Source organism: Euphorbia lathyris, chromosome 8 (assembly GCF_963576675.1).
Source record: "Euphorbia lathyris chromosome 8, ddEupLath1.1, whole genome shotgun sequence".
In the NCBI taxonomy this organism is placed as follows: Eukaryota; Viridiplantae; Streptophyta; class Magnoliopsida; order Malpighiales; family Euphorbiaceae; genus Euphorbia; species Euphorbia lathyris.
In genome coordinates this window covers 47,410,814-47,482,902 of record NC_088917.1, presented here as the reverse complement: position 1 = coordinate 47,482,902, position 72,089 = coordinate 47,410,814, and the positions used below count along the sequence as shown (strand labels likewise).

The window sequence follows — 72,089 nt, the reverse complement described above, 5'->3', positions numbered from 1 at the left end:
ATGCCAACAATCCTTAGTGGTGTGGCCATATTTCCCACATAAGTCACATGGACGTTCTTCTGTGATTTCCATCCTTTCCTATTGGAAGAGTTACTTCCGTAGTACTGACGATGGTGGCTATAATGATTCGGAGTCAAGTGACTCTGAATAGATGTGATATCATTCCGAAGGCTTTTAGATTCCTTCTTAACTTCAGAGACAAACTTATTCATGATTTTTAAATTCTCATCTTGCCTAGTGTTGTCTTGAAGGAGATGTCGGATGTCAGAAAGTTTGACTTCCTCAATCTCATCACATCTTCTATTGAGTGCCTTGATTTTCTTATTACACTTTTTAACAAGTGTATAGACATCACAGAGGGTGTTTATGATTTCCTTTCTAAAGACAGGATGAGATGTTACCTTAAGATTCTGAGTTTTATTCTCAGAGGCAATTGATGGTTCTGCTCCATCTGCACTCTTCTCTTCTGTCTCATTGGCCATGAAGCAAACTTGTGCAGTCTCAACAGCATCAGCTTCTGAAGAGGAAGACGCATCGCTATCACTCCATGTGGCTACCATAGCCTTCTTCTTAGACTTCTTATCCTTCTTCAACACTGGACAGTTAGACTTGATGTGTCCAGGTTGATAGCATTCAAAACAAGTGATAGTTTTGGAGGAGTCCTTCCGAGATTCGCTTTCACCCTGTTCTCTTCTTGGTCTCTCAGACCTTCTATATGGCTTCTTGTATTGATCACTCTTCCGAAACATCTGTTTCATCTTCCGAGTGAACATTGTCATCTCTTCGTCGTTAGTAGTGCTGTCTTCTGAAGAATAAACTTTAAGCACTATTGACTTCTGCTTCTTATTTTCTGACTTCTCTTTTGCTTCGAAATTCTTCACTGATATTTTGTGAGTCAGAAAGGATCCAATCAGCTCATCATACTTATATCTCGCTAAGTCTTGAGCTTCCTCAATGGATGTCTTCTTTGCATGCCAACCCTTCGGAAGACTTCTGAGAATCTTTTTGATTTGCTCCTCCTCTGAGAAGATCTTTCCAAGTCTTTTGAGCTCATTTATGATGTTGGTGAATCTAGTATTCATGTTAAAGATGCATTCACTTTCCTTCATCTCAAAGAGTTCATAGAGTCTTATATTCTGATTGACTTTTGACTCTTTGACCTTGCTGGTACCTTTATAGGTGACTTCCAGCTTGTCCCATATTTCTTTTGCTGACTCGCATCTTGAGATTTTATTATAATCTGCAGCATCTAGAGCACAATGAAGCATATTGATAGCCGAAGCGTTATTCTAAAGCTTCTTCAAGTCATCCTTTGACCACTAATCTTCAGTTTTCAGAGTCTTAACTCCTTCAACTGTTTCATAAGGTTCAAAGGGGCCTTTCACTATTGCCATCCAAACACTCATGTTCTAAGCTTGGATACAGTTCTTCATTCTATTTTTCCAGAATGTATAGTTCGATCCAAAGAACAATGGGGGTCTGGTTATTGACAATCCTTCTAGGAGGATTTGAGTTATCTTATTTCCCGAAAGGAAACGTTCACTATTTACTACCATTAGGGATCTGGCTCAAGATAGTTATATCTTAATAAACATAGCTTTAGGCTTTGATACCACTTGTTGGTCCCTTATGAGACAGAATCTAGTTCCAAAGGGGGGGGGTGAATGGAACTATTGAAATTTAATTATAAACTTTTCTCACAATTAATTCAATAGCACAAGGCTGCTCGTAATCAGAGGCAAACTTCGTTTTCTATGTTAAACATGAACTGATGAGTGCAAAATGTGTATACTATTCGTGGCAACTTTAGGCATAAAAAGAACAATAATAGAGCAAATCCTTCTAATAATATACACTTTTTTGTATAGATTGCTTGTGACAATGCAGTTGCCTATTCGGTAGCAGAATCCACATGGTAAACAAGTAGGAAATGAGCACTGAAAGAGCATAACAAGGGCGAGAACAAGAAACCGATGGGAGCAGCATGTATCCAAAATTTTATAGATCAATCATCAAGCCCTAAAATTATTGAGGACCATTCCTGAAGGAGAAATTAATGCTGGAGGCAGAACAACCATTCCACACATAAGAAATGATGAAGCATAGGCTGACTGTTGTGCTGCAAACTGTTCCTGACTGTCAAAATAGTCTGTTAGACCATATCTTCTTTATTTTAATTTATCTTGAACAATCATTTCCAGGACAATTTCGGGCTATTTAAGGTGCTCTCATTTTTGTATTTTTGATCATTCAGATTCTTAGATCTGAACTTTGGTTTGTAATTTTGTTTTATGTTATTGAATGGTTTGTTGCTTTCTTCATTATAATTTTGTCTTGCCTCATTCAATCATGAGTGAGTAAATCCATTAACAAGTATGCATCTGTGCAAAAACAGGTAAAATGGCATGTTAACTTCTCTCTAAACCGATTAAGTATATGTGGCTTGGCTGTTCAATGAGTAATTAACGTTAAATAGGATTAGCTACCATGTTTCTTAGCAGAGCAATTACGAGGAGACTCTCTTTGCAAAGCTGAACTTTCATTGAGCACGTTTAATTATGAGACGGAGACGTAATTAATTAAATGTTAAGGGTTTTAATTGTTCAGATTAAATGCTTTCCTGTTCTTAAAGCTTGAAGATATATTAATCTCAATGAGACTTATTTTGGTTGTTTTTAAAGAACATTGGGAACAAGGGACACCTGACTCAACCGACTTTTGTGAAAGATACCTTAAGCCAAAGCTGTTTCTACTTAATGAACAAGGAGTGAAGTGCATGCTCTTTGTCATTCTGTATGCCTATTCCTTTTACATCTGAAGTCAAATTCCTTTTCTTTTACTTGTTTTACTATTTCATCATGTCAAACCACACAACAACTCAACTTAAACGACTGGTTACTTTTTTTTAACTTGGCTATACTCATCTTTATAAGTATTTATATGCGCTTGTTCTATCCTCGTGGAGACGATATCTTACTTATCATTATATTACTTGTACATAGTGCACTTGCTAGTGTTCAAATTTTAGGACAACAAGTTTTTGGCGCCATTGTCGGGGATAGGAAAGCCAATTATAATACTTTTAAAGTGTGCTAGTCAGTTTGACCTATTTGTTCTTGTGTGCATAGTTCTATTTGTTTTGTTCACCTGTTCTTAGCGTATGCGAAGAACAGGCGCCCCACTTATTCCTTTTGATCCTGAAATTGAAGCAACTCCCAGACGACGAAACACAGCTAGAAGAATAAGAACAAAGTAAAGGCTGACGGAACCAGATTAGCCAAGAATAAAATAACACCCTGAAGCTGAAAGGCAACCGGAGGGACCTCAACCAGAACAACCAGAGAACAGGGAAGAACAGCAAAGAGACAACATGGATGAAGAAGAACAACGTGCTGATCCACCTCTCAAGATGAAGGATACTCAAAGCCATCGACAAAAGGCCACTCATCCTGCATAGTAATTCCTGATGAAGGCAACAATCTCTTTGAAGTTAAAGCCTTCATGATTCAGATGCTCCAAACAGCAGTTCAGTTTGGAGGATTACCAAATGAAGACCCCAATTCTCACATCCAAGACTTTATCACCATGTGCAATACATTCAGAACAAACTGAGGAGTTTCAGAAGATCTCATTCGACTCAAACTATTTCCCTTTTCACTAAGAGACAAAGCCAAAAGCTGGATGAAAAATATAGGTTCCATAAGTACTTAGGACGCCATGGCAAATGCCTTCCTCACCAAATATTTTCCACCTAGGCAGACCATTAAATTGCGCAACGATGTATCCCACTTTTCACAATAAGAAGACGAGTCCTTATCTGAAGCCTGGGAACGTTACAAAGATCTGCTACGAAAAGTTCCAAACCATAAAATTCCCATGTTGATGCAAATCCAAACCTTCTATCACGGTCTCACCAATGTGCACAAAATGCAATTGGAATCAGTGGCAAATGGAGATCCTGAGGAGCTTGAGCCAAAAGCATTGTATGAACTGATCGAGAGGCTGGTCAACACTAGCTATAAATGGCATTCTGTCAGGGAAGATGGAAGAAAGGAAGCTGATTCACCAGTAGCAGAAGAGGTGTCCAATCTCACTTCCCAAGTTGAGTTACGAAGCAGACAACTTATGCGCTTAAGCGCAGCTCGAGTCAATAATGTGCAAGTGGTCCAATGCGATTTCTGTGAAGGAAATCACTAATCAGCCGATTGTTTGTGCAACCAACCGAGTACAAATCAAGAACAATGTGATTATGCAGTAACGAGTCAAAGGCCGCTGAATCCTTACTCCAACACTTACAATCTTGCCTGGAGAAACCATCCCAATTTCGGCTGGAGCCAGCAATTAGACAAACAACCAAATCAACCGTGTCAGAGCAACAAGAACAACCACAATGGATATCAAGCGAACAACCAATCCAGAGAAGAAAGGAAGTTGGAAGAAATGTTGATGCATGCAGCAAACACAAAACTCCTTCAAGAACATGGAAATGAAAATCTATCAGCTCACCAACATAGTCATACTGAAGAACAAGGGAGTCCTCCCAAGCAAAACAGAAGTAAACCCTAAGGAGGAAATCTAGGCTATCATGCTGAGAAGTGGCACTAAACTACTAGAGCGAACAATGAAGCCACCCCCAGTAGTCTCTGAAAAGCAACAGGAAACAATAGAATAAGGTACGGGAGCAGCCAACGAAGCTAAGGAACAACCCATCGCTTCAGAGAGCACCCTTGGCAATCAGGACAAACCTGCATACCTGCCACGAATCCTTTATCCAGAGCGACTCAAACAGCAGCAGATGGACAAGCAGTTTGGGAAATTCTTAGAAGTATTCAAGAAGCTGCACATCAACATCTCGTTTGCCAAAGCACTGGCCCAAATGCCCATGTACGTGAAATTCCTGAAGGAACTGCTTCAGAACAAGAAAAAGCTAGAGAACGTTGCAATGGTATAGCTAAATCGAGACTGTTCGTCCATCCTGCAGAACAAGCAACCACTTCCGCAGAAACTAAAAGACCCAGGGAGTTTTTCTTTTCCTTGTTCCATTGGAAATCTCAGTATTGATAATGCGTTATGTGATTTAGGCGCAAGCATAAACCTAATGCCTTATTCAATTTACAAACAGCTAGGATTAGGGGAACCCCAACCTACAAGAATGTCAATTCAATTGGCTGATAGAACAATCAAATGCCCGATGGGGATCATGGAAGACTTCCTTGTCAAGGTTGATAAATTCATTCTACCTGTGGATTTTATCATCATGGACATGGACGAAGATGTACATGTACCAATAATTCTAGGAAGACCTTTCTTGGCTACTAGTAAGGCTTTAATTGATGTCCAAAACGGGCAATTGATTCTGAAAATCCATGATAAAAAAAAGTAGTGTTCAAAATGAATGAGGCTATAAAACATCCCCCATCTAGTGATGATGCTTGCTATTTTATGGATTTTGTTGATGAACAAATCTTTTTGCAGGACCAACTTGACTCTGAAAAAGATCACGAGGAACTGTTTGAAGACGAACATGTGGCTCATCGAGTCATGTTCGCAAACAGGCGACCAATCTTTGAGCTTTTAAATAATCCACCAACACTCGTCATGAAACCATCCGTAGAAGATCCACCCTCACTCGAGTTTAAACCTCTCCCATCTCATCTAGAATATGCATTCCTGGACCCTCTAGACAAACTACCTATCATCATCTCTTCCAAACTAAAGCCCGAACAAAAAGAACAAATGTTAACCATTCTCTGCCATAATAAGGAGGCTTTAGGAAGATTTCAGACATCAAGGGTATTAGCCCAGGAATATGCGAACACCACATACTGATGGAGGAAGTTCACAAAGCCTCAGCATAACCACAAAGACGATTAAATCCAAACATGAAGGAGGTGGTAAAAGCAAAAGTGATTAAATTGCTGGATGCAGGCATAATATATCCCATATCAGATAGTGTGTGGATGAGCCCAGTGCAAGTTGTTCCCAAGAAGGGGGGCATGACAGTTATAACGAACGGGCGCAATGAGTTGATTCCAACTAGAACAGTCACATGATGGAGATTATGCATAGACTATCGAAAACTGAATGAAGCAACAAGGAAGGATCACTTCCCTCTGTCCTTCATCGATCAAATGTTGGAAAGATTATCAGGCTACACATTCTATTGTTTTCTTGATGGCTACTCAGGGTACAACCAGATTGTGATACATCCCCTTGATCAAGAGAACACCACGTTCACTTGCCCATTTGGAACTTATGCATATAGAAGAATGTCGTTCGGATTATGCAACACCCCAGCCACATTTCAGAGACGCATGATGGCCATTTTTCACGACATGATCGAGAGAACAGTCGAAATCTTCATGGATGACTTCTCTATGTATGGGGAAATATTCACGAGCTGTTTAAACAATCTAGAAGCTGTTCTGAAGCGCTATAAGGAAACCAATCTTGTTCTCAACTAGGAGAAATGCCACTTCATGGTGAATGGAGGAATAGTCCTGAGACACCAGATTTCTGAACAAGGACTAGAAGTTGATCATGCAAAGGTGGAAGTCATTGAAAAACTACATGTTCCCTCTTCAGTCAAAGACGTGTGTAGCTTCTTGGGACATGCTGGTTTTTACCGAAGGTTTATAAAAGACTTTTCCAAAATTGCACTTCCACTGCCTTACTTCACAAGGATGCATAATTCAAAATCATGGAAAAGTGTGTTCAAGCATTCAAACAACTGAAGAACAGGTTGACAGAGGTACCCATTCTTGTTGCACCCAATTGGGAACTACCTTTTAAGTTGATGTGCAACGCAAGCGATACCTGTATCAGAGCTGTTCTAGGACAGCGCATTGACAAACACTTCAAACCCATATATTACGCAAGTAAAACTCTCACCGAAACCTAGTAGAACTATACTGTGACCGAGAAAGAACTATTTGCTGTTGTATATGCTTTTGATAAATTTCGATCTTACCTTATTCTTGCCAAAGTCATTGTTTTCACAAATCACTCAACGTTGAAGTATCTGCTCCCAAAACAAGATGCCAAACCAGATTGATCAGTTGGATCTTGTTACTACAAGAATTCGACTTAGAAATTCGGGATAAAAAAGGAGCGGAGAACCTTGCCGCGGATCAGTTGCCTAGATTGAACATAAACAAGCAGGAGGAACAACCTAACATCAAGGAAACTTTCCCTAACAAATAATTATGTCGCATCTAGGTCAGAAGCACCCCATGGTTTGCGGACATTGCAAACTATCTAGTCTGAAGGATAATCCCACATCAACTATCCTACAATCAGAGAAAGAAGTTCTTTTCGGATGTGAAGTACTGCAAATGGGAGGAGACTAGATAGTCAGGAGATGTGTATCGCAAGAAGAAGGAATGCTCATCCTCAACCACTGCGACAATAAGGAAGCATGAGGGCATTTCACTACGAATCGAACAGCTGCTAAAGCATTGGAGGCTGGTTTCTACTGACCAACATTGTTCAAGGGCACTCACAGGTTTGTCTCATCATGCGACGGATGCCAAAGAATAGGTAACATCTCTTCAAGGAATGCTATGCCACTGCAAAATATCATGGTCTGCGAAATTTTTGACATTTGGGGGATTGATTTCATGGGACCATTTCCTAATTCCTATGGGAACAAGTACATTTTAGTAGCTGTGGATTACGTGAGTAAATGGGTTGAAGTTGTAGCCAACCCCACAAATGATGCCCGAGTTGTTATCAAGTTCTTAAAACAACTGTTCTCGTGATTTGGGGTACCTAGAGCAGTCATCAGTGACCAAGGAACCCACTTCTGTAATGCACACTTTGAAAGACTTTTAGGGAAGTATGGTGTCACCCATAGGATAGCTACTCCATACCATCCGCAGACAAGCGGACAGGTAGAAATTTCGAACAGGGAGATAAAACGCATCCTAGAGAAGACCGTTGGTTGTTCTCGCAAAGATTGGGCAAACAAGATGGATAACACTCTTTGGGCTTATCGAACAGCTTTTAAAACACCAATAGGTATGTCACCATACAAGCTACTTTTCGGTAAATCATGCCATCTCCCAGTAGAGTTAGAACACAAAGCCTTGTGGGCTCTGAAATTCTTAAACTTCGATGAACAAGCTGTAAGTGATCATAGGAAGTTGCAATTACATGAGCTGGACGAGTTCCAGTTGTTCTCGTATGAAAATGCCCTCATGTATAAGAAGAAAACCAAACGTTGGCATGACAAACACATCCATGCAAAGACATTTGTGCCAGGCCAAAGGGTATTGCTTTACAATTCCCGCCTCAAACTATTCCCTGGTAAACTTAAGTCTAGGTGGTCAAGACCTTTTACGGCCACTCAGATCTTCCCTCATAGAGCAATTGAAATCTCCAATTCAGCACATGAAAAGATCAAAGTAAATGGGCAAAGACCGAAGCCTTACCTGACCCAAGAGAACAACTATACAGAGAACCTTCATATCCTGGAGACTCACTGAACAAACAGTCTCACTGGTGTCCTCTCCAAACACCAATTGGAGAACAATGTTGTTTGTTGCATTTTCCTTTTTAATTGTTATTAATCTTTCTTTTATGTTGGTTATGCTAATAAAAAACGAAAAAAAAATATAATAACAATAACAAATGAAGATAAACTGTGCAGAGCAGCCATCTAACATGCAGGTCACACAAAAGTCGATTCTGCCCTCCAAAGCAAAGAAAGAACCAATCAGTGTGAGGGGCAATCAAGACAAAAGGTTGGAACAGTTATGGCAGCAACCGCCCACTCCCCTCTTTCTCCACGAAAACCCTTCGGCTTCCACTCCACCTGTCCATAAATACCATAATTACCGACAGCTCAACCACATTACGTCAAACCTTCACTTTCAGAATTCCACCTTCACCACTCTCACTCACAAACCGTTTTCACAATGCTAAGAGGAACAAGAACAGGGCCGATCAAGAATGAGAAGAGCACTCCCTCAGACACCAGTATGTCCTCTGATCAACGCGAAAGCCTGAGAAATCGATTGTCCAGCTTCATCAACCTAAAGGAGAAAGCAAAGTATGAAATGTTCAGTGAAATGGAGTTCATGGCAGAGGATTTCTGGCATGAACTAACACAGAATACCTCCTACAACCCTTGTGATTCAAAATCTTCGCAGCTGCCATCACATCGCCTGCGCTATCTCCAGAAATACCTAGCATCCACTCTATTCGGTAGGTCCAATCAAAGCAACATTCCCAGCAACAGCCTGTTCATCCTTTGGTGCATGGTGAACTCAAAGCGAATCAATGTGGGACACTGGATGGGAGTTCATCTGGCTGGCATTGAGGGAACAACCATCAAGTACTTGTTGTGTGGCCACTAAGATTGCAAAAAATGTGGGGTTGTTCAATCCACTCCAGCATTCCCTCACACTAACCAAGACCATGGAGCCATTTGACTGCAAGGCCATGAACAAGCTCTCCATATGCCATAAAGTGGGACACAACTGGGTCCTAGTGGTCATCGATAGAATGATCATCCAATCACAAAGCATCTGGGGAACCAAGCTATGTCGAGCTAATCCAAATGGCATTCCTAGATAGCAAAAGAAGGATGCTTGAAAGCGGGGAGGGGCTGATGGACGTAGGCGATATTTCCATGCGGCAAGTGATGAACTATGTGGGCCAACTGTTCAAGCACAACAGGCACCTATGTGAAAGGGTTAAGGTCCACAATGCAGAGATTGCTGCTCTCAGACTAATGGTGAAAGAACAGCAGGAAAAGCCTGCACTTTCTAAAGAACAAGCAAGCAGCACCCCAGTGGCACCTTCCCTATCCAAGACCATGTTCCCTGATCCTAAAGATGGTAATAATATGATGACGTTGAGACCCCAGTCAAGAGGGGAGAGGAAGATGTTTCCTCTCCCACAACAGAAGCATAATCGTACCCTTGCCGTGTGGATTCTCTTTTCTGGTAAGGCATTTTATTGTCATTTTTATGCATCTGTTAAACCAATGGCTAAGTATGTTCTTATACATAATTGTTCTTGCATTAGGGACAATGCAATTCGTAGTGTGGGGGAGGGAAATGAATATGGATGCATGTGTTTTATTGTTCTGCACATATCGGATGTGTACTATGTTCATAACTATTCTATACATTTCATAACTATTTTGGGGGTACACGTACATACCTGTTCACACAATAAGATACCCCCCAAAGTTTTTGTTTTCTTAGAGACCAGTTGGCACTTCAAAACATTACACTGGCCATTAGTGTAGGACATTGTAGCTTTAATAATTACATCTCAGGAGACAATAGGATCGAAAGAAATAAATTATAAAGATCACCAGTTTTCACCCTCCATTGGAACTGAATTTCAGAATGTTTAACGAAATAGCCCTTAGAATCTAGAGTCCCAATACACCCCTCAAGTGAGAAGTTAAGCCCATCCGTCATCTAATTCATTTCTTGAGAGGACTATTTTGAACAAAGAGTTCAGGACTTCCTCTGGATGCCTGTTCGGACCTTAGGATATGAACTAAATACCAGCATGATTTGGGCATTAGGATTCCCCCCCATAGCGTAAAGAACCACCTTTTCTCCACACCATTAGAACAACCACATTGAGTCAGACCCTTTTGATGTCTAAACCTTCTAGAACACCACCAAAACTCATCACTACTATCCCAAAATAACAACCATAAGAATGTGCACCAACCAAGAATTTGAGCCAAGAAAATCGATCTGTGCACCATTATCTGAACTCCGTTGCGAATAAATAAAGATTAAAAGGGAGGCCAATAATGAAAAATAAACAAAAAAAAAACCTTGTCAAAAGTGCTCAACAGAATAAGCAACCACCACGGAATTGCAGGTGGCTTGCTTCTAGACCGAATAGTCACGTTCCTACATATCAGGGTTATCATGTCAACGGCGTTGATTTCAACACAAAAGCACGGGACATTACCAGATCAGTTCAAAACAGTGGTGTCTTCTTAGTTGCCGATGCTATGCAGTTTGCAAGCACAAAGGATAAAAGGCCTGAGACTATGGACATGAATTTTTATGGCCGTATCAGTAAGATCTTACAGGTGAGAGCCTGGGGTGTGTGAGAGCAGGGTTAGGTATCACACAAAGTAATTGCAGAATAGTTAATGTCAGATTAAGCATTCGTCACTCCCGATAAGTGGGAGATATATCCAAATGGCTGCTTGTGGTGAATTGACTGAAATCCTTGCAAGGTGATAGAGTTAAGAGTAGAAATGAACATTTCACTTAACTTATCTTTCAGAGTGAATTCAACCTGTACAAGTAAAACCGGACTCTTCGTTATTTGTAACCTTGACACGTTCCATGGTTATAAGGAATTGACCGACAGGATATAGTTGATGAAGGATCGTATTATACTGTACCTAATACAGAAAGGTTAACGTCAGTTATCAACCTGACTTCTTAATTGCTCTGGGGGAATATCATAGGTTCTGCTAGTAACAGCTCGCGACGGTATTCCGTTATATATATGTTGGAATTAATCGTGATGAATAATTTCAAAGGATATATACCGCTAGTGGCAATAAAGAACCTAATGGGTCGCATATGAGACTTGGAATCGGAGGACGAAAATGTAATTAGTGAGACACTATATGAGCCGAAATTTGTAGATTAATTAGGGATAAATTAATTTGATTAATAATTATAATTTGATTATGGTTATGAATTAAATTAAAGGATTATATGATAATATTAATTAGAAGTTCTTATGTGATTGAAACTCTAATTAATTATCCCTAACATTAATTAATTATTAATTTGATTAATAATAATTATCTAGATATAATTAGTTATTCTTTAGATAATAGTAAAGTGTTTATTTAATTATCTAATTAGGAATCCTATTCCGAATAAGATTCCAATTATTTAATTGCCTAACACAACTGGGATTAGGGTTTTGAGAAGTCTATAAATAAACTCCCTAACCCCATAATTCGGCCAACACTAAATAGAAGGGCTAGAGGAATCGTTCTGCAACCGTCTCGGCTAATTACAATCTTTCTTACTCTCTCTTTGATCTCGTATCGATTTCTGTTAGAGGTAATCATTGCGATTGCTATTATTAAGGTTGATTACTGATTAGTTATCTTTTTCTGTGTTGTTTCTTTTGTTGTTCGTGATACACGGATTAAGAGTTGTGGGCACTTCGTTTGCAACCGTAGATAGTTCTTCACCGAAGGTATTACTTTCTATCCTTCTTTATATGAAATAACAATTAACAGATCTTGGAAAAAGGGAAATAGATAAAATTTTATTATTCCGTTGTGCCTAGACTTGTCTATTTTCCTTCAGAGGACCCCTTGGATCCTGAATGGTCGATTGTCGTGACGTGCCCGGATAAATATTTCAAATGTGATGACGAAGATGAAGCTGATGTGGTTGATGATGATTATTATGATGATGAGAACAATAAGATATTTGATGAACAGCCACTGAATGTGCCTACCTACGATGATGTTGACGCTGATTGTACAGTTTCATATGCCAGACCAAAAGAAGAAGTAATATGGATTGATAAGTGAAATTATGATGAAATTGTTTGTCTGCTTGTTCTTATACCATATATGTCAATTTGGATTTACTTGCACACTTTGGAATAAATGATGTTTGATGAAATCAATGTGATTTACTTGAGTTATTATGTGTTTACTTGCTTTGGTTATAATGTGATTGATTTGAGTTATTGTGCATACTCCTAATGTCATGTACCTACAAGTTTCCTTCATGTATGTTTAATTGATGCAACTTCAGGAATATCAGCATGGCACCCGGCTCTAATACGAGAGGAGCACCAGAAAAAACGCGTGCACAGCTTGTTGCAAAAAAAAAATAAAGGAAGCTGCTAAGAGGTCATTGGAACAAAAGAGGGGAAATCGGTCTAGGAGAAAACGTAATGGGTCACCCAACAATAACGATACAGCGATCACAACCCTCAGTAAACGTCAATCGACATCACCTGCCTCTGAACCGCCAGCTGTTATCGACGAACCTGAAGTCACAAATGTGACTGGTGGGTTAAAACTGCTGAAACGTGAGACCGTGACTTATAGGGTGGCTGACCCAAGCCATGATTCGGATGAAGAAGATGAACATTAAGTATAATTGCCATGGAGATCCGATTGGCAAAGAGTTTGGGTGGATGCAATCCTATATCTGAGTGTTGGAACGCACGAGGATATCCATCGCGTACAAAGACTAGAGACAAGTGTCGTCTGATGCAAAGGAACAGCTTTAGGAATCTGTTACGGTATACCCATACTTGTATGTTGTTATTTAGACATTATTTGTATGATCTTCTTTAGACGTTACTTGTATGCTGTTCTTTAGATGTTATTTGTATGTTGTTCTTTAGACGTTACTTGTATGTTGTTCTTTAGAGGTTATTTGTATGTTGTTCTTTAGTCAATATTTGTGCTATCACCGAGTGAAAAGAAGGAGGTCCTGGTTTCTGCTGCAACCAAATGGAGGAACTTCAAGTCTTTAATTACGTCCAAGTATATCATGCCCTACAATGATGATGTTGAAGTCTTACAAAAGGTTCCTGATGACTACCAGTTCCTAAATGAGGAGGAATGGCCTCAGTTTGTATTCAATCGGCTTACAAATCAGCACATAGTTGCCATTTGATTTACGTATATGCTTTAATCTGAATTTGTAAGTTTGTATCTGATGTGCTTACAAATACACATATATGACTTTATTGTTTAGGAAATTCGCCAAATGCAGATATCCAAGCGGTAAAAGAATAAGTATAACCACTGGTTGTCTCGCAAGGGGTATAGAGGAATCTGGGTTAAAATGGTATGGTCGTTTATTGTGTATTTTTCAGAATTCGGATTTGTATGATTATTGATATTATTTGTACTATGTGGCAGACCTCAGAGTTATCAAAAGAGGAAGTCGAAAAAATCAGCAGGCACACATACTGGATAAAGACAAACTGGGAAATTTTAAGGACACTGAAGTAGAGGAGGCTGTTAAAAAAATTGTAAGTAGCATTTATTCAAATACACAATGTAATTCAAAAAACGCATATGTAACTGATGTATATCTGTTTATTTGCATAGTTGAAGCTGAAAAAGGAGGAGGCTGAAGGTGTGTTTAAAGCCAAGGGTAGTAATGATGTGTTAACTAAGGTACTAGAGAATCGAGAATCTAGAACACAGTGGCATGGTTAGAGGAGTGGGTGCTGTGAAGCCGGTAGTATTCTTCAAGCTACCGAGTCAGAAGAGGGGAAGAAAGAAGCAAGCTGAGGAGTTGCAAGAATTGCTTGCAAAGAAAGGGTAAAGTGGGAGGAAGAGTCAACAAGGAAATATGATGAAGAAGTGAAGAAGCTGCATGAGATGTATCAAGAGGAGTTGAAGAAGTCTAAAGAGAAAATGATCCAAAAACTAGATTGAATGAAGAAACTTGTGTCCAAGGGGATTACGACTGAGGAATCCCCAGCAGCTACACCAACAAGTTATAATGCAAATCAGGGGAAGGTAGTTGTAATCGAGATGGTGTCAATAGAGAGGAGATGTTAGGGAAATATGAATCTATGGCAAAGAAGAAGTTGGTATTAGAGGTCTCTAATACCATAGAAGAGGAAGTTATTGGTGAAGGAGCAGGATATGAGAATCCAATGATCTCAGAGGTAAACGGTTAAATTGATTGTCAGTTTGTTGAATTTATTAGGAGTTGATGGATCGGCTCAAACAGGGTGGTGCTAATTCTTTATTCCTTATTCCTTACAACTCAGTGTAACTATTAATACTTTGTACTGTGTGTTTATCAGTTGATTATCTGATATTGATCAACTGAAATGGCTATTGTTTACAGATCACATTGTATTCTGACCGTTGTTGACATTGAGAAAAAAAGATCATATTGGTTAGATCCATTAAAAAGGAGATTGCCAATTTCAACATAATGGACGAATGTTGTCAGCAAGTAAGTTACAAAATGCCTCTAATGTGTACGTGATGGGTGTCGAATCCACCAGATAAATAATTATTACATACCGAGCTACTGGTTTGTAGAAAGGGTAAGTAAAGATCGTACCCGAAGGATTAATACTGATTGGTACCGTATATAACTAAGTCAATTGGATATAAATTGGGGGAAATGATTGATTGATAGTTTACTAAAATAAATTTGTAGAATTAAATCGAGATTATGTTGATGATTCTTATATGATGGAATTTTGATTAAGAGAAATTCTCAGGCTGAACAGTTATTTCCTTTTGATCATTGAATGTGAGATATCATCGTAATTAACATGACCTGGATTAGTTATAGTCGTTCCTTATTCATTCCCGACCTAATCCTTCCTTAATTATAAAGCAAATCCAAGTACTCCTAAAGATAAGCCCCTATTTGATCAGACAGTTCTAGCTTAGCGCTTAGAATTTAATTTATCGAATGCGTTAAGAATTAGAGAGACCCAATCTAGGTTAACCGAATTCTTAGCGATTCCGATTTAAACCAAATCATATGTTCATGCGCTTAATCATAGTTAGGATATTAAGATGATTACAAATCCTATTTCCTAACGTTGTTTCAATGAATGAAAAAGGCAGAGTCTGGCCGAACCGTAACCTAAACTTTCACTGATGGTCTGATTTTATAGACTGATAAACATGTAAACAGCTCACATAAATTTGGATTTCTAAATTTAAAGAACAACAATCTCACAATAGGAAATAATGCTCGCCTTTGATTAATCCCTCAATCGTTCAGGGAGAGTTAGCTACGCATAGTCATGAAATTGACTATGATAGCTTACAAATATAGAAATGATAAATGTAAAAACGGAAAAGATCCTAAAAACTGATAAAATTATGCTAAGGAATCAAAATTGTATATTCCAAAAAGTATCCCTAAAAAACAACCAAGGGATCCTTTTATAATGTTGATAAAAAAAAATCCTAACTCTTCTGAGCTTCTTCTTTTTCCTTGATTTTAGGGATTTCCTTTGTTCAAAATATGCTCTGAGACTGGAGAGATAAGTTAGTTTCTGATTCTGCTGACTTAGCGATTTCGAATAAGTCGACCTCCCTTAGTCTTGGGCAAGACTAAGCCAACGGCAACAGCAAAGCTAAACTTTGAGTGAAAAAGGTTCAAAACAGTCCTCCAAGCCTTCTTTTCTCCAATTTGATCCCTGAAAGTGCTTATACAAGAAAATAAGTAAAAAGGTCCCAAAATGACGCATATAATGGAGAATAAACATCAAAAGGGGCCTAGTAAACTTGCCATTTCAGGTGCTTATCAAATTACCTCACACTTGCCAAATGCTTGTCCCTAAGCATGTCAAAGTTTTAGTCAATATCCCCCTTTTCAAATGAAACGCACTCACTAATTTTCCGAGTCCCCCTAGCGTTGTGAAGATCACAAACCATCAAAAATAAGTGATAAGGGAATTTCGTTACCCTAAGTATGCTTGCTTCACTGTAATGGTAAAGAATAAAGCAGTCAACCCCTTATGGAAAAACAGTCTGAAAAATGCACCACCCTCACCGGATTTCACTCATATCGCTCAAGTGTTTAGACAATGATTAGTCTTTAAGGAATCACTCAAGTCACAACCTAGAATGAAATTACCATAAGCTTGCCAATATATCAAATCTCCACCACTTAGTATGAATTCAAGAAACTAAATCAAAGGGGCTTAAAACAGGGTGTAATCCAGGCTAGGGTTAAAGTTTGAAAAAGAAAGGGAGAAGAAAGGGAAACCAAGAGTAGTAAAAATATACATTCTACTCTGAAAAGGGCCAAAATGAAAAAATCAAAACTCAATTATTACAAACAACTTACAATTCTTGAATTTCAATATGAATACAAGATGAACTTAGACAACTACTAACAGACTCTCTCTTTTTTCTGCCTCTGATTTGTTGTTGTTTTTTTCTTTTTTCTTTCTTTCTGAGGCTCTTTTTCTGGTTTTCTCTTTTCTTTTCTTTTTTCTTTTCTAAAGATAATACTGGAATAAGAAATCGTCCATTTAGACACCTGTTGAAGCACAACCACATATAATTATAATTAAAGGACTATTTAATTGAATCCTTATACTTTAATGAACCTGTGGTTTTTGAACATGGACATTACTCAAATCAGCAACAAAAATTGAATAAAGTAATAGAATATACAGACTCTAATGGCTAAAATATCCTTGTCCAAGAGACTTGAACAGGGGTAAGTCAAGAACGGGAAAAGGCTCAAAAGTGGCTAACTAAGGGCTGGTACTCTCTTTTTTCTCGTTAGTCTTGGGCAAGACTAAGGGTTCAAAGTTTATTTGAAATGGCTGAAAGAAAAAAACCTACTGCCCTTATCATGTTTAATGCTTGAATAAATCAACGTGGTCTCGAAATGTATAACATGGCAAGTTCTAGAATTTCAAACTAGGGTTGGATAACACTCGAAGAAAAAAAAGAGTGAAATGTAATGTTTCCGCTCTTTTCCTGTTTGGCTCAAATGCTCTCCAAAAATTTAGGGTGAACTGGTGGTGGTGTAAGTTTCAAAAGGTTTTTCTATTCCGGGTTGAAAGACTTCGTAACTAATTAAACAATTTAGCAAAGCATGACGAGTTATCTACTCATCCCTGGATCTTTTCAAATCAAAGGCTGTGAATTTCCATCAAACAAGCGGGCCTATGTACTAGACTAGTTTCGTTTGTCAACAATTTCAAGTGTAGATTAGAGACAACAATAACACTTAGGAACGTGCATTTGAGTGCCCACCTCACACTTAGTTCTTAACCGCATTCATAATCAAAATTTGGTGGGCACCTCACACTTAGTCAAAATATATTCACAGGCAAAAACAAAAAATGCAAAAGTTCCTCAACACAAAATGATATATACTAGAGCAAAGCTCCCAACACACTAACAAAACCTCCCTTAAGACTCAAGTGTCCCTCCCCCTCTATTATTATGCATCGTCTCGATGTAGAGATCTGAATCATGAAGAATTCTAAGGGCAGCAGTTGAATAAAAAGGAAAAGGGTAAGAATAACTGCCATGTGGAGGAGTGAGCCGATGGAATCAAGGAGCGAAGGGGAACGGAGGTGTGAATCCAACCTCCTTGAAATAGGTTGCCTGGTTCTGGTAGATTTTCTGAACAGTTTCAGCCATTGTGCCAACAACGGCAGCCAAGGAAGTCAAGCGCTCCATAAGGTCGTCTGTGTCCTGGTTGGGAGCTGAAGTTTCGCCCTATCCTTGAGTAGGTGTTGCATGGGTTGCAAATTTTCTAGGTATACGACCTGTGTGTGAGGGTAAATCACATGCAGGGATAAAAGAAACAGAACCTCCTTCCTCGTTCCGGATTAGTTTCATGGATTTTAACAAGGTTAAATCAAAAGGAAGCATACGACAAGCAATGTGCAAAGGACATTCATCAACATCAAGATTACATGTTAACTGCTAAGCATGTGATGACATGTCCTAGGTGGAATTTAGCTACCCTTTTGACCATTTTAGAAAATTTCAGTGCTAACCAATAACCTAAATTAACTTGTTTTTCAGTCACCATACACCACAAGAAGAACAATTCCTGTTTGGACACAACAGTGGTGTCATCATTCCTAGCTGAATAGTTAATAGCCAAAAATCTGTGCATGAAACGCAAAGGCTCGCTCAACATTAGGTTTGCCTTAGACTTTGAAGGGCCAAAAATGTAGTTGGCTAAACCAGTGAACTTAGAATAAACATTCACAGCATTGAACTCAGCGGGGTAATCACAAAACATGTTAGAATATGCATCAGTAGAGCAAAATTCTTTGTCAAATAATCCAAAAGCCATATTAAATTCAGCTATAGACAGGTTATGCATTTTGTCACACAACTGAAATTGAATGCATGAGGCTTGTGATCTCTTCATTTTCTTTTTATCCAAAGTAAACGTGCTAAAGAACTCATGCACCAAACAGTTGTAAACAGGATAATTCATTTGCAAAAACGGCTTCCAGGCAATGGTATCCATTAAATCATGCACATCAGATTTAATATTCAAAGCAGCCAAAGTGGCCTCATGCAAACAACGGCCCTCAACAAAAGATTTAGATTTTAAGGAATTGTACCTCTGTTGGTGTGCTGCCGAGTCGAAAGTCATCTCAGTGTCGATGACTTCAGGTTTGGAGCGTTGCGGTCCTTTCCCTAGCCGAGCCCGGGGTGTTTTATTTGGTCGTGTTGGGGTGTTCATTATAAGCTTCTGAAGCCTTCGATTCTGCTTGCTCGAAGGAGTTATTGTGCGAGCTGGAATCAGTCTCCATTGAGTCAGTGGAACTCGACTCAGACAGTTCGATGGAAATTGTTTTCTTAAGGGGAGGAGCATTGCATTGGGACTGTCGGCGCAGAACCGATCTCACTGGTGGTGAAGGCTTCCTTTTCCTTTTTAGCTTGGGTGGTGGAGAACGGTGGTTAGAGACTTGGGGTGAAGGCGCTGGACTCGTCGAAATGGGTGAGTGGTGGCTAGAAATAGGTGGCGTCGGAATTAACGAATGATGGCTCGCCGTGGGTGATGAGGAAATCGACGAATGGTGGCTCGTCGTGGGTTCGCCGCCCGTGGAATCGGTCTCTTGTGTGTGTTTCAACATTGCCGCTATTTCGGAGGTGGAGGGGGAATGTGGACGGTATGGTGAGTTAGGGATGACCGGCGATGGGGAACTGGGCTCCGCCTGCTGCGTCGACTTCCCTTTCGCCTGCCTTGAATACCTTTAGAGAGGTGCTGGCGGTGAAAGGTCTTCGACGTTTGTGTGGTACCAGTGTGGAGGGGATGGCGGCGAGTAGAAACGGCTGCGTTTTAGGAAATCACTCAAGTATCCATCCATGTTCCGATATGTGAAGGAGATGGGTTTTTGCAGTAAAAAGGTTTAAATTAAGTGTGAGGTAAAAAGGGTTTTACCCACTCTAATTTAATTCCTTAAGACCTTTGGGCCCATTAACCTTAGGTAGCTCAACTTCTTAGCCCACCTCCATTAAAAGCCATTTCCTAAACTTGCAATCACAAAGTTGAACCCAGAAATTTTCCAAGGAAAATGAAGAAGTTAGTTGAATTAGTTTGAAAAATAAAAACAAAAAAAAAGAAACTGATATGAAAAAGGGTGAATAGTCTTGGTCAAGACTAATCCTTGGGCTGCCTCCTTGTAGCGCCGCTAGTTTGCGTCTGTAGCTAGACGCAACTGAACTTCAGTATTCAGTCTTTGGGGACTTCAAAGCAAACTTCCTCGGTCCCCTGAGCTTGGAATCCTTCGTAGAATGGCTTTAGGCGATGTCCATTTACTTTGAAACATTTGTCATCCTTCAAGCTTTTAATTTCTACTGCACCATGTAGGAATACTTGTGTCACCACAAAAGGACCAATCCATTTGGTGCACAATTTTCCAGCAAATATCTTGAGTCGAGAATGATACAATAGGACTTTTTGCCCGACTTGGAATTGCTTCCGTGTGAGTAGGCTGTCGTGGTACTTTTTTTGACTTCTGCTTATAGATTCTTGAACTTTCATAGGCTTCGCTCCTTAATTCTTCTAACTCTTGCAACTGTAATTTCCTCTCTTCTCCTGCCTCGTCATATGCCATATTGCATTTTTTTACCGCCCAAAATTCCTTATGCTCCAATTCCACCGGGAGATGACATGGTTTTCCATAAACCATTCGATATGGAGACATGCCAATTGGAGCTTTGTACGCTGTTCTATATGCCCAAAGGGCGTCTTTGAGTCTGATGCTCCAATCTTTCCTTGTAAAATTCATTGTCTTTTCTAGGATAGATTTTATCTCCCGGTTCGAAACTTTAGCTTGACCATTGGTTTGCGGGTGATAGGCTGTGGACACGCGATGATTGACTCCATATTTCTTCAACAAGGATACCATTATCGGTTGCAAAAATGAGTCCCTCTATCACTGATTAACACTCGAGGCATGCCAAACCTGCAAAATATATTTCCCTACAAAAACTTAACAACTGTTTGTGCATCATCAGTCTTAATGGTGATTGCTTCCACCCATTTCGAAACATAATCCACTACCAACAATATATAAAGAAACCCAAAAGAGCTCGAGAATGGGCCCATAAAATCAATACCCCACACATCGAAGCTTTCGCAAGTTATAATCGACGTAAGTGGCATTTGACTCCGCTGGCTCAAATTTCCTGCTCTCTGACATTTGGCACAAGATTTGCAGAATAAATATGAATCGCGAAAGATGTTGGGCCAAAACAAACCATATTTGGCACAAGATTTTAGCTTTATCTACCTCGATGCCTCTAGCTGAAACCACATGTCCTAGAATTATACTTTGATTAACCATAAAATGACACTTCTCATAATTTAAAACCAGATTAAATTTTAAGCATCGTTTCAGCACTTTACTAAGATTAGCTAAGCATTCATCAAAGGAATCACCATAAACCGTGAAATCGTCCATGAATACTTCGATAATTTGTTCGACATAATCAGAAAAAATACTTACCATGCATCGCTGGAGCGTTGCTAGAACGTTGCAGAGTCCGAACGGCATCCGCCGGTAGGCGAATGTACCGAAAGGGCATGTGAAAGTCGTTTTTTCCTGATCTTCGGGTGCTACCAAAACCTGGTAGAAGCCCGAATAACCATCCATATTACAATAGAACTTCTTACCAGCCAATCTTTCTAGCATCTGATCGATAAAAGGGAGCGGGAAGTGATCTTTTCTTGTAGAAGCGTTTAGCTTCCTCTAATCGATACAGACGCGCCATTCGTTTTGCACTCGACTAAGGACCATCTCTCCTTTCTCATTCTGAACCACCGTAATCCCCATTTTCTTTGGTACTATATAGACTGGGCTTACCCATTTGCTGTCCGAAATTGAGAAAATTACGTTTGCATTTAACATCTTCTGAACCTCTTTCTTCACTACTTCCATCATTGGTGGGTTCAGTCGTCGCTGAGCATCACGTTTCGGGGTTGCTCCTTCTCTAAGGTGAATTTTATGCATGCATGTCGATGGGCTCAGACCTTCGATATCAGTAATTGTCCATCCTATAGCCTCTTTATGTTGTCATAACACCTCAACCAATTGTCTCTCCTCGTCCTGATTCAACTTGTTCGAAATTATTACCGATAATGTCTCTTTAGCTCCTAAATAGGCATATTTCAAGTGTTTAGGTAGCTCCTTCAGCTCCAATTTAGGTGTCTGCACAATAGACGGCAAAGGGCGTTGATTAGCTTTAATTGGTTTAACATGAAACACATTTCCTACTTGTTGGTCAGATTTTTCCAAGGCGCCGACGATCTCTTTTATGCTCTCCTCCATGTATTCATTGTCCATTGTCAAGTTCTCACTTAACGCAACCTGCAACTCATCTTCTCCATTCAAATCAAACATATTTTGGGTTACAAGTTCAATTATGTCAATTATTGTCATCATTTTGCATATCCAACACATAAAAATCTGCTGGAAAAACTAAATTGTTGACTTGAACTAAAACGTCTTCTAAAACACCCTTTGGGTACACTAAAGCCCTATTGGCGAGTTGAATTACTACTCCCGTTTCCTCTAGTGGACCAGCATTTAAGGCAGAGTAAATAGACATAGGCATGGCGTTAATTGACGCACCCAAATCGCACATTGCCCTTTTAATACTAGTGTTAACGATTAAACAAGAAATAGCAATTATACCCCTATCTTTGCACTTTTGTGGTATTTTTCTTTGTAAAACAGTAGAGACATTTTCTCCCACAACCACTTTCTCATGGCCGGCTAGCTTTGTCTTATTTACACATAATTCTTTCAAAAAATTTGCATACCGAGGTATTTGCTTAATTGCATCAAGTAAAGGGATGTTTACCTCAACCTTTCGAAAGGTTTCGAAGATGTCTCTTTTTTCCTTTTCCCTCTTTGACTTGGCTAGACGACTAGGAAAGGGCGGTCTGATTACCAGAGGTGGGTTCGGATCTATGGTTCCTTTTTCTTGAGGCTTGTCGTTTGCGGGGCTTTCCATCTCTTTTCCAACTACCTCACTTTCATTCGTAACGGCCTGCTCAGGGGTGTGGAGTGGCTTAGTCTTGGGCAAGATTAAGTCTTTTCCACTGCGTAGTGTGATTGCACTCGCGTTCTGTCTGGGATTTGTTTCGGTTTGCAAGGGCAACTTCCCCTGGGATTGTATTACACTCAAAGAGGTTGCGATTTGACTCATCTGTTTCTCTAGATTTTGAAAATTTGCTTGAAGGTTGGCATTAACCTTGGCTTGCTCCTCCTGAAACTTAACCAAGTTAGTGATAACGGACTGATCATTGGAGCTAGATGTCGTACCTGAGTTCGGATCTGTCTGAAGAGGTCTATACTATTGGGGTCTATGGTACTGTTGGGGAATATTTGGTTGGAGCACATTGTTCTATTATTTGTAGCTAAGGTATGGGTGGTCGCGTAATCCGAGATTGTACGTGTTAGAGTACGGATCATACCTCCGCAGAGGATGCCCTTGATAGCATGTCCAGCCACTGCACAGATTCTGCATGCCTTTACCTGAACCGTCGTCCCTAAAACCAAGTTTTGAACAAGAGAGGTCAGAGAATTAAGTTTTTCCTCAATGGATGAGGTGCTTACCTCATACGTTTTCCGTGGGTTCTCTTGTTGTTTCCCGAACTGTTGTGATGTCGCTACCATACTTCTAATCAATTCTTTAGCTGTTGCTGGCGTTTTGTCTATGAGGCTTCCCCCACTTACAGCGTCTACCATTCTTCTTTCCATGCTCAGCATTCCCTCATAAAAATACTGAACCAGAGAATGCTCAGTGATCCCATATTGGGGGCAGCTTGCACAAAGTCTCTTAAACCTCTCCCAGTAGTCATAAAGCGTTTCTATATCTTTTTGTCTGATACCACTGACTTCTCTTCGGATCGTTGCTGCCCGTGAAGCTGGGAAATATTTTTCTAAGAACGTTTGGGTCATTCCGACCCATGTTGTGATGGATCCTAAAGGAAGGTTGAGGAACCAATCTTTTGCTGCTTCCTGCAAAGAAAAAGGAAAAGCTCTCAATTTAACTTGTTCTTCAGTTATTCCTTGTGGGCTCATACCTGAACAGACAGCATGTAATTCTTTTAGGTGATTGTGTGGGTTTTCACTTTCCATTCAGACCCGATTTAAGCTCAAATGTCGCGTCGAGATTTGAATATGTCACGCACAAGGGTTGTTGATCAGCCTGAGGCGTATGAAGTTGTCTCATGGTTCTTTCTGCTATTGTTTCAGTTTCAGGTAACTCACCTTCTTTATTGGAAAATTCCCCTTCTTCGCTAGAGCTGGGAATTCCAATACCTCGTGATTTTTGTAACCTCACTTCTTTACGAAGTCTTCTTGCCAATAATTCTATTTCTGATTCGAAAAGAAGTTGTTTCGAAGGTTCAGACCTGGTCATATACGAAATTAAATCAAGTTAGATTAATCCCCAGTAACGGCACCAAAATTTGATGGGTGTCGAATCCACCAGATAAATAATTATTACAGACCGAGCTACTGGTTTGTAGAAAGGGTAAGTAAAGATCGTACCCGGAGGATTAATACTGATTGGTACCGTATATAACTAAGTCAATTGGATATAAATTGGGGGAAATGATTGATTGATAATTTACTAAAATAAATTTCTAGAATTAAATCGAGATTATGTTGATGATTCTTATATGATGGAATTTCGATTAAGGGAAATTCGCAGGTTGAACAGTTATTTCCTTTTGATCATTGAATGTGAGATATCATCGTAATTAACATGACCTGGATTGGTTATAGCCGTTCCTTATTCATTCCCGACCTAATCCTTCCTTAATTATAAAGCAAATCCAAGTACTCCTAAAGATAAGCCCCTATTCGATCAGACAGTTCTAGCTTAGTGCTTAGAATTTAATCTATCGAATGCGTTAAGAATTAGAGAGACCCAATCTAGGTTAACCGAAATCTTAGCGATTCCGATTTAAACCAAATCACATGTTCATGCGCTTAATCGTAGTTAGAATATTCAGATGATTACAAATCCTATTTCCTAACGTTGTTTCAATGAATGAAAAAGGCAGAGTCTGGCCGAACCGTAACCTAAACTTTCACCGATGGTCTGATTTTATAGACTGGTAAACATGTAAACAACTCACATAAATTTGGATTTCTAAATTTAAAGAACAACAATCTCACAATGGGAAATAATGTTCACCTTTGATTAGTCCCTCAATCGATCAGGGAGAGTTAGCTACGCATAGTCGTGAAATTGACTATGATAAAACAAAGACAGAAATGATAAATGTAAAAACGGAAAAGATCCTAAAAACTGATAAAATTCTGCTGAGGAAACAAAATTGTATATACCAAAAAGTATCCCTCAAAAACAACCAAGGGATCCTTTTATAATGTTGATAAAAAAAATCCTAACTCTTTTGAGCTTCTTCTTTTTCCTTGATTTCAGGGATTTCCGTCGTTCAAAATATGCTCTGAGACTGGAGAGATAAGTTAGTTTCTGATTTTGCGGACTTGGCGATTTCGAATAAATCGACCTCCCTTAGTCTTGGGCAAGACTAAGCCAACGGCAACAGCAAAGCTGAACTTTGAGTGAAAAAGGTTCAAAACAGTCCTCCAAGCCTTCTTTTCTCCAATTTGATCCCTGAAAGTGCTTATACAAGAAAACAAGTAAAAAGGTCCCAAAATGACGCATATAATGGAGAATAAACATCAAAAGGGGCCTAGTAAACTTGCCATTTTAGGTGCTTATCAGTACACGTTCAAATAGTTCCTCACATACATACATATATGTTGTTACACTTGTTTCAGTGCGATGAAGTTCTACTATGCTCAAAAAGACCCAAAAAAGATGACGAAGACTAAGTTGAAGATGACACCGCTTCTAGTGAGTTTTATAGTTACACGAGCAAGTGTATATTGTCTTTTTTTGGGTCTAACCATTATATTCCATGCCACAGGGCATACCTGAGCAACGAGATGATAAAACATGTGGTTTTTGGGTAATGATGTAAATGAGAGAGATCGTCATGGATAAGGACTTAAAGTTTGTCGCAAAGGTACCGTAATTTATTACCATAATTTTGTGTTGAGATCTATGCAGTTGTTCTAGCTATCACTTATAGAGCAAATTCCTAATAGTAAAAAATTTATATTTTGTAGTGGATAAAACAAGTGTGGATTGAGTTACAACCATTCGGATTTGGATGAACTCCGCAAAGAATGGGCAGAGAATGTGCTTCACTTGAAGTGACAATGGATTGTGTATGTAATATTGTTTTCGTACAATATGATTATCGGTTTGTGGTACAGTTGTTGTGCATATTTTGGGTCTTTTTTGGTGCACATTTTCATATAATGATATCCCACTGGTTCTATGTGTATATATTATGCACAACCGGTGTATATATTATGTAAATAATGGATACGTTAAGTTATATATGAAGTTTATAGCTTTGTTGTAATTGGAGTAGTACTATCATGTAATTTCAATGGCAGTATGTACAAGTACAGTAAAGGGTTACAAGTTATGCGACACAATTGGAAAAAAAATCTGGCGTCTAATGCAATATTGAATGAGCACTAAATTAAAAAATGTCATATTATGATGTGTGACACTATACCAGATTAATGAAATACTGTCATGACTAAAACGCTAAGATGACATAAACAAAAAATAGGACTGTCATCTTACAATTGACGTAGTCAAATTTGATTAATTTTTGTGACAGTTGATTAAATGAAAATGTCAAAATCCACGCACAAGATAAAAAATAAATAAATAGAACGTCATCTAAAACACCTTAAACGACGGCAATAAAGAGGAAAACTATCGTCTTAACTTATCTACAATGATAGAAATGATAATAAAAAATGTCGTATGACAAGTAAAAGGTCTATTGTTTAACCGTCATCTGAAGGGGGTTTTGGCGTAGTGTTTGCTTTTGGAACTTCAATAATGATTCTCTTTTGAATTCAGCGTTGATTATAGAGTCCAAATGAAGCAATTGATGGGGCTTTTATAGTGACACTTTGAGGTTGATTATTTTGAAATTCAAAATAACCGTTGGAGGGAAACAACTTTTTTATCGCTTTCATCCTCAGTAGCGAGTGTACTTAAGCCAATGGTTGTTCTTCTCTTTTTCGTTCTATCTTCGAGATGCCATGCTTCTGAATCTTGGCAGAGGCAGTATGACTGTCTAACCAAATGAGGCAAAGATTCCAAGTTGACTAGGGGGCAAGCCGTTTGGAGCTTCTGCTTTTTTCCTTATTTGATAATGCAAATGTCAGGGTTCCAAAGTCAATGTTGATCTTGTCTCTTGTGCCTTAATCTTTTGTCTTCTAAAATTAGTCTTTATTTTGGCATGGCTTTCAGCTTCTGGATCCTTCCAGCTATTGGGCTTAAGTTGATCTTTCGGCCTTTGATCCATTCTTAAGGCCTTTGATTATTTCTTTCATACTTACACTTAATCAAACATACACTTAACAAACACATTAGTCCAAATAAATCAACATTTAATTTTAATGTATTACTAAGTATGGGAGTATTAATTCCTTTTTAATATTTTTATCATAATCAAAATTAGTGTGGAAATTGTGTTTCAACATAGAATCCACGAAAAAGAGTCCAATATGACTTCTGCGGAAAGTTTGGCCACACCACTAAGGACTGTTGGCACAAAAATGGTTATTTTGAAGAAGAATATGTTAAACCTGTTAAAACTAACCCTAGAGGACCAAAAAAGACTTGGGTACCTAAGAACTAGTGATTATCTTGCAGGTAGGCCTGAGATGTGCTCATAAGTAAAAAATGTGGTATATTGACAACGCATGCTCAAGGCATATGACAGTTGATGAAACTCAATTCATCACATTAGAGCGCAAACATGGCGGAACTGTAAGTTTCGGAGATGACATGAAAGGAAGAATAATAGACTTTGGATCCCTCGGAACCAACCCTACTATTGAAGAAGTCTCCCTAGTCAAAGGTCTGAAGTACAGCCTTCTGAGTATGGCTCAGCTTTGCGACAAAGGCAGAAGGGTAACTTTCGACACCTCTAGATGTCAAATAATAGACAGTAAGACCAACTCTTTCATACTTACTGCTCCTAGAATAGAAAATGTCTTCATGCTAAATCTTGAAAATAGGTTTTCAAAAGATATATGCTTAGTGACAAGGGAAGAAAATCCCTAGCTATGGCACAAAAGACGTAGTCATGTAAGCATGGACATTCTGTCCAAATTAGCAAGAAAGAAACTTGTTGAAGGTTTGCCGACACTTAAATTTGAAAAAGATCATTTATGCAATGCTTGTCAATCAGGAAAACAAACTAGAAAGTCTTTCAAAAATAAAAATCTAGTTTCAACTAAACGTCCTCTTGAACTACTACATCTAGATCTCTTCGGACCAGTCTAACCTCTGAGTCTAGGAGGAAGAAGATTTTCATTATAAGTAGTAGATGACTACTCTCGATATACTTGGGTCATCCTGCTCAATAGTAATGCTAAAACATTTGAGTTATTTTCAGGACTTTGTAAGAAAATCGAGAATGAAAAGCACCTAAAAATTGCTCATATCAGAAGTGATAATGGTGGAGAATTCCGAAATCAACAGTTTGAGGAATTTTGTGACACCAGAGGCATTGATCATAATTTCTCTGCTCCTAGAGCTCCCCAACAAAATGGGATAGTTGAAAGGAAGAACAAAACTCTGGTTGAATTGGCCAGAACAATGCTGAGTGAGAATAAGCTTCCGAAGTACTTCTGGGGAGAAGTTGTTAACACAGCATGCTATATTCTCAATAGGGCTCTAATCAGACCTATTCTTAAGAAAACTCCCTATGAACTATGGAAAGGGCGAAAACCCAAAATAGGATACTTCAGAGCTTTTGGTTGTAAGTGTTTCATACTAAACACGAAAGACAATCTTGCTAAATTTGATTCAAAGGCTGATGAAGCCATTTTTCTTTGTTATTCAATAAACAGCAAAGCATATAGAATTTTTAATAAAAGAACCCATGTATTAAAAGAATCTGTACATGTTGAATTCGATGAAACTAACCATGTAGAGAAGTCTAGCAATGATCCATAAGAGGAACCAATCTCATCACTCTTTTTAATGGGATCTTTCTACTTCTTTTTAGGGAGATTTTTTGTGGGAAATTTTTGTTCAGTTTTTGTACCAGGACTGATACCCCAAACCTGCTTTCTCCCATGCAGCTTGTGTCTATATTGTCTGGCTCTTTCTTTGGTAAATGAGTGGGATAGTGTTCTAATGAGGAACTGCTATTTTTGTAGCCCATTTCCTTTGTGTGGGTTAAGCACCATCACATCTTCCTTCCCCTTTGTAGGGGAAATAGTTGTATTTGGCTCAGCTTGAACCCTTCTGGTTCCTATTGGAGCCTCTATTGCCTGCTTTTGTGTAAGACTCTCAATGAACAGTTTATTCATACTGTCCACTGTCTTCTACAGGTTGTGCAAAACGGTGACAATCTCTAAAGAAGTCTCCATTGAATCAAATCTTTGTCCTGTATTACCAGGTACAAATTATGCATCCTGAGACACAATAAAACTGGGATTCACCATTGAATCCATGGTTGAGTGTTAGCATCGTAATTTGGTCCCACCGAGCGTGCCATTTTGTTTAACGCCTTTTTTATTGAATTGGATTGTGCGGATTGCGAGCGTGCCAGAAAGTTTGTTGAAAACTTACAAAAATTAGAAATCTGTCTTCTAAATCAAAAGATTGTGTGAAAGCTTAAAGGACATAAAAAAAAACTTAAAGTTCGTCAATTATATCTACGGATATCGAGATTAATTGAAGGAAACGATGCCGAATTTGAAATTGAGAATAAAAAGGTATGCTTGAATAATCGAAATTGAGATTCTGAAATTGAAAGGATTACAGATATAAAAATTGAATTGAAAGAACTTGGAATTGACAATTGAAAGAAAATATAGAACTTAAGGCAATTGAAAATTGAAAGAAATTGACAACAATTGTTGTAGAGATTTTTCTAAGACTTTTGAGTCATTGTTGAGATTTGTTGTTGGTTTTTTGATTGATTGTTGATTGAGCTGGATTGAGTTGGATCCTTTTTCCTGCTGCCAAAACTTGTATTTCTACTGTAAAAATAAGTAGATAACTGTCCATCAAGTAAGTTCCACGTTTCAGTAAGGAAGTTCGAATAAGTTCCGTAACTACTCTTATCCACTAACTGTTTTTGCTGATGAATTATATTTTTCTACTGTAAAAAATATGTTGGAAACTGCCTAGTAAGAAAGTTCCACGTTTCAACAAGTAAGTTCCACGTTTCAGCAAGGAAGTTCTATAACTACTCAGCAAGAAAGTTTCATAACTGCTTTCCCCCCACTAACCCATGTTTCAGCTCCACTACCTCACTTCCCAACTTCCACGATTTTTGTGCACCTCCATCATTGATTTAATTGGTTAATTACCCACTTTAGCTAGAATAATTGGTAAATTATCAATACTTCTAATTTCTCACACATTTTAACGAAAAAGATACAATTGGCAAAATAATACCAAATCCAAGCCAAATTAAATTGCCCAATTGCCCCCAATTAATTTTACCAATTTAGACTAAATTAAGTAGATTAATTATGAAATTGGTCCAAATTAAAATATGGATGAAACAACTATGTAAAAATAATAATATAAAATATTTCGGATAGAAATATATATATATATATATATTAATATAATTTACATTAATGTCTTTAAAAATGGATCAATAAAATAACATTAATAATAAAAGATGTCAAAATAAAATAAAATTAATATTTTAAAAAATACATTTGATAATTTAAGTTTTTTTTAGTTATTTAATATTTTATTTAAAATTAAAAAAATTTCACATAAAATTTAAGGGCCAATTTTTTCAATATGGTCGTTTGGGAGCTGCCTCGGATCACCTAGAAACCACTTGGGGCCACTTAGTACCGCTTGAGACCGTCTAGAAGGCCAAAAATTAGTCAACCGATTTATACCGCTCGACTAGTGGAAATTGAGACAGTGTTATAAAAATCCCCGCCTGGACGGCCGCCTTAGCCGATTTTTAGAACACTGCCAAAAGTTATGAGGTTTAAACTCGGGTCCCAAAGAGGTGGACGAACCAGAATGTTGCCCTTGAGAGTTTGCCATTGGTTTCTTAACCGAAATCTTAATTCTTTTCTTGAGTCATTCTATAGAAGAGTGGAAGTGAAAGAAATTTATAGAGATTGAGAAGAACCCAAAGGTTTGTTGTTATGGAAGTTAAGGTGGTGGGAAAATGAAAGGTTATGCCTTTTAAAAACCTACTACTGTCGTCGTTGTGGTTGATCGGGTATGCGATGTGGCCGATCGACCATCATTTAAAGCTTTTTTGCTACAATGTTGTGGCCGATCGGCCGTGACTCTTTCAAATTTATCGGTTGCCCGTTATGGCTGATCGGCCGTCACTTATTAGCTCTAATAGCCGATCAGCTACAATCTATGGCCTACGAATTTTTGTAATTTTTCGTTATCATTTAATGGCATTACTTACTCCGAGAAAAGGAATTTTCTGTGTTCTTTATGTAGGTGTGAACACATACTTTTTCTGACTCTAATGATGAAATTCAGGTTACCTATGCTCGGTATTTTACAGGTGGGTCCCGCATCGCTCCGAACACGATTAAAAGATCGAAACCCAAAATTATTTCTCTCAATATTATAGCATAAATTCACCTATATCCCATTTCGAGCCTAACGCACTTTTCCAGGCTCATTTCAGATGTTAAATAAAGAAGTTATGACCATTTGAAGTTTTCCAAACGGAAGCTCCGGACAGTCTTAGAGCCATATCTTTTGATCAGCTACAATGGTGGCTCATCGACCACCTGTCTTTTCTAAAAAATGTTGTCGTTTCATTTAAAGGTTAAAACTGTCGCGTTTACATGTTAATAGACGATCATCTACAGATGCGGCCGATTGGCCACACCGACGGTTTTACAGCAGTTTTATATTTGAAAAGAGTAATTGAGAACTCATTTGAAAGAATAAAAGCAAGAAAAAACTACAAGAGTTGGGGGGACTTCATTTTTACAGAAGAAAAGAGAAGGAAATGGGGAAGAGAAGAAGAAAAAAGAAAGAAAATGAAGGTTTGAGTTTGAGTGAGAAGAAAAGAGTGATATAAAATATAGAAAAAAAAGAAAGAAAGTAAGGAACAAAGATACTACGGTTTCTCTGGTTTTCTTAATTCCAAACAATTATACACTAAATTTAAGTGTTTGGGTTCAGATTTGTATAACAAATAGTTATATAAGATTTCAAACCACATTTGAAGCTATTTGTGTTGATTTCGGTGACATTGCTGCTAATTCAAGTCACCGTGCTTGGATTTGGGTTTCTGCTCGAGACTTTGTTTGATCACGTTCGTAAGTCTACATTTACATCAAACTGAGTAATAGCCCATAAGGTATTTTTTGAAGGATTTTAAAGTCTATCTCTACTATTTGCAATTTGTTTATTTTGGTTTTATATTTTATGCCATGGTTTGGGTTTTGGAACGAATTCTGGAATTCTGCATTGTATGGTCGATCGACCACATCCTATGGTCGATCAACCATACCTTGTAGCCAATTGGCTACACACGTAGAATTCCAGAATTATGTTTCCGCTCATTTTCTCAGGTTGAGTCGATAAATTTCTGTTTTCGATAAATTTATATTTCAGCACATATTATTATTTGTTTTATATTTAATCATGTGAAATAAAATCAAGCTTGGGTCATAAGGGGTATTTTTGACATTATGAAAAGATTAAATTGGTCGAATTGATAAACTAGGTTGTGGATCTAATTACTATGCTGTTGTGTTAGACAATAGGATTCGAATGAGTCCTAATTGATCGAGTCCGACGTCGTAGTTAAATATGAAAGACGGGTCCCAATGTCCCACAACTAATGTTTATTTGTTTTACATGTTTAATAGCCTTATTTAAAGCTAGATTGGTTGTATAGGGCTATTTGTACTATTTGTTGAAATGTAATTTATTTTCCGTATTTATTTATTGCTTTCACGCGATAAATTGATATAAACCGAAAATGAATTAACTTATAAATGGTATTTTAACAAAATACAAGTTTACGTGTTTATTAATCAAACTCTTTACATGTTTAATTTACAAACCCAAACTCTGAAGATATGACATAATGTGAGCCCGTACGTTATCTAAATTTATATCCCCATACATTAATCCCAGGTGGCGACTCTGATAAAAATTTATTAGCCTAAAAACATGATAAATAGCGCAAAAAATAAAGTAAAACATACACCGGAAGGGATATAAGTTTAAAATGGTAAATGACGGTGTAATGTTCAAATGTAACCCTTTTTGTCAAAATAACCAAAAAGGATAATCGGATCCTATTCGGGTACTGACAACTGATTACCAACGAGTGCTTATAATTTTTTCCCTAAAAGAGGACTAAGATCCTCATCGTTAGTAAATTAAAAACTTTTGGATTGCCACTGTCAGGTTTGACCGCCGATAACCTCAAATTAGAAAATTCCAAGAATTAAATTTGTTTAGGACCACATTTACCATGGACATTCGTTTTTTATTTTTCAAAATCATAATTTTCGACATGCACTTTCCTTTTCTAATAAAAAACACCTAAATGACCTTAAAATTAAAAAGTTGAAGATTGAAGTTGCTTAGAATATTAGCTTCAAACAAACCATTAGAGTGTACCTTAAGGCATTGTACCTCATATTTATAATAACTTTGAATAGTATCCTATATTTTAGTAGAGTTCCAGATAACAATACCTAGATGTTGTGTTTATTTGGGTTACCTTTGAGAGTGTTGCTGTTTTCATTTATTTCAGCGAGAATAGAGGACAATGGATCGTGAATTTGAACTTTATCTTGTAATTAAGTCATATATCTTGGCGATTATACTTTTATAAAAGATTCTCGTTGATCCACGTATGAAAGTGTATACAATATCACTTAAATTAGTAATTTGGTTAATTTTAAATAAAATCTATATGGTTTCATGTTTTTGAGATCAGTATCTCTGTTTTTTTTATAACAAAACAAACACAGTGGTTTGCGTCATTAGCAGAATTAAGACAAATGTCTTAACTCCGTTAAAATGCTGACGTGATAGGAGGATAATTTAGAGATTTTTTTTTTATTTTGAAAAGTCAACTTCTTCTTTTTCTTCATTTTTTCTCTTCTTATTTTTTTTTAAATTTTGGAATTCCAAACGTTCTGGAGAATGCCTAGACGTTTGGAATTCCAAATGTTCTCGAGAATGTCTGGAATTCGAGACGTCAACGTTTGGAATTATCTAAAATTTCAAAATTAAAGAAGAAAAAAAGTCAATTTTTTCCTCAAAATTACCAATGCAGTTTAACGGAGTTAATACATTTGTTTTGATTTTATTAAAGACGTAAATTACAAAATTTGTATCGTTAAAAAAATGGCAAAACGCACCATTGGACCCCTGACCTATCCAAAATTTATGTGTTTGGCCCTTGACCTATTATTTGGTCACATTTGGCCCCTCACCTATTCGAATTAGTAAAATCACACCCAAAATGGATGGAAAGCTGACTAATGTTAATTCTATTACAACCCTATTCTGTGTGCTGTCTACTCTTCTATTTCGTTGAAAGCTCAAGACTCTATTTTCATACACCACACCCCTCTGTCACTCTCTTCATTTTGTAGTCTCATCTGTCGATTGTCGTTGCTAGTTTCCGATTGCCGTTGCGATTTCATTCTTCCTTCTCTTTCTTGTGCGGGTTGCCATTCAAGGTAATTTGTAGTTTCAAATTTGGGTTTTGATTTTGAACATGAATTTCTCTAATATTTGGTAGTAAACATGAATTTTGTGCTAAATGAGCTTGTTTTTAGGGAATTAATTTGATTTAGGGTTAAGATTGATGTTTGATGCCAACTCTTTTTTTCACTCTCTCTGCTTTTTGATTCTTATTACAGTCTTTCATTTACCTTATTATACTCGATTTCATTATATTGTGTAAATGGGGTTTTTGTTTGGATGACAAATAGAGCTGCTATTGTCTGTTCAAATATTGTATAGATTGAAATCTGAATTTGTTCTATAAATCTTTTCGCAGAAGAGAAGTCGCCGGAAAAAAGGAATAGCAGAAGACGACGACTGAAGATGGGTTTGGATGTAAAATATCGTTTTATGCCCAACAATGTTTTGGAACTTTTACTAATGCCTCAATAGATTGTTTATGTTGTAACAGAATTAACATCAGTTAACTTTCCATCCATTTTGGGTGTGATTTTACTAATTCGGATAGGTGAATGGCCAAATGTGACCAAATAATAGGTCAATGGCCAAACACATAAATTTTTGATAGGTCAGGAGCCCAATGATGTGTTTTGCCAAAAAAAAATTCACATATATCAATATATCAATATGTAAAAATGTGGAACCAAACGGGTTAATTTTTTTTTAAATTAACCCTACTAAGGCCCTGTTCTTTATCACTTAATTTTAGTAACAATCAGTTCAGTCCAGTTCAATTCACTTCAGTTCAGTTCAATTCAATTCAATTCAGTTCAGTTCAGTTCAGTTCAGTATTCAGTTTCAGCATTCAGTAATTTATCATTATTTATTATATTATAATAATTATTATTATTTATCTATAATTTATCATTATTTATTATTATTATTATTTATGCTTTATCATTATCTATAAATTAGATAAAAGTCAAGAAATGATAGTTTATTAAAGTATAAAAAAAAATTAAAGTATATATCGTTTAATAAAAAAATTAAAACTAAAGTATGCACTGATTCAGAAAAAAACTAAAGTATGCATCAATATTTAAAAATTAGGAATTGCATCCATATTATGAATTGTTTCTAAAATTTACCGAATTTATCAATGTTAGGGATAAAATTGCACCATTTTAGACGTTAGGGGTAAAATTACTCCTGACCCAAAACGTTATTTTTGCACTTTAACCCTTAATTAGAATAAAAAGTTAAGAGTTTATATTCATATGAAAATTTATATTTAATTTGATAGGCTTTAAATTATATGTAAATTTGTGTTTGTATGTAATTTATATTTTTAATTTAAATTAGGCTCATTTTTCTTTAATTTCATAGGCTTTTATCGAGCCAAGATTTTATCAACCCGAGCTTTTATTTGATATTCAATTTAGTTTTATCTTTAATAATATATTTATTGATATTATTAAATTTATTATAACCATTATTATTATTATAAGTTTATTAATATCCAATATTATCATTAAAATTATTTTAAAGTCTAATATTATCATTATTGTTAAGTTCGGTTAAGTTCGGTAGCATTCAGTTCAGTTCAGTAGTATTCAGTTTAGTTAATTTCAATTCAGTTCAGTTCAGTTTTTTTCGACGATAAAGAACCTAGCCTAATTTTGAAACTCACTAATTCAACCGAACCCATCTAGTCAAAACTAAAACATAAGCAATTCGTACAAGCAACCCTCCGTCCTTGTATTCCCTTCTCTCTCCAAGGCAACCAACGAACACACGCAGAGGAGGAGGAGGAGTTTCTCCCTTTTCTTTTCCGTCTCTCTTCGGATTCGGGTCCGTTCGTAGCTAATTCGTTCCTCTTGGCCCCATTAAAACCCTAGATTCCTCTCCCATTATCCGCAGGTACTCTTCTTCTTCCTCCTCTCTTCCGTATTTACGTTTTTGTTACAAAAAAATTTGTCGTTTGGTTTTTGGACTCTTGCCTTTTCCTCTCAGATCCGTCCCTGTTCTCTTCGTTTTTTACACTTCCAAAGTCTCGTTCGTCTTGTTAGATTGTTTACGCCTTGTTGTTTCGAAATTTTTTATAACATTTTCCACATTTTCGAATTTATTTTTATCTTATTCTCCACGTTAAATCTACACAATGTACGGACATTCTTGTGCTACTAACTGTTTGTTCATTTATTTATTTTTGCTATTTATTCGTTTCCTGTTTCTTATGCCCGTATTTCAAGCGGGTAATGCTTAAAAATGGAATATGGTGGTATCGCGTGTGTGGGTAATTCTCGAAACAAGGAAGAGTATAGTCTGTTGTCAATCCATTTATTATTATTCGTTCCTAAGATTGAATTAGATGTTGGTTTCTTCTACAGTTATATTTGGTGCGGCTTCTCGTTATGTTGTTTTTCTTTCATTAGCTGCATTGTTGTGGGAGGGAAAGGAATAAACCCAATATCGCAGACGAGATTGTTTTTTTTTCATGCAATCTTGTAAACCGCGTAGGCAAGAAAGGGGAAAGAAAGTACTTCTATTTTTGGTCCGCTCGTCTGAAAAAATCAATTTAGCTTAGCAAATTCACTTGGTAGTTTGCATGAGATATTCAAGTTCACAGTGTGCAAGGAACTGGTGGGAAATCGTGGATGTTTATTTTAAATTCATTGTTGCAGGCAAGGCAGCCAAAGTTACTGTGCCGGCCTGTTGAAGAATGGATCTTGAGGATAAATTCCTCCTTAAAGGTATTCTCTTTTTGTGCTTCTTTTATACCCTCTATTTTGGAGAATCATATTTGATTCTGCAGCTGCGTTGATCTCCATTTATGCTTTTGAAAACTGGTTGTAATGTTAGAGGAAGATTTGCTCAGCTCATTGAGCTTCTAGGGTCATGGAAAGAATCAGTTTTGTTCAACCCAAAGTCCAGATAACGACTGTTCTCTTCTCCCCCCTGCAGTAATCCACCTTCGTTCCTGCATTCCAATTTCACAGGAATTGGCACCTTATGTTTGCAAATTTTGCTTTCCACCATTAAGTTTTCCCTTTGAGAATCACAATAAGATGGCTTGATTTTGCGCCTTGCAGTTGAGGCAGGGGGTATCTCATTGTCAAGTTGGGTTTGGGATGCGAATGTCCATTCTCTTGTCTTAGATACCGAAGATTATTAGGCTAACCAGTATGATCTAGACTGTTGCTTGAGACTGGATTTCTATCTTATTACTAGTACTGTGTTGGTTCAAGGTTTTTAAGGTGTTTGTTTTTATGTGTAAAAAGGCATCTCCACCACTGCACTCAGGGCATCACTTTAGAATGTCAGTAAGCATTTCTTTTGTTAACCTGCAAACCTGTAGCTCTATCTCCCTCTCTATACTTTCTTGCTATTGCATATAAATTCTATGGGCATTTTAGAATTACTATCTTTTGGTCTTGCAATACCGAACTTCTAACTTGACTCATTCTGTACTGATGTTTGATCAATTATGCGAACCATTTGTAGGACTTCAATGATTCTCAATGACCTAGAATTGGCTAAAGAAAAGTATAAATCTGAAATAAATTGAGTTCCACTATGTTTGATCCTTTGAAAACTTATTACGGTCCAAAGATTGAATATTTAATGTAATAAATAGAAGTCGTCTCTTCCATACTGATTAATACTATTGTGCCTTCTAGCAGGTTTCTCAAAAGCATTTTTTTCAAGTTGACCTACTATAAACTAGTTTGATTACTAATTTGATATAATGTTCCATCTACTATCAGATTTTATGGACTTGTAGTAACTATGAGTTTCAGATGATAAATTATTTTAAAAGTTGATGAAAATTAATTCGCTATTTAAGTTTCTACTTTCCACCTAGATTGGTATTATTAAAACAAAGTTATGTTGGCCATGCTAAATTGCATATTTTTTTGCTCTTGACTGTTCTAGACATCCTCTTTTTTCATTTCATTCTGAATATTGATTTTACAGTTTGCATATGGACTCTGATTCTGAACAACATTTCGATCTAAAATATCATTTCCTGTCACAGCCGTTGCTTGTGGTCCCTTCTATTTTATTTGGTCTTTTCATTGATAATAAAGTATTTTTTATGGAGACGGTGCATTTGATTTTTACAAGTGGCTTCATTCATTCTTTGATGATTTAATGCTTGGGTTATGAATGATTTATTAGATCTCTCCGAATGAAACACAAAATGAGTGACTAAGTGCTACCATCTTTTATCTACTATTTTATGCATCATTATTATCTGTGAAAAAAAACCCAGTAAAATGTTTGTAATTTTTCTGAGGCTAAGCAGTTTCGGTGGAACGGGCTGCAATTTCTTCTTTTTTCATAAAACATAAAATGTTGTATGTTCTTTGGGTAACTTGCACTGGTCATTGAAGTTTGGGATCTGTTTCACAAAGGTCACCAAACTTCATTTTGTTCCAATAAATCACTAAACTTCACATTTGATTTCAATGAACTCATTCCGGCTAATTTGTGTGTAAAATTTCATGACCGGAATGTTGATGAGACACAGAAGACACTTGACTATATGCTAACTAAGTGTCACATCGGACAAGGTTGTCATTTGTTAGTTTTTTTTTTTTTTTTTGTAGCTTAGAATGTGGCACATGTTTTTTATGTCAGCCATAAAAGACATTCCCGGCATGGCATTTATTGACATATAGTCAACTATCTTTTGTGCCACTTCAATGTTTCAGTGAGTTTTTGTACAAAAATTGGCCGGAATGACTTTATTGAAATCAAATGTTTTAGTGATTTTATTGAAATAAAATGAAGTTCACTGACCTTTGTGAAACAGACTCCAAACTCAATGACTGTCGGTGTATTTTATCCTATGTTTTTTAGAGTTGTGGACTAGATTTTGTAAAGAAATTTTTTGTTCACAAAGATTCAATAACTCTGATAGATGTTTTGCCCCTTGAGAAAAAAATGCTATGGTGTTCAATGTGAAAAAGTAGGAGACTGACACAAGGTCAATGTTGCAAGTCTCAAATTATTGAGTTGCAGACAGAATTTACATTAGTGCCCAAAAAAGCTTTAGAAATGGCAAAGGCTATTCATGGATTGAAAATATTGAAGGATTAAAGGGATGTAAATGTCGAATGGCAAATTATTGAGCCTTCAATAGAAGAACAACTCCTTTGATACAATTTTTTATAGTAATGCTTGAATGGATTCATTGTTGTTTATGTACATGTACATACAGGTCATATGCAGTGAATAATTTTCCATTTTCTGCCAAAGACTTACAATTTTTTATTTTTTTTTTAAAGTTTCTGGCATTCAAAGCCTTTCCTCCAGCGTGCAGAGCACCCCCGAGAAAAATGGGAATTCGGATGATGCTTCAAGAAGTCCGGAACTCCTTCAAGAATTTCTGAAATCTGGACCAAAGAGGGAGCTTCTTCGAACTTGCTTTGATAAGGAGAAAAAGCACACAGCTTCGTCAAAGAGCAAAGGAACAGAATTTATGAAGTCAGGTAACAAAACAATTAAGAAACAGGAATCCAAAAAATCTTCTTCTAGTCCCATTAATCAGGCTCTCTCCAAGAAGCAACAAAGGAAGGGGGAAAATCCCACACGACTTGTACCCGCATCTGAGCAGTCATTGGGTTTTGGATGTTCAAGCACCTGGATATGTAAAAATTCTGCATGTAGAGCTGTTCTATCCATTGACGACACCTTTTGCAGGAGGTGCTCCTGTTGCATCTGTCATTTATTTGATGACAATAAAGACCCCAGTCTCTGGTTGGTTTGCACATCTGAAACTGATCAAGGGGACTCCTGTGGTCTATCATGTCATATTGAGTGTGCTCTTCAACATGAAAAGGTGGGTGTTGTAGATCTTGGGCAATTGATGCAGCTAGATGGTAGCTATTGTTGTGCTTCTTGTGGTAAAGTTTCGGGGATACTCGGGTAAGTGAATTCCATACATGTTGTGATTCATTTCTCAGTGAAGCTAGTTAATCGTTTTCAATAACCATTCCCACATTTTGTTGATTTGTTTTGGCATCTCAAATGTTCCTCCATGTATACCTTTTGATTAGTTTCTTCCTACTATGTCATTTTGTAGAGCATTTACCACTTTACATGTATGGGAACAACTTCCTTCCACTATAATTTTTCCTTAAAGAAGCCTGTGCATTTTTATGGATGCTGTCTTGTAGATTCCAAATTCCACTGTATGTATTGATTAATGAAACGGAAAGATGATCTTTGCTGCACTGGTGGTTTTTCAAAAAGAAAAAAGTGTTCTTTTTGTTCTAACAGACTTAGCAACCATAACTTTAGATGAAAATATGCTTTATACTACATTTGAACATATCAATGATGGCAATGCTCTTATTTGATTAATACTGACAGATGCTGGAAGAAGCAGTTAATCATTGCCAAGGAAGCTCGTCGTGTTGATGTGCTCTGTTATAGGATATACTTGAGCTACAGGCTACTTGATGGAACTTCAAGGTTTAAAGAACTGCATCAATTAGTGAAAGATGCTAAAGCCAAACTAGAAACGGAGGTGGGTCCAGTGAATGGTGGTTCTTCCAAGATGGCACGTGGTATTGTCAGCAGACTGTCTATTGCTGCTGAAGTGCAGACACTTTGCTCTCTTGCAATTAACAAAGCTGAGGAGTGGCTTGCTATCATTTCTAATGCAAACCCAAATCGCAGAGGTTATTAAATCAAAACCACTCCTTTCTCGTAAATGACAATCCTAAAGATTATAAAATGAATGATGAAATTGCATTCTTTGCAGAGGATTCACTTCCTTCTGCTTGCAGGTTCTTATTCGAAGATGTGACATCATCCTCTGTGGTGATCATTTTAATTGAATTGTCAACTGCGTCATCTGATGATATTAAGGGATACAAGCTCTGGTATTGCAAGAGTAGAGAAGAGACACACCCAAAAGAGCCTATCTGTGTCTTTACAAGATCTCAGAGAAGGATTTTGATATCCAATCTGCAGCCATGCACGGAGTATACTTTTAGGATTGTTTCATATACAGAGGCTGGTGACTTTGGTCACTCTGAAGCCAAGTGTTTTACCAAGAGTGTGGAGATAATTCATAAGAACTCTGATTCTTCAGTTGCTACAAATGGTAAGAAAGAAAATTCCCTTTCAGGAGGAGGTACTTCTGGTTCAAAGAGGGAATCTAAAACTACTTCGGCAGTAAATTCTTCTGGATTTAAGGTTCGAGAGCTTGGAAAGATCCTGCATCTGGCTTGGACTCAAGATCAAGGGTGCTTCGAAGATTTTTGCAGTGTTGATACGGAAAAGTGTTGTGGAGCAAGCAAAATGACAATGCCTGAAACGCCAGAAGATCATTTGCCATCTGTTTCACGTGGGCTCGACTTAAATGTTGTTTCAGTACCTGATTTAAATGAAGAGCTGACTCCTCCATTTGAGTCCTCCAGGGATGAAGATAATGGGTGTACTTTGGAACAAGTTGTTGAAGCAGATGATGATGCTGCTTCTCATGACATAAAGAAGAATGGTTTGGCCAGATCACATGGCAGTGGTGACTCCCAGACCTGGACTGATGGGCCAGGCAGAGAAGTGCCTGCTGTTGATTCCGGGACAGAAGTGTGTAGGAAAAGAGCTGCTCAGTCCAATGATGAGATGCATGACTGTGATAGCACTTTGATAAGTGGATCACCTTTTCGTGTATCCAACGGGTCAGGCTGCTTGGATGAAAACTTTGAATACTGTGTGAAGATCATCCGGTGGTTGGAATGTGAAGGACACGTCAGCCAAGAATTCAGGCTGAAATTGCTGACATGGTTTAGTTTGAGATCAACAGAGCAAGAACGTAGAGTAGTTAACACCTTTATCCAAACTCTGATTGATGATCCAAGTAGTTTGGCAGGACAGTTGGTAGACTCGTTTTCAGATATAGTATCAAGCAAGAGGCCTCGAAACAGTTTCTGTGGCAAGCTGTGGCATTGATTGCAGCAAGACATATCCTAAAATACAGTCTGATGATTAATTTTTTTAATCCCTGATGACAAATTACATCTGATTGTTTTGCCTTTTCTTGTACAGGCATTTTTTCTTGATCACTTAGGGAAGTGATTAATTTATGTTATGGACAGGACAGGTATGTATGTCCAGCTAAAAGTTGGCTGATTGATTTGCTTGGAAGGAAATGACCCTGGGATTGAAGGCTTCACGCTGTAAATAGAATTTGCACTTGAGGTTTCATCCTGAACGTGGCTTTTGCAGTGCTAATCACATGACATTTGAAGCCTGTTGACTTTAGTTAACTTATGATGGATAATGTTAATTATTTTGCCTTGTCTAATTGGAAGAAGGGTATATCAAATTGATGGCTGATTTAGTGTTTACGTTTTCTTCTACTTTCGCATGTTGAAATGAAAATGTTTTATGAGAGAAGGCGCAGAAGAGGATCTTAGATTAAAACAAGGGTGAGTCCTTACCACACAGTATAGACCTTTCTTTGATTTCTTCCTTTTAGTGGGGGGATAAATGGTTAATTTGTTTCAAACTGAATTTTAATACATCTATCTATTTTTAGTGTTTGTTCAAATTACTATAAAAGTGCCAGCATATATAATTACTTTATAATGTTGACTTGTGCTAAAGTGTTTAAGCTCATAACTAAAATTTATGTTAGAGAAAATTCATCCACAAGCTATTCTATTCTAGTTCAAATTGACTCTTTATCCTTTATAGTTCGAGAAAATGATGTAGCTTCACATTTTCTGATTTTTTAGATAAGAAAGGAAGTTCTTCATGCCTTTGTCTTGTGAGGTTTTATCCTGCGCTCTTTTTAACCGCCGGTGAGACCATATATGTATTTTTACGTTTCTTTTTTATTTTGAACTATATGTCATGTTTCATTTTTCTAATTTCTTTTTGTCTACGAGTACCTGTGATACACTTACCCATTTAAAAAAAATAAATTAAATAAAATTTAAAAAATAAATTAAATAAATTTTAAAAGGCTTAATACATCATTTGCCCCCTGAACTTGTTCAAAAAGCTTGATTGACCCTTGAACTTTCAAAGTGTTCCGATAGCCCCCCGAACTTGCAAAAAATGTTCAGTTAGCCCCCTGAACTTGCGTAAAACGTAATCAATTGATCACTTGGTCGTAAAAAAGTAAGTTAAATGCGGAAGATGTATTCCATGAGTCTTATAAAAAGTAAAATGACAAAAATCGGAATATACGATTCTAATATTAGAGAAGACAACTTGTATAGTTAAGCAAGCAATAACTTCCTTTTTAATCTATTTTTTAATTATGTAATAACATTCTAAGATACATGGAATACATCTTCCGCATTTAACTTACTTTTTTCTACGACCGAGTGATCAATTGATTACGTTTTATGCAAGTTCAGGGGGCTAACTGAACATTTTTTACAACTTCAGGGGGCTATCAGAACACTTTGAAAGTTCAGGGGGCCAATCAAGCTTTTTGGACAAGTTCAGGGGGCAAATGGTGTATTAAGCCATTTTAAAATTAACAAAGTATACATAGAATTTTTTTTAATGAATACATAAGCTTAATATTCCATAAATTTAACACAGTAAATAAGGGAAAAGTACAAAAATAATACTTGTGGTATGCCCAATTTGCAAATAGAGGCATATAGTTTAAAAGTTTGCAAATAGAGATCTGTGATATGATTTAATTTACAAAATAAGGTATCTCAGATTACACTGTTGAGTTCTGATTACAACCAATAACATTTTTATCTTGAAAAAAAATTGTTCTTACATATCACCAAAACGAGGCCCTTCTCCCAAAATGCAGCTCCCTAAATCGAACCATAAATCATATGATGGAAATTTTACGTTTTTTACTAATTTCATGGTTTATGAACTAAAATTAATATTGAAGTTCATTTTAAACAACTGCAGTTTAATTTTTGGGTATGTTTTTTGCCAATATGTAAATGTAATTTAAAAAATAAAATAAAAATTTTCTTGATTGAATCAGAACATTATAATGTAATTTGAAATACCTTATTTTGTAAATTAAATCATACCACAAACCTCTATTTGCAAACTTTTAAATCACATATCCTTACTTGTAAATAAGGCAAAACAAGCATTATTTTTGTACTTTACCCATAAATGAATACCATAATTAAACTGAAATGAGTGGTTAGAAAACTAATATGACTTAAAGTGAAGTATTGAATCGATTTGACATAGTATGCATTGGATCCAATGCTAACTAGAAAATGAAAGCTCCCTATCGGCACCCACACGAATAATTTCGATGAACAAATTAGTGTCACACTAATTTGAATGTCTATAAAAAACTAGTTACGAAAATGCCTTTTCTCACTATAGTTTTTATATATTTCAAAATACAAGATAATAATAATATATAAATATAATGGAGCGCGTTCACCTGGATCCTGAGTGACCAAATGAATTTGGTCATTTACCGTTAGATCTAGGCTCATTAAAATCTTACGATGAAGATTGAAAGCGCCTTAAGGTATAGATTTAATAAGTGTAGATCTAACTGTGAATGATCAAATTCATTTAGTCACCAAGGGTACAGGTGAACGCTACTGTATAATGGAGATGTGAGAACTTGTACGGGCCTTTGATAATCGGAGGTCACTTGTACGGGGAACGATCCTTTAGAACACTTCGATGTCCAAGTTAGTAAAAGCTTTAGAGAGAGAGAGTGTGTGTGTGAGCAGACTTTGTGAATACGCTGATTTGAAGGTATACGATTGACCGAATTTGACACATGGCATTTGAGAAGTTAGACTTCAAGCGCGTCCCTTACACCGGTCAATTCTAACATTCCAGAATGAAAATGGAGGAGTGAGAAATACCACTTTTATGGAGTTAAGGGAGTAAATAGAACATTCGATGAGTTGGGGTTGGGGGAGGGGGTAATTGGACAAGTTGAGGGGGTGAGAAATACAACTTTTATGGAGTTAAGGGGGTAAATAGAACATTCGATGAGTTTAGGAGTGGGGAGGGGGTAAAATGACCCATTTGGACAAGTTAAGGAGACTGGAGGAGCATTAGGCCCATTATATACTTAAAATTATATACAAATTATCAAACCAGTATACTAACTTATTATACTATAGTAAGTACTTAACTTATTCTATTCTCATTTTATTTTAATTTCTATCTTGGAATTATGTGTATTTTAATACTATTTAAAAATTTAGGTTTGGATAAAATTATGGTTAACCATTGATTTTTGATTAACCATTAAGAATTGGTTAAAAACTGTAACCGAAAATCCTAAAATCCTAGTAGAAATTAATGGTTAACCATTCATACGGCTAGTCGATATGTATGGACCGATTTCGGTTTCAATAGTTAAAAACTGATAGTTTCGATTTGATTAATTGTTTAACCTCATGGATCGGTTAACCGAACCCCGCCCGCCCTTATTATTTTGTGTCTATGCATGCTAAAGCAAATCAAGACTATGGTAAATTATGAGATCTTAATAAATCCCTCACTAACAAAAGTTAAGTCAAAATAAATAAGTTATAAATCGGTTGCCTCTCTAATATCATAAATCAGCACGGTTTATTTAGGGGCCACTAGGTCATGAGAAGTTCAGACTCTTGGTTCAATGGATAAAAAAAAAGGGCGGTCCGGTCGCACTACGCGTCCCCGCTGAGCGAGGGTCCGGGGAGGGGTCCCACCACAAGGGTGTACTGGGGGCAAGCCTTCCCCTGCCAATTTATTTGGCAAGAGGCCGCTCCTAAGACTCGAACCCGTGACCTCTTGGTCACACGACAACAACGTTTACCGTTGCGCCAAGGCTCGCCCTTTCTTGGTTCAATGGATACCACCTGAATCGAAAAACATTTTCACAAATATAAGGTTAACGACATAAACTAGCCTAGAATAATTGGATGTGTCACTCATGTTGTTCGAAGATGATAAGTAATATGGTTGAGATTAATATTAAAACACACTAGTTACTAATATGGTTAGTAACTCAACAACCTACGAATCATATAGTTGATATGGCAAGTATATGATTGATTACATGAATCTACCTATTGAATGAAGCTAACTTGTTGAGTCACTCAAGGTGAAACTTCACTAGATAGGATCTTAGCTCACTAAAGAGTTTGTGAAATTCTTCGAGTTAATATAGAAGGTTATTAATTTGGTAAAATAGTGGGAGAAATTTATACATGCAAAGACTTATATTTAAATAGAATACATAAACAAATGAATAACATCCGTCACTTTATCTCACTCTCAAGTTATAAAAGCAAATACTCGAAATCATGTCTAAAACGGATCTTAGAAACATTCTTACCGATAACAAATTGACTGATTCAAATTTCACCGACTGGTTTTGTAACCTCAAAATCATTTTAATTGGGTATGTATTAGACACACTGATACCCACCGTTCCGGCTGATGATGCTCTGATTAAAGAGATTGATGTTTATCAGAAGCATCGATCAAATAATGAACATGCATGATGCATCATATTTGCAGCTATGACACCAGAGCTACAAAGGCATCATGAGAACATGGATGCATATTCCATGGTTATGAACTTGAAGAAGCTGTTGGACAAACAGACTCGATGCGAACGCTATGAGATAGCAAAGTTGTTGTTTCTCTCCAAGATGCAGGAAGGTTGTTTTGTTGTGGCACATTGTGTCAAGATGATTGGTTTTATTACCAAGCTTTCTAGTATTGGATTTGTGATGGATCATGAGTTAAATGTCGACTTAGTTCTACAATCCCTCCGAGAGAGTTATTCATAGTTCATCATGAACTATCAGATGAATGACTTACATACTTCTCTTAAAGAGCTCTTGAATATGCTCAAGTCTGTTGAGTCCAATTTAAAGAAAGACAAGGTGGTGTCCGCACTTGTTATTGAGGGATCTCACAAGAGAAAAAGGAAGTTACCAATTTTAAAGATTCTAAGAAGAATAAAGGTGTGAAACCAAATCAGGCTAAAGGTAAGGAAGTGAAGAAGCCAAAGGAGAATGCCATTTTTGTGGTAAAGATGGACAATGGAAGAGGAACTGGAAGGAGTACATAGACTTCCTCAAGAAAGGAAAATGGAAAGCTTCAACTTCTAGTATGTTCTATACAACAACAATAAAGCCTTAGTCCCGAAATGATTCAGGGTCGGCTAACATGAACCATCATATAAAACCGTGAAATCAAGTCGTGTCAACGACATAAATTCTCTCCCTCCACTCCGTCCTATCCACTACCATATTTTCCTCAATCCCCAATAAACTCATATCACTCTCGATCACCCTCTTGCAAGTTTGCTTAGGTCTTCCCCTACCCCTTACCACTACATTCCTTTGCCACTCTTCAGTCCTTCTAACCGGCGCATCAAGCGCTTTTCGTCTTACATGGCCAAACCACCTTAGTCGGTTTTCCCTCATTTTGTTCTAATTATTTCATTATTCACCTGATCCTTTCTCGTATGACTAAACATCCATCTCAACACACGCATCTCCACCACCGACATCTTATGAATGTGACAGCGTTTCACTGTCCAACACCGTACCATATAACAATGATGGTCTGATTGTCATGCGGTAGAATTTTCCCTTCAATCTATTAGACATTCTAGGGTCACAAAGAAAACTCGTAGCACTCTTCTACTTCGACCAACCAGATTTAATCATATGAGCAACATCTCCATCTACTTCTCCATACGTTTGGATAATTGATGGAAAATAGGCTAACGTATAGTAGTGGAAATATAAAAAAATTTAACCTATTTCCATTAACCCAAGATCCGTTTATCGTTATTTCATATAAAAAGGGATAAAAGAAATACCTTTCAGAAGTTCTATCTACCGTTGCAAACGAAGTGCCCACAACTCTTACTCTGAGTTCCCGAGCACAAAACAAAACAATTGAAGATCAAGTTAGAATCAACCGTATATAACAACCAAAGTAGATTGTCTCTAATTAATCAACACAAGATCAAGGATAAAGAGAAAGAGATGAAAATCAATTGAACGGAAGGAAGCGGTAGATAATCTCGTCCTCTAGTGTGTGGGTCGAAATTTCTCTCTCCCGGTTTGCTTGTGTATTTCGAAAATTGCATATAAGGGGGTATTTATATCCTCTTGTATCTAAACCCTAGTTAGATAGAATTAGGTTACTGAATAAGAATTTAATTCGGAATATAATTCTTATTAATTATCTATAATTATATCTTAAATATAAAGATAATATTTAGTAACCTTATAGGATAATAATAGGAGTAATATAATCTAATTAAAACTCCTAACATATTTATCCTTTAATTAATATAATTCATAATCCTAATCTAATTAGAATTGATAAAATCAAATTAATTATTTATGTATCTAATATACATAAAATCGCCCCCCTTAATTAACTGGGCCTTATTGGGCTCAGTTGGGCTTCCGTCAATTAATTAACATCTGTCTCTCTTTTGGGTTCCAAGTCTTATGTGTGACCCATTAGGTTCTTATTGCTTCTAGCCGTATGCAACTATTAAACTAATTTTCATAGAATTATATTTATCTTTGCATAACGGAATGAGTACGCAAAATGTGATTGGCAAATCCGGAAACATTCCCCCAGAGCTATAAGAAGACAGGTTGATTCTGTCGTTGACCCATTCCATATTAGTTACAGTATAATTCGATCCTTTATCAACTACATCCTTGAACTGAATCTTATGACTATGGATAATGTCAAGTCACATATAGCGATACGTTCGTTTTACTTGTACAGGCCGAGTCAACTCCAATTAGATAGGTTAAGAGAAATCTGCATTTCAATCTTAAGCTATCACCTTGCAAGGATTTAGAGTCAAGTCTTCCACAAGCGATCCATGGACATATCTCCCATTTATCGGGAGTGATAAATGCTTAATCCAATGTATAACTATCCTGCAATTACTTCCTGTGATACCCAACGTCTGCCGTTCACACCCCAGAGTCATCTCTGTTAAGGATCGTGTTACAACAGGATCAAAGCATCACATTCCGTAATCCAGAATTACTAATTAACATTCATTTGAGTCTGAGGATTACTTATACCTATTAATACCAATGAGATAAACAGGTGACAAGGATGAATCTACCCATCCTGTTATCTCAAGTCGGGTCCCCAATCCTAATGAACTCCTTTTCACTAGATCCACGTAACTGTCCAGATATCTGTATATATGAAGCTCGTGAGATCAGCTTTCTATCGCGACAGAAGACATTGTTACATGCAAGTCTCAACAGTGATATGTCAATCCTAAACATATTACTTGACTTGGGGTGGTTTTAAGTTTATTAGTTTATTATAAAGTTTCGTCTCACTTCATGCTTGTATGAACACTTTATAATCACTTTAAATAAACTTACGTATTTCCTTTTATTAGACTTTATTTAGTTCTTAAAAGGGAATGCCTTTATATAGTTATAAAACATATATCTCATTAAAACAAACGATATAAAGAACACTTCATTTACATTAAGTTTGTATCCTAGAACAATTGTCTATAGGACACTAAACCTCAACATACTCCCACTTGGACTAAAGCCAATTGTTTCTACAACTTATCCCAGTAGAAGTTAGATGACGATCATGTACTTTCTGGGTTAAGGGCTTTGTCAACGGATCTGCAACATTGTCCTCAGTATGTACTCTTTCTATTCTCACATCTCCTCTTGCCACAATTTCTCTTACAATGTGGTATCGCTTTAGGTAATGTTTGGATGTATTATGAGACCGTGGTTCCTTTGCTTGCGCAATGGCTCCATTGTTATCACAGTACAGTGTAATGGGATTTACAATGTCAGGCACCACACCAAGTTCAGTAATGAACTTCCTAATCCAAACCGCTTCCTTTGCTGCTTCCGTAGCAGCGATATACTCTGACTCAGTCGTAGAGAAAGCTACGCTTCCTTACTTGGAACTCTTCCAGCTGACCGCGCCCCCATTCAAGATAAACAGGTATCCTGATTGGGATTTAAAATCGTTCTCATCTGTGAGATGACTTGCATCTGAAAATCCTTCTATTTTCAGATCCCCTTCTCCGTACACTAGGAACATGTCTTTAGTTCTTCTCAAGTACTTAAGAATGTTTTTGATGGCAATCCAGTGCTCGTCTCCCGGATTACCTTGGTAACGACTCGTTATACTTAACGCGAACGCTACGTCAGGTCTAGTGCATAGCATATCATACATAATCGAACCGATTGTGCTGGCGTACGGGACTACAACCATGCGCTTCTTATCATCATCGGTTTTAGGACATTGATGATTGTTTAACTTTACTCCATGTATCATGGGTAAGTTACCTCGTTTCGATTCAAGCATGCTAAACCGCTTTAGCACCTTTTCGATGTATGTAGCCTGTGAAAGACCAAACAGTCTTCTTGATCTATCTCTGTAGATCTTTATACCAAGTATATAAGCTACTTCACCAAGGTCTTTCATTGAGAAGTTACCAGATAAACCATACTTTTATCGACTGTAGTAGAGCTATGTCATTTCTCATTAATAATATATCGTCCACATATAATATCAGAAATGCAACTGAGCTCCCACTTGCTTTCTTGTAAATGCAAGCTTCTTCGCAATTTTGTTCGAAACCAAATTGTTTTATGGTTTCGTCAAAACACTTGTTCCAGCTTCTTGATGCTTGCTTGAGTCCATAAATGGATCTCTGAAGTTTGCAAACCTTGTTTGCATCCTTTGATATGAAACCTTTAGGTTGCATCATATATACATCCTCAAGCAGGTTTTCATTTAGGAAAGCTGTTTTCACATCAATTTGCCAAATCTCGTAATCATAGTGATCGGCAATAGCTCTGATTGATTTGGACATAGCCACAGGAGAGAAAGTTTCATCATAATCAATTCCTTGTTTCTGATGATATCCTTTCGCTACTAACCTAGCTTTGTAGGTGCTAACATTTCCATCCATGTCAGTCTTCTTTTTGAAGATCCACCTACACCCAATGGGTTTTATCCCTTCGGGTGGATCAACCAAAGTCCACACTTGGTTGGTGTACATGGAACCCATCTCAAAATCCATGGCTTCGAGCCATGCTTTAGAATCTGGACTGTTAAGAGCCTCTTCGTAGTTTTCGGGTTCATCGTCTAACACGGGGACCTCATCATCATCTCCCACTAGAAAACCATATCTAATAGGGGGTTCACGAACTCTTTGTGATACTGCATCGGGTTCCTCAACTGCCTCTGTTATTTCAGTCGGTGTTTCTTGTTCTTGAACTTCATCAAGTTCAATCATGCTTCCCTTTTTTGTTTCTTCGAGAAACTCTTTCTCTAAGATTTCTCTAAGAAGGTTGCGTGCTTGGATACTATTACTTTCTGATCATCTGGATGATAGAAGTAATATCCCATAGTTTCCTTAGGGTATCCAATAAAGAAACATTTATCAAATTTAGAATCTAGTTTGTCGGACGCAATGCGTTTGACAAATGCTGAACAACCCCATACTCTCATGAATGAGAACACAGGTTTCCTACCAACGAACAATTCATATGGTGTGGAACTAGCGGATTTAGTTGGTACTCGATTTAGGGTGAAGAGGGCAGTTTCTAAGGCATAGCCCCAGAATGTCTTTGGAAGTAATGCTATGCTCATCATGGATCGTACCATATCTAGTAAGGTACGGTTCCTCCTCTCGGATACACCATTGTGTTGTGGTGTATAGGGAGGTGTCCATTGTGAGCATATCCCACATTCAGTTAGATAATTCAGAAAATCATCTGAAAGATATTCGCCACCTCGATCGGATCGAAGTGTCTTTATTTTCTTTCCTAATTGATTTTCTACTTCATTCTTGAAGCATTTGAATTTCTCAAAAGCTTCAGACTTGTGCTTCATCAAGTAGATATAACCATATCGGGTATGGTCGTCTATGAAGCTTATGAAGTATCTGAATCCTCATCTTGCTTGGACTGACATAGGACCGCATACATCAGAATGTATTAATCCTAGAGTGTCTGATACACGCTCACCTTTATTGCTAAAGGGTGTCTTTGTCATTTTACCTTTTAAACATGCTTCGCATGTTTCCAATGATTTAGGATCAATTGAATTTATAAGCCCATCTTGATGTAGCTTAAGCATGCGTCTTTTGTTTATATGGCCTAAACGACAATGCCACAAGTAAGTTGAATTATCTAGCTTATGTCTTTTGGTATCAATTGCAAAAACAGAAATTTTGTCATCTAGCACATAAATCCCATTTTGTGATATTCCTGAAAAATAGAAAATCCCATCTCTATAAAAATCGCAATGTTTGTCTTTTATTGAAATATGAAAACCGTCGTCAACAAGACGACTAATAGAAATAATGTTACGAGACATTTCTGGAACATACAAATAGTTCCCTAATTCTATTACAAGCCCAGAGGGCAAATTTAAAGCATAATTTCCAATGGCGAGGGCGGCGACTCTTGCTCCATTTCCTACTCGCAAGTTTATGCTTCCTTTCTTCAGTTCCCTAGTCCGATTTAGTTCCTGCATATTTGTACAAATATGAGATCCACATCCGGTATCAAGTACCCAAGATTCAGACTGTGAAACTGTATTTATTTCAATATAAAACATACCAGATGTTGAAGTCCCGACTTCTCCCTTCTTGAGGGTAGCTAGGTACACCAAACAGTTTCTTTTCCAATGCCCTTCTTCACCACAAAAGTGGCACTCTCCTTTGGGCTTCTTCACTTCATTTCCCTTTGTTTCGGTGAGCATAGCCCCCTTGCCGTTCTTGGGATGGTTTGGATTGGGAGAGTTCCCTTTCCTCTTCTTTGATCCTTCAATAGCAAGGGCCGGTATCCCCTCGTTTCCTTTCATATTGGGCTCGATTGTCTCGAGCATATTTGCAAGCTCTTCAAGAGAGGTTTGCAAGCCACTCACTTGGTAGTTCATAATGAATTGCGAGTACCTCTCGGGGAGGGACTGAAGAAGTAAGTTTTCACTTAGTTCATGATCCATCGCACCTCCAATACTAGAAAACTTGGTGATAAGGCTAATCATCTTGGCACAATGTGCCATTACAGACGTGCCCACCTGCATCTTGCATCTATATAACTGTTTTGTTATCTCGAAGCGTTCGCACCGAGTTTGATTCATAAACAACTCTTTCAGGTGCGCGACCATGGAATAGGCATCCATTTCTACATGTTGCCTTTTCAATTCCGGTGTCATTGATGCAAGTATGATGTCTCCCACATGATCGTCATCAGCCTTATGCTTCAAGTAAGCATAAAATTCTTGGTAGGGAGCACCATCCGCCGGGTAAGGGGGTATCGGTGTATCAAGTACATACCCTTTCTTCTCGAACTTCAAAACAATTTTGAGATTACGAAACCAGTCGGTGAAGTTTGAACCGTTCAACTTGTTATCGGTAAGTATATTTTGCAGATTGGTGTTAGTCATGATTTTAAGAGTGTTTATTTAAACTTGAGAGTGAGAAAGAGTAAACGTATGTTATTCATTTGCTTTAAAATACATCAATCTAAAATTATAGGCCTTTTAGTTTATTTTAGATTGCTCCCACTATTTTGCCAAATTAATAGCCCTCCATATTAATTCGAAGAATTTCACAAATCCTTTAGTGAGCTAGGATCCTAACTCCTGAGATTTCGCCTTGAGTTTACTCAATAAGCTAGTCTCATTTGTTAGGTAGATTCATGCAATCAATCACATCTTTGATGTGATTCCTAGGTTATTGGGTTACTAACCACATTAGTAACTTAATATGTTATTCATTATTCCCAACCATATTGCCCATTAGTTTATGAAAACATGAGTTTACTCATCCAATTATCTTAATCTAATTTAAGTATTACCCCATATTCATGAAAAGATTATTTTCAATAATTCAGGTGTTACCATAAGACCCCGAGCTTGAGTTTACTCAACAACCCAAAGGCCCCCAGTACTGCCGGCTGAATTATAATATTAGGGAGGGGCAACCGACTTTAATAACTTGCTTATTTACTTAACTTTTGATTAGTGAGGGATTTTTATTTTAAGTCTCATAATCTAACTTAGTCTTGATTTGCTTTAGCATACATCAGACACATACATTGGTGTTATAGACATATCATCTAAATTATTCCGTCGAGTCAGAGACGGAATAAAAGGCCAAACCTAGGGAAATACTAACTATTACATATTTCTCTTTAGGTCCTCCGTCTTCTCCACGGCGCCTTGAAATTACATATTAATTTCTATTCTACTAAAGAAAACTTCAATTAAATTGAAGGGAGTTAGATGAGAGGAGAAATTACAATAGATAGTAGAAAGGCAGGACTCACAGGCCCTATTTCAAAAATACCAAAAGACTAAAAGAGGGTCCAAATATGTCCATAACTCCAAACATGCATTGACTCAATTAAATAAATTTAATTGGTTGATTACATAACTACTTTATGTAATATTTAGGTTAATCACATTAACACATCAAATTAACTTTCATCCAATTTTACTTCTAACAGTTTCGTATCTTCTATATTAACCTTTTAGATTAATACAACTATACAAAACTTTAATTATGCATGTCCCAATTATTTTGATTTCAATTCATTTAATACTTTTGATTTACAAATAGGTAAAACAAACTTTTAAATAAATTTTCATTCGATAATCAAAACAGAAAACTATTAATTTCTGAAACATATATATATAAATATATTTAAAACTAATTTTAAAACGGTTTAAAAATAAGTGGGTCTCGGGCCGGGCACGAGGGTGGGCTGCTGCCGTTTGGCAGCAGCCGCGCGACAACAGTCGGGTTGCGCCGTGAGGCGCAACCCGAGCTGCTGTCAAATAATTTTTTTTTTATTTAAATATAATTATAAATATATATATCAGTTATAAAACGGTTTTAAAACGATTTTCAGAAAATAGGAAAACCTATTATAGATTTTCCGTTTTATCTTTACAATCAATAAAATTAACTTTTATCAATCTAACTATAAAACTAATAGATTTTGTTATAATGATTATCAACCGAAATAATTAGGAACATATGCATAAGCTATTTTAATTAACAATTAATTAAAACTTATTTATCTTTTAGAACTAATTAATCAAAACAGTTTTGTTAATTAACCTAACTATAAATATTTATTCAACCTGATTGAAAAACTTCTAAATTTTCATATATGAAATAACGGATTTAACGCAGGCTCTCATACCACTGATGGACAATAGGCTAACGTATAGCAGCGGAAATATAAAAAAATTTAACCTATTTCCATTAACCCAAGATCCGTTAATCGTTATTTCATATAAAGAGGGATAAAAGAAATACCTTTCAGAAGTTCTATCTACCGTTGCAAACGAAGTGCCCACAACTCTTACTCCGAGTTCCCGAGCACAAAACAAAATAATTGAAGATCAAGTTAGAATCAACCGTATATAACAACCAAAGTAGATTGTCTCTAATTAATCAACACAAGATCAAGGATAAAGAGAAAGAGATGAAAATCAATTGAACGGAAGGAAGCGGTAGATAATCTCGTCCTCTAGTGTGTGGGTCGAAATTTCTCTCTCCCGGCTTGCTTGTGTATTTCGAAAATTGCATATAAGGGGGTATTTATATCCTCTTGTATCTAAACCCTAGTTAGATAGAATTAGGTTACTGAATAAGAATTTAATTCAGAATATAATTCTTATTAATTATCTATAATTATATCTTAAATATAAAGATAATATTTAGTAACCTTATAGGATAATAATAGGAGTAATATAATCTAATTAAAACTCCTAACATATTTATCCTTTAATTAATATAATTCATAATCCTAATCTAATTAGAATTGATAAAATCAAATTAATTATTTATGTATCTAATATACATAAAATCGCCCCCCTTAATTAACTGGGCCTTATTGGGCTCAGTTGGGCTTCCGTCAATTAATTAACATATGTCTCTCTTTTGGGTTCCAAGTCTTATGTGTGACCCATTAGGTTCTTATTGCTTCTAGCCGTATGCAACTATTAAATTAATTTTCACAGAATTATATTTAATCTTTGCATAACGGAATGAGTACGCAAAATGTGATTGGCAAATCCGGAAACATTCCCCTAGAGCTATAAGAAGACAAGTTGATTCTGTCGTTGACCTTTCCGTATTAGTTACAGTATAATTCGATCCTTTATCAACTACATCCTTGAACTGAATCTTATGACTATGGATAATGTCAAGTCACATATAGCGAGACGTCCGTTTTACTTGTACAGGCCGAGTCAACTCCAATTAGATAGGTTAAGAGAAATCTGCATTTCAATCTTAAGCTATCACCTTGCAAGGATTTAGAGTCAAGTCTTCCACAAGCGATCCATGGACATATCTCCCATTTATCGGGAGTGATAAATGCTCAATCCAATGTATAACTATCCTGCAATTACTTCCTGTGATACCTAACGTCTGCCGTTCATACCCCAGAGTCATCTCTATTAAGGATCGTGTTACAACAGGATCAAAGCGTCACATTCCGTAATCCAGAATTACTAATTAACATTCCTTTGAGTCTGAGGATTACTTATACCTATTAATACCAATGAGATAAACAGGTGACAAAGATGAATCTACCCATCCTGTTATCTCAAGTCGGGTCCCCAATCCTAATGAACTCCTTTTCATTGGATCCACGTAACTGTCCAGATATCTGTATATATGAAGCTTGTGAGATCAGCTTTCTGTCGCGACAGAAGACATTGTTACATGCAAGTCTCAGCAGTGATATGTCAATCCTAAACATATTACTTGACTTGGGGTGGTTTTAACTTTATTAGTTTATTATAAAGTTTCGTCTCACTTCATGCTTGTATGAACACTTTATAATCACTTTAAATAAACTTACGGATTTCCTTTTATTAGACTTTATTTAGTTCTTAAAAGGGATTGCCTTTATATAGTTATAAAACATATATCTCATTAAAACAAACGATATAAAGAACACTTCATTTACATTAAGTTTGTATCCTAGAACAATTGTCTATAGGACACTAAACCCCAACAATAATAGACCCTTAATACCGGAAGCAATCCGAGGCTTGGACAACCCTCCCATCTAGGGGGATTGTCCCTGCCTCCCTACTCCTATCGCTGCTAACACTCCAAATATTCGGTCTTACTTCGGCTCAACTTAAAGCCTCTAGATTCCAAAGTTTTTCTCCATAGTTCCAACTTTCTCTCCACGCATTATTTCGTCTCATAAACCAACACAATATCATCTGCAAACAACATGCATCATGGTATACCATCTTGAAGTGAACTCGTTAGTTCATCCATAACGATGGAAAAAATAAATGAGCTAAGTGCCGAGCCTTGATGAACTCCAATCGTAATAGGGAACTCTTCAATCTTTCCAACACTGGTATGTTCTATATTGAAATTAATTCAATTTCACAGTCTGAATCTTGGTATTAGATACCGGATGTGCATGTCATATTTGTTCGAATATGCATGAACTAAAAAGGACTAACGATCTAAAGAAAGGAGGCATAAACTTGCGAGTTGGAAACTGAGCAAGAGTTGCTGCATTCACAATTGGAGATTATGTCTTAGCTTTACCATTTGGACTTGTAATAGAATTAAGGAACTGTTTATATGTTTATGAGATGTCTTGTAACATTATTTCTGTTAGTTGTCTTGTTGATGATGGTTTTATGGTTTCAATAAAGAACTCGAATTGTGATTTTTTATAGAGATGGAGATTTTCTATTTTTCAAGAATATCATTAAATGGCATTTATGTATTTAATGATAAAGTTTCCGTTTTTGCAATTGATACCAAAAGACAAAGAATAGATAATTCGACTTACTTGTGGCATTGCTGTCTAGTCCATATAAATAAGAGACGCATGCTTAAGCTACATCAAGATGGGCTTATAGACTCAATTGATTGTGAATCAATGGGCGCATGTAAGTCTTGTTTAGAAGGAAAGATGACAAAGACATCCTTTAGCAATAAAGGAGAGCGTGTATCAAACACTCTAAGATTAATACATTCAAATGTATGTGGTCCTATGTCAACACAAGCAAGAAGAGGATTCAATTACTTCATTAGCTTCATAGATGGCCATACTAGATATGGATACATCTATTTGATGAAGCATAAATCTGAAGCTTTTGAGAAACTCAAATGCTTCAAGAATGAAGTAGAAAATCAAACAGGAAAGACTATTAAAGTACTTCATTTAGATCGAGGCGGAGAATACTTTTTTACTGATTTCCTGAATTATCTAAACGAACACGGGATTTGCTCACAATGGACTCCTCCATGTACACCACAACACAACGGTGTATCTGAAAGGAGAAATCATACTCTATTGGATATGGTACGATCCATGATGAGCACAACCTCTCTTCCAGAGATGTTTTAGGGCCACGCCTTAGAAATCTCCTTATTTACCCTAAATCGGGTACCCACCAAATCCACTAGTTCTACTCCATTTGAACTGTTCATTGGAAATAAACCCATTTTCTCTTTCATGAGAATTTGGGGATATTCAATATATGTTAAACGCATAGCATTAGATAAGTTAGATCCTAAAGTTGATAAATTCTTCTTTATTGGATATCCTAAGGAAACTGTAGAATCTTACTTCTATCATCCGGATGATCAGAAAGTAATAGTGTCTAAGCACGGAATGTTTCTGGAAGAAAGAGTTTCTAACAGAAACACGAGTAGGAAGCGTAATTAAACTTGAAGAAGTTCAAGAAGAAGCAATGACTGAAACATCGGAAGCGATGGTGGAACCCGAACATGTCTCGCAAGATGAGACTCAACTGGCATTACCACCTCGTAGGTCTAAAAGAGTTCGTCAACTCCTAGAGAGATTCAGATTCTAGTGGGAGACGACGAAGAGGTTCCCGTGTTAGACGATGAACCTAAAACCTATGAGGAGGCTTCTGTCAGTCCAGATTCCATGTTATGGCTTGAAGCATGGGTTCTGAAATGGACTCATTGTATACTAACTAAGTGTGGAATTTGGTTGATCCAACCGAATGGATAAAACCAATTGGGAGCAAATGGATCTTCAAGAAGAAGATAGCCATGGATGGAAAGGTTAATACCTACAAAGTTAGGTTGGTAGCGAAAGGTTATCGTCAAAAGCAATGAGTTGACTATGACAAAACTTTCTCTCCATCAACCATGGTCAAATCCATCAGAATCTTGCTTGCTATTATTGCTCATTTTGATTATGACATTTGACAAATGGATGTGAAAATAACTTTCCTAAATGCAAACCCGCTTGAGGATGTATACATGATGCAACTTGAAGGTTTCACATAAAAGGATGCACACAAAGTTTGCAAATTTCAAAAGTCTATTTATGAACTTAAGCAAGCATCTAGGAGCTCGAGTAAGCATTTTGATGAAACCATAAAATAGTTTGGTTTCGAGCAAAACTTTGAACAGGCTTGTGTATACAAGAAAGCTAGTCGTTTTCTTAGTATTATATGTCGATGATATTCTACTAATGGGAAATGATGTAGCCATGCTGCAACCGGTGAAAGTTTGGTTATCTAGTAATTTCTCCATGAAGGACTTGGAAGAAGCAGCCTAAATCTCAGGGATTAAGATCTATAGAGATAGATCAAGAATATTGCTTGGTCTCTCCCAGTCTACATACATTTTCTAAAGCGGTTCGGAATGCGTGAATTGAAAAGGCTGACTTGCCCATGCTACATAGGATCAAGCTAAATAATCATCGGTGTCCCAAAACGGAAGATGATAAGAAACACATGGTTGTAGTTCCCTACTCTGGTGTGATTGGTTCGATTATGTGTGTTATTTTTTGCACTAAGCCTGATGTAGTGTTTGCATTGAGCATGACAAGTCGCTATCAAGGAATTTCAATTAATGATCACTGGATTGCTATCAAGAACATTCTTAAGTACTTGAGAAGGACTTAAGACATGTTCCTCATGTATAGAGGTGGAGAACTGAAAATAGAAGGATTTTCAGATATATTTTTTAAGAAAGGATTTTGAGATGTTAGTCATCTAACAGATGAGAATGATTTCAGATCCCAAATAGGATACATGTTTATTCTAAAAGGGGGCACAGTCAGTTGAAAGATTTCCAAGTAGGGAAGCGTTGTTTTCTCTATGACCGAGTCAGAGTACATGGCAGCTGCAGAAGCAACAAAGGAGGCAGTTCGGATTAGAAAGTTCGCCACAAAACTAGGAATGGTGCCTGACATTGTGAATCCCATTACTTTGTACTGTGATAACAATGGAGCCATTGCACAAGCAAAAGAACCACGGTCTCATAATGCATCCAAGCACTATCTTAAGCGATATCATCTTATTAGAGAGATTATAGCCAGAGGAGATGTGAGAATAGAAAGAGTACCTACAAAGGACAATGTTGCAGATCCTTGACGAAGGCCTTAATCCAAAGAGTTCATGATCGTCATTTGAATTCTTATAGGATTAGTTTTAAAAACAACTGGCTTTAGTCCAAGTGGGAGATGTTGGGGTTTTATGTCCTATGGACAATTGTTTTAGGATATAAACTATTTGTAAATGAATTGTTCTTTTATCATTTGTTTTATGAGATATAGTATGTTTAACTACATAAAGGCATTAATCTTTTATCACAACTAAACAAGTTAAAGGAAATCCCAAGTTTATTTAAGTAATCATAAATTGTTCATACAAGCATGAAGTGAGACTGTACTTTATAATAACTTAATAAACTTAAAGCTGCCATAAGTCAAGTAATATGTTTAGGGATTAAACATAATATTGCTGAGACTTGCAAGTAATAATGTCTTCTGTTGTGAATAAAAAGCTGATCTCACAAGCTTTAGATATTCATATATCTAGACAGTTACGTAAATTCGATGAAGGAGTTCATTAAGATTGGGGATCCGACTTGAGATAACGAGATGGATGGATTAATCTAGTGTCACCTATTTCGTGTCAAATTTATTATTAGGTATAAGTAATCCTCAGACTCAAACAAACATTAATTAGTGATTCTGGATTATGGAGTGTGATGCTTTGACTCTATTTAAACACGATCCATAATAGGAAGGTTCCTGGGGTGTGTACAAGCAGACGTTGGGTATCACATAAAGTAATTACAAGATAGTTAATGTTAGATTGAACATTTGTCACTCTTAATAAATGAGAGATATATGTTGAAACACAACCACATGATTTTGATTTGACAAAATTATTTAAAGTTAATCCATGATTAAGACAATTAAATTTAAGTGCTTTGATTTAATTGTACTAATATGTTTGTTCAATGTTGAGTATAATTATAAATAAAAACAGAAATAAAAAGTACGACAGAATGAAGTCAGCATAAGCCACCGAAGCTGAGTAGAATACAACTCAGCATCATAGAAGAAAAGTCATCTTCAGAACAAACGTTTGAAGATAAAGTTGACCGAAGAAGCTGAGTAGAACGTGACTCAGCCTTGCCAGAGACGAAGATCGAAGGCAACGTCTATTAAAGTCAAGCTGAGTGTTCATCAGGACAGCGCCAATGATCCGTTTGCTAAAAGACAATATCCGACAGAGATCTGCGCCAATTCAGAAGCTTTGGAATGACGCAAGGAGACAGTTTCGAGACACATGGGTCAACTGGCCTTTGGCTAAAAGACGAAACTGGCGCTAGAAGACGAACCTGGCGGAAGAAGACAAGCCTGATGCCTGCTAAATTCAGACGATAGGATTGGCCTGCAAAAACTGTATGCTGACTAGTGAATGGCGCAAGAAGACCGTTTGAATTCAACAGATACATCCGAATTCAAATGATTGCAGCCTCAGAATTCACTATAAAAGGACAAGTTCTTCATTTGGATCCTTTGCCGAAGTACAAAAGAGAAAAGCATTCATACAAGCACATACAAACAAGAAAAAGCAAATACTTACACCCAATTCCTACTTCTGTGTAAAAGTCTAGATTGAATTTGTATGTTCTTCATCTAGAAAGAACAAATCTGTATCAATTGTAAAGATTGAGAGAGTGGTGCTGAGTACTCGGTTTTAGTACTCAGCGGTAGAGAAAATCTAAGTGTTTGGTTATAGCGCTTAGTAGAGTTGAGTAGACGAATAGAGGACGGTACTCTTGCATACTCAACTGCTTTGTAAATGGTTTGTGCTCTACCTTTAAAGAGCTCAGTATTGGATTGAAAAAGCCCGGAAGGATTCTGGGAACTGGACGTAGGCGGTGAGGCCGAACCAGGATAAGTCTACTGAGTAATTTCTAACTCTTTCTCAATATATATATATATATATGTATATATATATATATATATATATATGTATGTATGTGTTGCTTGCTTAAATTACTCAGGATATAAATTGTATAAGCTGACACTGAGTAATCTGAGTGCTGAGTTAGAAGCTGACCTTAAGTGTTAATTCCCAACTCACAAGTAAAACGGTTCTAGTCAGCCTCTGACTAAAGCTGTCTTACATCTCTCTCGGCCATGCTGACAAAAAATGAGTTAAGTAATTTAAAGAATTGATTTAGTCAGCATAATTAAGCGAAAAAGTTACATTAGTTCCTAACCCCCCTGGAACTAATTACACGGGACCAACAAGTGGTATCAAAGCTCAGTAGCTCACTACTCAAAGATAAAACTATCTTGAGCTGATCCCTGTAAATGGCTGAGAACAGCACTCGTTTCCTTCCTGGAAATCAAACAAACACAGATACTCCCTGAGGGATTATCTATTAGTCGGCCTCCCTTGTTCTTCGGATCCAATTATACATTTTGGAAGAACAGGATGAAATTTTTTATTCAAGCCACAAACATGAGTGCATGGCTTGCAATAGTCCAAGGCCCGTTTGTGCCTTACAAAATGGTAAACAACGAAAAAGTTGTTAATAGTGAAACTGTGTGGTTAGAAGATGACATTAGAAAACTACAAAATAACACTTCGGCTATCAATATGCTTCACTGTGCGTTAGGTGCTACAGAGTACAACAAAATTTTAGGTTGTGAGTCAGCACAGGAAATATGGAAGAAGCTGGAAGTGACCTATGAAGGACCCAGCAAGGTCAAGGAATCAAAGGTGAACCAACACATGAGACTATACGAGCTGTTTGAGATGAATGGCAATGAGGACATCTCTGAAATGAACGCTAGATTCACCAACATCATAAATGAGCTGAAAAGACTGGGCAAGAACTTCACAGAAGAAGAGCAGGTGAAGAAAATCTTGAGAAGTCTACCCAAGATCTGGCAAGCTAAGAAGACAGTTGTGGAAGAAGCTCAGGACCTGACCACATATAAATATGATGAGCTCATAGGATCTCTGCTGACCCACGAAATTTCAATAAAGAACTTTGAGGCTAAAGAGAAGTCAGAGGACAAGAAGCAAAAATCTCTTGTCATGAAAGCTGACTCAACAGAAACTGACTCATCGGATGATGAGGAGATGGCCATGTTCACTAGAAAGATGAAGAAGCTGTTCAGAAAGAACGATAAGAATAGCAAAAGGCCATTCAGAAGAAGCGATAAATACAAAGCTGAGTCCAGCGACAGCATACAAAAAGGACAGCTCCAAGCCTATCACATGTTTTGAATGCCATCAAACTGGGCATATTAAATCAAGTTGTCCCACTTTAAAGAAGGAAAAGAAAGGCAGCAGAAAAGCAATGGTGGCAACATGGAGTGACAGTGACGAGTCAACCTCATCAGAAGCTGATGCCATGGAGTCTGCAAACATATGTTTTATGGCGGACGAATCTGCTGACCAAAGCCGATCTGAGCAAGCTGACCTCTCAAATGACTCTGACCAAGAGGAACACTCCAATGAGGTAACATCTCTTCTTTTGCTCAGAAATGAAATGGTTAATGCCCTGAGTGATCTCTATACATTGACCAAGAAGTGTAATAAGAAAATTAGAGCACTCAGCAGGCGATGTGATGAGATCGAGGAAGTCAAACTGAGTGACATCCGACATCTCCTTCAGGACAACACTAGGCAAGATGAAAATTTGAAAATAATGCATAGATTTGTCTCTAAAGTCCAATCAGACTCTAAGAAGCTGAGAAAGGACATCACAACTATACAGAACCAGCTGAGTGCATCGGCTAAGAAAAGGTTCTATCCCAATGCTAAGTATCAAGGTACTGGTCAGCATCGACAGTACACTCAGCAGAACAGTCAGTGTGACTGTTGTGGAAAGAGAGGACACACTATAAAAGTGTGTTGGTATGCTCATCACCATCGTGCTGATCAAAAGAGGAAATACCCTCAAAGGGTAATCTTTTGTGACTATTGTAGTAAAGATGGCCACACCATAAATGTATGTCATCACAAAATAAAACATGATGCGTCACCTGTTTATGCTAACCAATGAGGACCCAAAAAGAATTGGGTACCTAAAGATGAATAGTTTAAAATGCAGGTGAGCCTGAGGTGCGTAGAGAAGTCAAAGATTTGGTATAGTGAGAGCGCATGCTCGAGGCATATGACTGGTGATGAAACTCAATTCATCACACTTGTGCATAAACGAGGTGGAAGTGTAAGCTTCGGAGACAACAAAAAGGGTAAGATAGTAGGTTCAGGTACTATCGGAGGTAACCCTACTATTGAGTCAGTCTCCTTAGTCAAGGGTCTCAAATATAACCTATTGAGCATGGCTCAACTGTGTGACAGCGGTAGAAAGGTTGTATTTGATGCCACTGAGTGTCGGATACTCGAGGGAAAAACAAACGATTTGATTTTAACTGCCCCTCGTGTTGACAATGTTTACATGTTGAGTTTAGAAAAGAATTTTTCGAAAAACATATGCTTAGTGTCAAAGGAGGATAACTCCTGGCTATGGCATAGGAGACTTAGTCATGTAAGCATGGACCTCCTTGCCAAATTAGCAAGAAAGCAATTAGTTGAGGGTTTGCCCAAACTTAGATTTGAGAAAGATCAATTATGTAATGCCTGTCAGCAAGGTAAACAAACCAAAAAGTCTTTTCAAAGTAAAAATATTGTCTCAACCAAGTGTCCATTGGAATTACTACACTTGGATCTTTTCGGACCTGTCCAACCACTCAGTTTGGGCGGTAAGAGATTTTCCTTGGTCATTGTGGATGATTTCTCTCGGTACACTTGGGTCATCTTGCTGAGTAGCAAGGATGAAGCTTTTGAGACATTCTCAACACTGATCAGAAAACTTGAAAATGACCAAGATTTAAAATTAGTCACATCCGTAGTGATAATGGCGGAGAATTCAAAAACCAACAGTTTGATGAATTCTGTGAAGTCAGCGGCATTGACCATAATTTTTCTGCTCCTAGAACTCCTCAACAAAATGGGGTAGTTGAGAGGAAGAACAGAACATTAGTTGAAATAGCTAGGACAATGCTGAGTGAGAATAGGCTTCCAAAGTATTTCTGGGGTGAAGCTGTCAACACAGCATGCTATATACTCAATAGGGTTTGGAAGGGACGAAAGCCCAACATTGGATACTTTCGTTCTTTTGGTTGTAAATGCTTTATACTCAATACGAAAGACAACCTTGCCAAATTTGATTCTAAAGCTGACGAAGCGATCTTTCTAGGGTACTCAACTAACAGTAAAGCATATAGGGTGTTCAATAAACGAACTCAAGTCGTAGAAGAGTCTGTCCATATCGAGTTCGATGAAACTGACCCTACAGGAAAGTCAAGTCAGTCTGCCGAAGATGACCCAGGCTCAGCTTCCGCTGACCAAAATGGAGCCGCTGAGTCATTACCACATGAGCTGACCAAAGGTAAAAACGAACCTGAAATTATCTTTGTTGACCAATCTAAAACTGCAGAGATTGTTGAAACACCTGCACCTGACAACTCAACATTACCCAAAGAGATCAAAATTCCAAGAGGACACTCGGAGAATTCCATTCTTGATGCTGCTGAGAACAACCTGATGACAAGAAATCAACTCAGGAGATATCTTAGCAATGTTGCGTTCGTCTCAGTCCATGAACCAAAGAATTTCACTGAAGCTGAGCATGACGAATTCTGGATCAATGCTATGCAAGAAGAGCTTGATCAATTCAAGAGGAATGAGGTATGGGATTTAGTACCAAAACCTAGGAATCAAAAGACCATAGGAACTAAGTGGGTCTTTAGAAATAAGCTAGACGAGCAAGGCAATGTAGTCAGAAACAAAGCCCGACTTGTAGCTCAAGGCTATAGTCAGCAAGAAGGCATTGACTACGGTGAAACCTTTGCTCCAGTTGCTAGGTTAGAGGCTCTACGAATATGATGTGCCTATGCTAGTTTCATGAACTTCAAACTATATCAAATGGATGTTAAGAGTGCATTTCTTAATAGATTTATAAACGAAGAGGTATATGTTAGTCAGCCTCCAGGGTTTGAAGATTCAAAATTTCCAAACCACGTTTATAAACTCAAGAAGGCCCTATACGACCTGAAACAAGAACCATGTGCTTGGTACGAGAGGTTGACCAGTTTCCTACTGACCAGGAACTATGTTAGAGGTAAAGCTGACACAACCTTATTCATTAAGAAAAAGGGTAAAGATACCCTGCTGGCACAAATTTATGTAGATGATATTATCTTTAGTGCTACTAATGAATCAATGTGCAAAAAATTTAGTAAACAGATGCAAACTGAGTTCGAGATGTCAATGATGGGCGAACTCAACTTCTTCCTTGGACTTCAAATTAAGCAAGGGAAGAACGACATCTTCATTAGTCAGTCTAAGTATGCCAAAGAAATATTGAAGAAATTTGATATGGAAGAATGTAAACCCATATCTACCCCAATGGGTACTGACACTGTCCTTTGCGTTGACGAGAAGGTAAGTCAGTAGACAGTAAGTTATATCGAGGTATGATTGGCTCTCTACTTTATCTTACTGCTAGTAGGCTTGACATTCAGTACTCAGTATGTTATTGCGCAAGATACCAAGCTGACCCCAGAGAATCTCACTATATTGCTGTAAAAAGAATTTTTAGATATTTGCAGAGCTCAGTTAATGCAGGTTTATGGTATCCAAATACAAATGAATTCACACTCATTGGATATACTGACGCTAACTATGGACGAGATAAGCTAGAGCGTAGAGTACTTCAGGAGGATGTCACTTCCTTGGAAGCTGTCTAGTATCTTGGTTCAGCAAGAAGCAATTGTTAGTGGCCCTGTTAACAACTGAAGCTGAGTACATTGCTGCTGGAAGCTGTGTGGCCCAGGTCCTATGGATTAAGCAACAACTGGAGGATTATGGAGTTCAAACTAAAACAATCGAAGTCAAATGCGACAACAAGAGTGCCATTGACTTATCCAAAAATCCAATCCAACACAGCAGGATGAAGCATGTCAGCATTCGGCATCACTTCATTAGAGACCATGTACTCAAAGGTGAGATCAAGCTGACCTATATACCGACCGATGAACAGCTTGCGGATATCTTTATGAAGCCTCTGGCTCGTGAGCAATTTAACATACTAAGGGAAGCTATCGGTATGTCTAATCCTCTTCAATAAAATTTTATGTTTAATTGAATGTTGAGTGATTACCATGCTGAGTGATTTGTGCTAAATTAGTAACTATTGCATGCTGAGCTAATATGAATTAGATAAAATCACCTTATGCTGAGTAGACTTACATACTGAGTGATTATCGTAAGCTGAGTCACTAAGCATACGAATATTCCTACTACGTAAAACTGAGCACTCAGAATGTAAAAAACGTTTAGTATTCTAGATACTAAGTAAAGCCAGTAACACAATAAATGCTAGCATGCGCATTAAATAGCCACCTAGGATGACGTAAGCGCAATAATTAGAAAACACATGCGCCGAATGTGTCATAAATGCTAGGGATAACTGTCAATTGATCATCTCGATGTCAAACCGCCATTCCGACCTATCAGATCAACTCGGCACCTCTATAAATAGTGAACGAATTCCTACTAATCCCTATTTACATATGAAATCTTTGGCATTCAATCTCTCTCTCTCTCTCTTAAATCCCAAATCCTCTCAAAATCTCTCAAAGAATCATGTCTGACGATTCTTAGAACATCTCCGGTGCCGATTACGACGACAATTGCTCCGATGAAAATCCTCCTTCCCCTGCTCAGCAGGACTATGAAGAGACTTCAACTGAGTCTCAAGGGGATGGTCAGCATGACCAATCTAAGGTCAACACTCCGAGAAAAAGCCCTAAAGCTGACCAAGCAACACCTTCGAAAAAGAAGAAGGAGAAGAAGAACAAGCAACCTAAGGAGAAGATATTCATTCCTGTATACAACATCGTAAAGAACTGTGAGGTACTTCACTGCCGTTGGTTCTCCCCAAGCTTTGTAACGGCTGAGAAACCTTTTTGTCAGTGGATCTCCAAAAACGGCTGGACCGAACTCTTCTCTCTCCCCGGTAACACCTTTCCATAGTTGGTAAGAGAATTTTACGCAAATCTCAGAGTTGACGAGGATAATGCTGACCACTTAATCACCAAAGTCAAGGGCAAGGACATCACAATTACTCCGTACTATCTCGCAACTCTGCTAAAACTGACTACCAAAGGTTCAGAACTCAGGACCACGAACGACTACTCTAAAATTGACTACCCTGTTGAGTTCTGTAAACCAAAAGACCATAAACGGGAAATAGCCAGCACCTGCATGGGTTAGTCTCAGAAAATGGCTCATTACATCCTGACCAACTTCATATTCCCCAAGGTCAACTCCTCCTCATCGGCTTCCAACTTCGAGCAGTGCTTTATCTGGCACATGATGAATTATATCCCACTCAACATGCCCGTCTTTCTTATTGGTGCATTCCAACGAAGTACTGGGAAACTCAGGATGGGCTCCCTCATTACAAAAATTCTTCAGGACCACCAGGTGAGCACCGTCGAAGAAATTGAGATTTGGGGTACGAAAATCACAGCGGCACTATTGTTCCGGTTAGCCTATGACCAACCCATAAAGTCCAAGAAAGGAAAGGGTGCAGAAGAAAATGAAGAAGGGGATAATATGGTTGAAGCTACACAGGATGTGCCAACCAAGAAAGGAAAGAAGGTAATGGTTGAGAAGGAACCCGCTGACCGAACTAGACAGGACAAGAAGCGGAAAGCTGACCAATCCACAAAGGATGTCAACACAACTCCGAGGAAGCTGAGAATAATCTCTAGCAAAGCTGCTGCTGAGCAAGCTCAAGGTGAACCTAAGTCAGCGGAGAAACAGAAAAGGCAAGTTGAGCCTGAGGAAGAAAGTGAGGAAACCCCAGAAATGCCTCTGAAGAGGAAGAAAACCTCTGGGTTGACGCCGATTGAAGCTAACCCACTTGACTTCGTGGTCACTCCGGAATCACACTTTGTGCGGAGTCAAGAAATTGACCTTGAGAAGACTCCTACTGACCAGGAGGAAGAACTGGAAAATGCTGAGGGACAGCCTCAAGCTGATAAGTTGGGTGATGCTGAGCAAAGTGAACGAGTTGATACTGACCAAGCTGAGCATCGTGCGAAGTCACCAGTGAAGGACAAGGTGGTGGAAGGCATTGATGCCGACCTTGGTCCTAACTCAGCCTCTAAGTCCCTTGACTCTATTGCTGCTGACCCCTCTCCTCAAACAAATAAGGACAGCACAGGGAAACGGCTTAAGCGTAAGGCTTTTGAAGCCAAAATTCATCGATTTATTGGATGAGTCTCCACTAAGGGATCCTATCACCGACCTCACCAAACTCCAGTTCTAATTCTTCTCAACTGTCACTGAGCCCACTCAGGATCAACTAAAGGAAAAACAAGCCTCTGTTTCTCAAGCTGAGGAACAAGCCGATCCCAAAGCTCCTCAAGGTCCTATTTCTGCCGAGCAAGTGCTCGAAGTCCATGCTGCTCAAGACAATGAGCTAGCAAAGGAAAATCCTGCTCAAGTCAGCTCTGAATTGCCTCAACCTCCACAATCAACTCCACCTCAGACTGATGCTGAGCAGGTCAATATTTCTGCTGATCCACCTCTTCCTAATCCTTTAAGGCAGAATGACAACCAGTCAGTACCTTCCGCTGACCTGAATAAAAGTCCAGCTGCTGACCACGCTGGCACCTCTGTTTCTGGACAGCATCAAACACCTCCTCCATCCAGTGCTGACAACATTCCGGCCTCTGAACCACAAACTGATGAATCCTATGCTTACTTAAATGCTTCTGAGTCTGGAAGGAAGATTATCGACTCAGCTCAAGCTCTTCTTCAGGATCTTCATCAAACTCAGGCCGATGCTGCTGGGTCTGGTCATGTTGAGCCAACACAAATCTCCTCTGTCACTCAGCTTTTGACGGAAATCAAGGGTCTCAAAGACTTGATGAGTGTCATGACATCTTTTACATCTCAACAGCCCAAGCAAGAGTCTATAGTAAAGCTGGAAGAACTCCAGCTAATGATGGTGAATCATATGAACGCCATCCAAGGTCAACTCAATGCCTTAATAGCTGCGAACTCAACCTATGCAACCTCTGCTGAGGTTACTCAACACTTTTCCCAGCTGACCTCTGAGCTGACCGGAGCTCGTGAACTTATCTCCTCCTCCTCCTCCAGTGTTCCATCGAACAGATTGGTGAAGCCATTCGCCTACTCAACCTAAATAAACAGGAAATGGACACTGACCTAGTGAAGACTAATGAGATTCTGCAATGCACTCAATCTACCCTTAAGCAGGTTCGGCACACCAATGTTCAACGTCAACAATATGACACTGCCCTGCTCAGGATGTATCATCAATCATATGCCAGAATGACAGAATCTATAACTTGGATCGGGAAATCTCAAGAGTATCTGTTAAGTATGCTTAGTGCCAACATTAAGATCCTCGCTTCCTCTATGTCCGATGGCATGGAAGTCTTCAACGGTCTTCGGGAAAGTACGAGTCAACTCCAAATGTACTCATCCAAACTATCTCGTGTTGTTCAACAGGGAACTTTCTATCCTCCTCCTCCCAATCCCGATGCTGGCAAAACGGGGGAGAAAGAACGCGCTGCTAGAACTCAGCAGAAACAAGGGGAGATAACTCAGCCTGCCGTCGGAACTCAGCAGAAGCCTGGTCCATCTTCTGCTGACCCAAGAAATCCAAGTCAGCAACAAAGAAATGCCAAGGGCAAAGGCAAATCCCACCAAGTTCAAGTCAACATAAAGAGAAAGATTAAGAAATAGTCTTAGACTTGTAACTTTATTTGTGGCATGTTCCATTTTGTTATGCTGACTATTTATTATAAGCATCCTTTTATCCAAACTGACTTATCTATATGCGATGCTTACCTGTTATGCTTATATGTTGATCTGTCATACTTAGCTATCCATTGAACAACAAATTAAATCTCGTGAACATAAAGAAAATACAAGTAAAATATACTCAGCATACATAACTCCA

General features: G+C 37.6%; 1 protein-coding gene across 3 annotated transcripts; it reads left to right on the top strand.

Annotated features, from left to right (window-relative positions):
* The first annotated feature begins 36,479 nt into the window (after nucleotides 1-36,479).
* On the top strand, nucleotides 36,480-43,105 carry LOC136202285 (VIN3-like protein 1). Of its 3 annotated transcripts, none has more exons than XM_065992797.1 (5): nucleotides 36,480-36,661; nucleotides 37,426-37,494; nucleotides 40,036-40,675; nucleotides 41,123-41,433; nucleotides 41,517-43,105. In XM_065992797.1, the coding sequence occupies exons 2-5, from the start codon at nucleotides 37,464-37,466 to the stop codon at nucleotides 42,707-42,709; spliced, it is 2,175 nt and encodes a 724-aa protein (XP_065848869.1). In that variant the 5' UTR covers nucleotides 36,480-36,661; nucleotides 37,426-37,463; the 3' UTR covers nucleotides 42,710-43,105. The 3 variants fall into 3 exon arrangements, with proteins under 3 accessions (XP_065848869.1, XP_065848870.1, XP_065848871.1); XM_065992798.1 differs by having other exon boundaries at nucleotides 37,132-37,494; XM_065992799.1 differs by lacking the exon at nucleotides 37,426-37,494.
* Nucleotides 43,106-72,089: the final 28,984 nt, after the last annotated feature.

Bases quoted from the DNA above. Each gene is read 5' to 3' on its own strand.
- LOC136202285 (XM_065992797.1), top strand. From the start codon at position 37,464: ATGGATCTTGAGGATAAATTCCTCCTTAAAG. The intron at 40,676-41,122 runs GTAAGTGAATTC...TAATACTGACAG, and splicing joins AAAGTTTCGGGGATACTCGG to ATGCTGGAAGAAGCAGTTAA. The intron at 41,434-41,516 runs GTTATTAAATCA...CATTCTTTGCAG, and splicing joins TGCAAACCCAAATCGCAGAG to AGGATTCACTTCCTTCTGCT.